Below are 67,520 nucleotides of genomic sequence, written 5' to 3'. Positions count from 1 at the left end.
TTCCCCTCATAGGAGTATTATATGGAACAATCAGAATGTGCTGCGTGGAAAAAAATCTATCTTTATTAAGGATTGGGTTGACAAAGGTGTTATTTTTGTTTTGGATTTGTTGAAGAAGGATGGCAGCTTTTACTCCTTTAATGAATTTATCAACCTTTTTGGAGTGAATTCCTCACCTAAAGTTTATAACTGGGTTATTAATTCTATTTCACCTAAACTTTTGCATATGGTTAGGTCATACTGTAGCTACAGAGTATCCGTTTGTGAAATGCCCCAGTTATCTATTGGAGGATTGGAGCTTTCCAATGGCAAATGTAACAATTTTTGGATTAGAAGATTTCTTATTAGGAAGATCAGCTGTCATCCTAAAGCTTTTTTCAAATGGAAACTAAATTATCCTTTTCTTTCTACCATTAATATATGGACTGGCTTTAATAAGTTTCTGTTACCTAACAAATGGAAAGAGCTTCACTTTAAAATTCTACATAATTACTATCCCTGTAACTCTTTTCTTTCCAAATTTAAGTTGGACGTCTCTTCACAGTGCACATTCTGTAATACTAATCTTGAAACAATACCACATTTGTTTTTTGAATGTGATTGTGTAAAGGAGTTCTGGAAAAAAGTAGCCTGGCTTATTTTTTCTACTTACTACAAACTCTTTACTTTTGAGGTTGTGAATGTGTTGTTTTTGATTTGGGACTCCGGGTTAAAGGAGATGGATGACAGATTAAAACTACTTACTTTATGTGGTATGTTTCATCTTCATAAATGTAAAGTGACTGACTCTAAGCCCAATTTTACACTTTTTTGTGTTGATTTAAAATTATTTTATGACTCTCTTTGTTTATCAGCTAATAAGAAAGCTACTAAAACTACTTTGTTGCTCAAATAAATTATGGTTTCATTATAAATGACCTCCTGATTGTCGGAAGATTATTATTTATCTACTTCCAATGCTATTTATTTCTAATTACTTGTATTCATTTTGTGTATTTGTAGTTTCTGTGCATGTTTTGTGAACTTTTATTTTGATTTTTGGTAGACTATCCCGTATCTACTGCCTTGCTTGATTGTACTGTTATATTTATTTTATCTTTTGTGCTTGATACATGTATCCCCTGTACTTTTTGTTCATTAGAATAAAAAAATAAAAATAAAAAAAAAGTTCTCCCCATAGACATAATAAATACATAGACGCCCTATTGGCCGCTGGAGCGTACGTCAACGGCGCCGCCATGTTGGGGATGGCAACTTTCCCATACCTCTCATACCGGGAATTGAGAAAAACGCCTGTTTTGTGCGTTGCTTGGGGCTGTACACATCGCCACACAATTGAAAACAGCTTTCGAGGAATTATCTTTCACAAGCAAGACTGAACGTTTGTTTTTGGTTGTATTTGGTCATGATTTAATTAGTAATAGTAACGTTCAGAGGTTACATTTAAAAATACTACTGTTATTGTGTCACGAAATGTAGTTTTAATAGTTTTTCAGTCGACAATGTAGTTGTTTAAAGCTCAAATCTGTGGTTTGTTTATAAAGATAGCGCCTATTTAAAAATGTGATCTGACGTTTTCGGAGTTGTAAGATGCGCTCAGTGCTCGTCTACCCCGCCTGGAACAGCCGTCCCTCGGCCAGTGCTTCTGAAGGTTTGCCGCTGACTCGGATGTCTGTAGTCTAGTGGTTAAACATGAGATATAACTCGTCTTGTGTATATCTAACGGGCGATCTATGGTCTCATTAATCTATAAATGGTTCCCTGGTAAATCGTTTTGGCTGAGGGCAAAGTGAAGTTTCATAACTTTATATTTAGGCTATTTTAACGTTGTATCCTGCTGTAGGCCTATGTTTGACTGAAGCTACTTCTGTTATAATGGCTATTACTGATCAATAAAACTGACATTTAACAAAAAGAGTTAAATATTAAAATGTCACTATTTAACTTATTTTTTATTGTCTATATTCTGTAATTGATATTTCTTATTCTATTGCTATTATTATAGTATTATTAATAAACTATATGCTATTATCAATATTTTATGATTGTATTATTGTACTTATATTATATAACTATACTATTCATTACTATTTTATTTGCTGTATACTATTTGTTTATTTTATTGACTAAACTATTTACTATTACTTCTCACTTTATGCTATATTTACTATTTGCATTGCACTGTAGTTGTACCATAACATGTATTATCATAAAGGATCCATCAGTTATCTTTGTTATTGCTAAAATCACAGGTCAATCACAGAAAATGCTTTTTCCACAATAAGAAAACTTAAATTATATCTCAATATGGGGGTCTTCACCATTCTTATCCAAGAATAAAAAGCCAAATACATGACAAGCCTGAGCTTTGACCATTCTTTATTAAAAAATTTTTTTTTACAAGTCTAACTACTATCGAGATTTTAAATAACTAGAGATGGAACTTTTTGTACACCACATACAAACCACTGAAATCGGTTGATAAATGTAAAAACAGTTTGTTTTTATCCAGAAAAACCGCAGCTCACCCGTTTACTTACATTTGATTACAGTGCAGTCTTGCCCTCCGCAAAATGGCGGACCCGTTGACGTATCGCAGCAACGTTCCAAAGCGGCCAATAGGGCGTCTATGTATTTATTATGGGTGCTTCTCATTTCTTATTTGTGCATCCTCGTTTCCTTTCCTCGCTTCCTTTCCTCGCGTCTCAGCTCCACCCAAGGGGGTAATCCATCGACCGGAAGTTGAAGCCGGCCGGGTGCCGCCATGTTGTAGCAGAAATTCACTTGGGTTAGCATTTCCATTGACTCCCATTCATTTTGGCGTCACTTTGACAGCGAATAACTTTACATCTGAGGCGTTTAAAGACTCCATTTGTCCATTGTTTATTTCTAAAGAAACACGACAATGTATAAAGGGCTCCATTACCTTCTATGTTACATTATGGCCCCGTAGAAACAGATTTAGTAAAAATAGGCTAACGATTGCGTCATAACCACTCGACTCTCTGTCGCGCTGTACAGAAATTACCGTACAGACAGCAGGAGAAGCTCGCAGGCAATCGGGGGGACGTCCCGTCAAGAGAGAAGCCCATAGATAATGAGTCCATAAAAGCAACGGAATACTTACTCCTGCTCACTCACGCCAAAGAACTCTTTGCTCAAGTTCCCCGTCTCTGCAAGATTAACGTTGGCTATTTTCACGCACAGCTACTAGAAGATTAACGTCTGTCAGACAGGTTGCTCACGTCATCAAGCTTAGTTTGAGTCGGTTTGAGTCTGCGCGTCAGGAACGGAAGTGCTCAAAAATCGCTAAAAATGGGCTTCAACTGTCTCAACTGAGTTCCAATGAGATGGCTCTGTCCACTTCTTATACTGTCTATGGCTCCACCCCCTGTAGGACGCGAGGGAAGGCTGCAAGGAAAAAAAACGAGGACGGAGGAATTGAATGAAAGCTTTTTTATACATTGGAATACTTGATCACTCGAGCGTCACTCCACTGCGTCATCAGCAGTGCTCAAAGGATCTGCCCTTATGTTGTTAAAGTTTGTTTATTTAAGAAATTCATTAGAAATAAAGCAAGATACCTTGTTGAAATATGTGAGTTGTGTGGTTTATGTAAACTACAAGAGTAAAGTATAAATTCAAATGATTGTGACAGATGTGAAGGGGGAGGAGAATTGATACGTGCGTCACGTTTAGTCGATAAAAGTCTTCCGCAAAGGGTACACCTGTGTATCCTCGCTCATAGCTCCTCTGGAAGCCTCCTCACTCCTCGATCCTCGCGGTGCAATTAGAGAATTGAGATGTCCTTCAAGATGGCTGAGCTCGATTGGTTTCCGGGTCATAGGATGGAGGACGGAGGAGCGAGGAGACGAGGAGGGATATTGAGAAGCACCCCTTGTCTATGGTTCTCCCCATATTAGACGCTCTGCTTCAACGGAGAAAAGTGAAGTCAATTAGAAGCACTCACTTCCTGATTGCCAAGCGAACTGCGCAGGCTCAAACTGAAGCTGCGTCCCAATGTGCATACTACGCCCTAAATAGTATTGAAAATTACTAATGTCACATACTATTTAGGATGGATAGTATGCACATTGGGACGCAGCTTGAGTTTGACGACGTAGATGTGACGTGAGCAACTTGTACGTCTTCTAGTAGCTGTGCCAAGAGGAATCTGAATCATACCCTTCCGAATCTTGCAGAGCCGGAGATCGTGAGTATTAGCTGTCCATGAGCTAGCAGCAGGAGCAGCTTTACAACTCTCTATGGGCTTCTCCCTTGACTTTATGCCTCCACGTCCCCCCGATTGCGCGCGAGCTTCTACTTCTGTCTATACGGTAATTTCTGTACTGTGCGACAGAGAGTCGCGTGTTATGACGCAATCGTTAGCCTATTTTTACACAAACGGCTTCTATGGGGCCATAACTTAAGATACAAGGTAATTGAGCCTTTTATACATTGTCGTGTTTCTTTAGAAATAAACAATGGACAAATGGAGTCTTTAAACGCCTCAGATGTAAAGTTATTCGCTGTCAAAGTGACGCAAAAATGAATGGGAGTCAATGGGATGCTAACAGCAGGTGAAGGCTTGTTAGCCAATGGCGGCGCCCGGGGAGACTTCAGTTTCCGGCTGGTGGATTACCCCCTTGGGTGCACTTCACCAAATGGACAGCGACCCCGTTGATTTCAACGGAGAAGACTGAAGCCTATGAAGGTAAAATGATGCCTAAAAGAATCGCGTGCGCAGGGTAAGATTTGTGAAAGTGTACATAAGATTGCAAGCGTAAATTAAATTTGCGTGTGCAAGAGAAGATTTGTAAGCATGTAAATCGCATATCAAGTGTAAGAAAAAAAATATTTGCAGCATTTTACTGTTATTGGTAAGTGTAATACATGTATTGTGAAACTGCAGCTTCATGCTAACGCAAAATAAATAGGATCTGTATTCTTCTGACTTCCATTTTTCCGCGCTTACACTTTTGGCACGGTTTTTGCGCACAAATGCGGCCAAAAGCATTGCAAGCCTGTGAACAGCTATTTGCAACCGAAAACAACAGAGTCAAGGCCTGCAAAACAGATTGATCGCGTAAAATCAAACTTTGTGTAAATAAATAAACTGTTGCAAATGTCTCAATGACTTATTGTGTACATGCGGCAAAAAAGTTCCCGAAATAACCCGATTTGTACAGTTGCATCTTTCTTTTACCTGCGCTTCCAATTTTGGCACGATTCTCTCACTGGATGAGTTTTGCAAGCGCAAAGAGGAGGGCGGGTGCACCTTCATCATGCAGCCAATCAGATGAGCTTCTCGCTGACACTCGATTTACTCTTATCTGATTGGTTCAATAAACACGTCAGTCTTCAGAACGCATATTTACCTTAATTTGGCTCATTCTCGTTACTTTTAATGCAAACATACATGTTAAATAAAAATACATAAACCATGATTGTTTAATAACCTGTGCACCACTAGGCGGATTATTTGAGTAAATACTGAATTTAGAGCTGGTGTGTTAAGAAAGAAAATTTCTGCATATTCAATGCATGTATCCTGCTCATAGACTGTGATCCTGCTCATCGTCATCAGCATCATCATCATCCTCCTCAGCAGGCCAGATTTGTTTGTAATGTTGATGCTGCTGAATGTAGGCCTACTTTTTGTACTGCATGCATCATTTCACCTGTCAATTAATCATGGGCAATTCCAGAATTATTATTATTTTACTAAAATTAGTTATAATAATATATTTTTCCCTTTAACATGTATTTTAAGGTCATCTCTAAATTATGCACCATTTATCACCTGCAATGCCATCGTGTAACCACTAGATTGCTGTATAGCCCTATATATAAACACATATGCTGTGTATTCCCTGGCTGCTGGGTTTTTATTCAGACATAGCCTAATTAGTTGCTTTGCATTTGATTTTGCATGTGGATATATATATATATATATATAATTATTAAAGACTACTTTTTGTTAATGTTGAATATATCAGTTTCAGATTTATCAGAAAGTTTTTCATTAGCTAGTCAAATCTGGACACAGGGAAAGCATTTCATTATACTAGCAACATAATAGCTTGATCAGTCACGAAAGTAATCAGAATTGTGACTAAGACAATATTTAAAAATATATGTTAAATACGATGAACAGAGACATGATGTGAAAAACACTGCATCAGAATGGTATTATTCGGTATTAAAGAATGGGTATTCAATGTTTGCTGTTTGTTTGTTTGTTTGTTGTAAAGTTTAACATCAGCTCAGTGGTGTAACAGATAGGCTTATAATATATAAAATTTAAATCCAATAACACCGCTCTAAATTCAGTATTTACTCAAATAATCCGCCTAATGGTGCACAGGTTATTAAACAATCATGATTTATGTATTTATTTAACATGTATGTTTGCATTAAAAGTAACGAGAATGAGCCAAATGAAGATAAATATGCGTTCTGAAGACTGACGTGTTTATTGAACCAATCAGATAAGAGTAAATCGAGTGTCAGCGAGAAGCTCATTTGATTGGCTACATGATGAAGGTGGACCCGCCCTCCTCTTCGTGCTTGCAAAACGAATCGGTTACCTAACGTAACCTCGGTTCTCTCTAGATGAGGGAACGAGTATTGCGTAAGCTAGCTTACGCTGCGGGAAAGATTCATCTTTTCTGAGAAATTGAAGCCAAAAATTATCCTATAATTTTGTATCCATTGTCAACGCAGTTCAGCTGCAGCAGACCATGAGCAGGCTAGCTAGCAGCTCATTGGCTCGCTCACAGGGAACTGCTTAAGCCTATGAGGAGACACGAATGAACTCTCGGCCAATGAGAGTCTGACCTGCTCTCATTGCGTCAGAGCCCGCCGAAACGGGCGTGGCCAGAGAGTATAAATTCGCCTCTCAGGCTGCAAACTCTGGTTTTCATAGAATGAAGCGAGAACGCTAGTAGCACAAGCACGGCCAGGAACGCAATACTCGTTCCCTACTCGCAATACTCGCAAATCTAGAGAGAACCGAGGTTACGTTAGGTAACCGATTCGTTCTCTTACGAGAGGTTCTCTCGTATTGCGTAAGCTAGCTTACGCTGCGGGAACACCTGGTCAACGCCGTGCGTGCTAAGCATCCATTTGAGTCCCAGGGGGGACCCCGGGGAACCCTTATGAGTGGGAATAAAATATGTACATGTGACAAAGGCCAGCGGAGCGGGCCGGGGATTGTGAAGTACATAAGCACATGATAAGGAGGGACAGAGCGAAACCGGTCTGAGTGAATAACTCCCTATAGTGCAGCTCAACCAGAAGAGCTGTAACATACTAGACTGCTAGTAGTTTAGCCTGCAAGGAACTTCCAGATTGTAAAATCTGATAAAGGTGGAGGGGGAAGCCCATCCCGCTGCCACACAAATATCATGAATGGAAATTCCGCTGGACCAAGCCCACGATGAGGCCATGCCTCTAGTGGAATGGGCCCTGATGCCCAGAGGGCATGGCAGGTTTTTTGACGTGTATGCGGCTGCAATGGCATCAACTATCCATCTGGACAGAGTCTGTTTCGAGGCGGCCAACCCTTTGGTGCGCCCACCGAACGAAACAAAAAGCTGCTCAGCTCGTCTGACCGGAGCAGTGCGAGTAAAGTATAATCTCAGGGCCCTGACCGGACACAGGAGATTAGAGTCAGATTTGCTATCGGATGCAGGCAGAGCCGATAGGGAAATAACTTGTGCCCTGAATGGGGTACCAATCGCTTTTGGGACATAACCATGTCTAGGTTTGAGAACGACTAAGGAGTCATTGGGCCCAAACTCCAGACAGGAAGCGCTACTGGACAGCGCGTGAAGGTCTCCCACACGCTTCACTGACGCGAGCAGAAAAGTGGTTTTGAGCGAAAGGTATTTGAGATCCACGGAGTTTAACGGTTCGAATGGGGGGGCTTTCATAGCTTCGAGAACTATGGAAAGGTCCCAAATCGGCACCGACGGGGGGCTTGAGGGGTTCATCCTTCTAGCTCCCCTGAGGAAGCGGAAGACTAAGCCATCTTTGCCCAGTGACTGGCCGCGCCGGGGTTCAGCGAACGCCGCGACGGCTGCCACATACACCTTGAGAGTGGATGGGGACCTGCCCTTGTCCAGCATCTCTTGGAGAAAAACTAGCAAGGAAGGAACCTCGCATGACCGTGGGTCCAAGTTTCTGTCGGTGCACCACTTAGAGAACACAGACCATTTAGACGCATAGAGCCTTCTAGTAGAAGCCGCTCTAGCCTGCATCATCGTGTTTAAAACTCCTTCTGGCAAAGCAACGGGTAGTCGTTGATCACCCACGCATGAAGCGCCCAGCGCTCTGGGTGGGGATGCCAGATCGTGCCGCGAGCTTGGGAGAGGAGATCTGTTCTGACTGGAATGGGCCACGGGGATGTCTGTGACAGCTGACTGAGCTCCGGAAACCAAGTCTGACCCTCCCAACGCGGGGCTATGAGGAGCACAGAGTGGCGTGTTTCCCTGATTCTCTGAAGCACCTGCGGTAGCAGAGAAACCGGAGGGAATGCATAAAGCGGGCGGCTGGGCCAGGTCTGGGCTAGCGCGTCCTCGCCTTTTGAGAAAAATATTGGGCAGTGGGTGTTTTCTTCTGAGGCGAAGAGGTCCACCTCTGCTCTGCCGAATATTCGCCACACCTTTTGGACTGTAAGAGTGTGCAGGGACCATTCGCCGGGGGGAATGGGGTTCCTGGACAGACTGTCTGGACCGCCGTTCAGATGGCCCGGCACGTGCGTCGCTCTGAGCGAGAGCAGGTGACACTGGGACCAAACTAGGATGCGTTCTGTCAGCCGGAAGAGATTTCTGGATCTGACTCCGCCCTGACGGTTTAGATAGGAGACCACGGCCATATTGTCCGAACGGATCAGCACATGGTGACCGTGAATGCGCGGCAGAAAGCGCGTGAGCGCGTTCTCGACCGCCAGCATCTCCAAACAGTTTATGTGGAGGAGACTCTCCTGAGCTGACCAGGGGCCGAAGGCCGGTGAGCCCTCGCAGACCGCACCCCAACCCGTGTTGGATGCGTCTGTCGAAATGACTTTTCGGCGAGAAAAGGTCCCCATGGAAACGCCCCGCTGAAACCATTCTGTCATGGTCCATGGCTGCAGAGCTGTGATACAGGTCTGCGTTACCTTTATCAGCTGGCGGCCCGTGGTCCACGCGCGGTGAGACACACGGCTCTTCAACCAGAACTGAAGCGGGCGCATGCGCAGTAACCCCAGCTGGAGCACTGCGGAGGCTGAGGCCATGTAACCCAGCGCCTTCTGAAAAGTTTTCAGAGGTGTGAGTCTGTTCATCTGAAAAGATGCGGCGAGACGCTGAACACGGCGCGCGCGCTGTGTAGACAGACGAGCCGTCATTGAGACCGAGTCTAGCTCTATACCCAAGAAGGAGATAGTCTGACTGGGTTGAAGTGCGCTCTTTGTCCAGTTGACAGAGAGGCCCAAACTTTTCAGATGGTTGAGGAGAACTGTACGATGAGGAGAGCGCCGTCTTTTTCTCAGCTGTGCTAGGCAGACTTTGAGTGATCAGGTTTCAGCGTGATCCTGGACCGAGGCCCACGGGGAGGCGGCGGTCTGTGGCGGCTGTCAGAGCGAGAACGAGGGCGGCCGCCCTGGCGTCGCTGAGAAGTCTGACTGTGCTGAGCTGGGCGCTGGGGTGGGGCTCGTGCAGGAGGCTGGTCACGTGAGCGGCCTGCAGAGGAGCTAGCGCGACGAGGCAGAAAAAGATTCATGGCCTGGGAGGCTTTCTGCACTTCGGAGAAAACGGTCAACGATACCCGTGACAGCAGATCCGAAGAGGCCGGATGGAGAGAGCGGGGCGTTGAGAAAAGCGGCGCGCTCGGAATCTCCCATGTCGGCGAGCGTGAGCCAGAAATGTCTTTCAGACACGCAAATGGCGGCCATACATTTCCCCAGGGCTTGAGCAGCAGACTTTGTAGCGCGAAGGGCAATGTCGGTGGCGCTCCTCAAATCCGCGACTGAGGGGGGATTTTTTCCGCTCTCGTCCCACTCACGCAGTAAATCACCCTGTAGAATCTGGAGGACGGTCATGGAGTGAAGTGCAGAGGCTGCTTGGCCGGCGGCTGAGTAAGCGCGGGCGTGGAAGCTCCAAGTCGCTCTGCAGGCTTTAGAAGGAAGCACAGGTGATGAGCGCCATCTCGTGGAGGGCGGGCACAGATGTGCGGCGACCAGGTCCTCTACAGGGGGAATGGAAAGATAGCCCTTTTCTGCGGCTCCGTCCACAACGCGAAGCGGGGCGGAAGAGTCGGAGCGAGTTCTGGCAGAGAGCGGGGCATTCCAGGACTTTGTGAGTTCCGCGTGCAGTTCGGGCAAGAAGAGCGCGCCCGTTTAGTGACGGGAGTCGAGCGCTGGCGGAAATAGCTGCCGTCCATACGGTTGATGGTCTGCTCGGGGGGAGGAGACCAATCGAGCCCGAGGCGTTCGACGGCCTGTGAGAGGCGGCGCACTAATTCCTCCTCGATTCCAGCGCGGGTCCCAGAGGATTCTCGGGCCGAAGAGGCGTGAGAACCGGACCATTCCTCACTGTCTGAAGCGAGAAGCGAACATGTCTCCTTGATGTCCGCGGCGTCGTCGGAGGCGACAGAGCGGCCACTCGGCGGCAACTGTATGTCCGGAAGCGGCAGAGAAGGAGAGCGGGAGGCGACAGGCTCCGGCGGGATGAACGCTTCTGGCTGGGGTTCCGGCGGCCTGTGCGAGCGGCGTTTCTTCTTACGCGGCGAAGTCAGAGGCGGTGCGGAAGCAACTTTAGTGGCCTGAAGTCGAGCCCGCAGGGTCGACAACGGCATCTCCTCGCAGAGATCGCAGAGATCGCAGCTGCCATCGGCGAGGGCGAGCTCGGCGTGCTCCAATCCGAGGCAGAGAGCGCAGATGACGTGGCGGTCTCCAGTCTCGAGGGGAGCGCGGCAAGAACCGCAGGAGGAAAAACGAGACATCTTTACAAAGACGCTCGGCTCTTTTAGATACACACACACACACAAAACAAGAAGCTTTTGGTAAAAGGATATGAATCCGTCGGATGGCGCTAGCTTGCAGGACGGCTGAAGGTGGCGAAGACGGCCGGCTTCCTCAGTCTCCCAGATGCTCGCTAGAAGGTGCCTTTTCCACGACGGCGGCTTCTCTCAGGATAAGCAGATGCGTGTAGCCTCGCTGAAGAGATGAAAATCAGAGTTTGCAGCCTGAGAGGCGAATTTATACTCTCTGGCCACGCCCGTTTCGGCGGGCTCTGACGCAATGAGAGCAGGTCAGACTCTCATTGGCCGAGAGTTCATTCGTGTCTCCTCATAGGCTTAAGCAGTTCCCTGTGAGCGAGCCAATGAGCTGCTAGCTAGCCTGCTCATGGTCTGCTGCAGCTGAACTGCGTTGACAATGGATACAAAATTATAGGATAATTTTTGGCTTCAATTTCTCAGAAAAGATGAATCTTTCCCGCAGCGTAAGCTAGCTTACGCAATACGAGAGAACCTCTCGTAAGAGAACTCAAATGAGTGAGAGAATCGTGCCAAAACTCTAAGCGCAGAAATCGGAACTGTACAAAGCAGGTTATTTCGGGAGCATTTACCCTACGCACACAAGTCATTTAGACAATTGCAACATTTTATTTTTTACGCATACAGATTGGTTTTACAATTGCAATCCGGTTTGCAGTTCTTTAAACTGTTGTTTTCGGTTGCAAATCACCTTTCACAGGCTTGCAATGCTTTTGGCCGCATTTGTGGTATCCAGCTGCAGACCCGCAGCACCACCAGTTTCAGAACCCCAGCGCCAGAACCGGGAGTAAGGGGCGGAGCTTACGTTCTAACACCAGCGCCAGGACCGGAAGTGAGGGGCGGAGCTTACGTTCTAAACCGAGTAACGCCACCTAACGTTTTGGAGCGTAATTTGCTTAGACACGAAACGGCATTTTTACACACGAAACGTCATACTTTATTCGTATTATAATGATACATTAAGGTATAGTACAATAAGCATTTTAAAACATTGATTTTGTGTAATATAATTCTATATAGTTATCCGTTTCATTGTATTATGAGAGTTACTTCCTGATCATGATGGTGAAAAATAATACTTGAAACTTATGGTCATTTTATATAAAATATACTTTATTTCACAAGAACATGTGCAGCATGCATTTTTCTTTATGTAAAATAATGTCAAAAATCTAAAAAGAGAGAGAAAATCCGGCATTGTTTTAAAAGAAACAATAAAAATGTACCGTACTTGTCTCTTTTACACGCCTGGTGTGGCTGCAGGTCTGGGTAAATAAAGGCCGGTCTCAAATAGAGGTCGGGTCTGTTTTTTAGTTTCAGGTTGTATTAAATCTTCTAAAACCCGTCAGATCGTGCGCTTTTTGGCGGCCGCCAAAGCAAATTTGTGTCCCGCCAAAGCCTATTTTGATCGGTGAGTGATGTAGAATAGAATGACTGCTGCGCATGACAGGGCAGAGCAGAGAGAGAGAGAGCCCTGGCTGCGCGCGCGCACTCTCACGTCTTCAAACAACACGAGCGCTGTCTTGCTCTTTATTTGTCACATCACATACCAGTTATAGTTCATACAAGGAGCAGTGACTCACTGTGTAATAAAAACATACCCTAAATATTATTTAAAAGGTGCAACAATTTTAAATATTTTCAAATACTTGCAAAAATAACCATGCTTGTGTCATTGTAAATAATTCCGCCCCTCCCTCACTTCCGGTTCTGGCGCTGGGGTTCTGGCACTGGGGTTCTGAAACTGGTGGTGCTGCGGGTCTGCAGCTGGATATATCTCCATTTGTGCGCAAAAACCGTGCCAAAAGTGTAAGCGCGGAAAAATGGAAGTCAGAAGAATACAGATCCTATTTATTTTGCGTTAGCATGAAGCTGCAGTTTCACAATACATGTATTACACTTACGAAAACCAGCAAAATGTTGCGGATTTTTATTCTTACACTTGAAACACGATTTACACCTTTACAAATCTTCTCTTGCACACGCAAATTTAATTTATGCTTGCAATCTTATGTACACTTTCACAAATCTTACCCTGCGCATGCGATTCTTTCTGTCATCATTTTACCTTCATAATAGTGCTGCTTGATTAAGATCGGCTCGCGCTGCATTGGTCCAAACAACCGGCCCGTCAGCCATACAAAAACGCTATATAACGAGTAGTTCAGTTTCGTTCAGCTTACATTACAATTGCAAATTTCAAGTTGGGCAATGTTGTGGTCACGCCAGCTTCTCTTGACTAAATAAATTATGAGCGCGCTTGCCACGCGTCTCCATTTCAAATAACGAAATTTTGGTCGGCAGGAAAAATGGTCCAACGATTTTTCGTTTTAAAAATGCGTACCGAAAGCCTCGTACCGAACGGTTCAATACGAATACGTGTATCGTTACACCCCTACGATGCATGGTGTTCACTATCAGGTTCAGTAGCAGTTTAGTTTCAAATTGTAAAAACCAAAACCACTAAGCCAACTCATCTTACACCTATGAGAGCTAAATTGTTGCGTTTATACCAACTGCATTACTAGAAATTAAATAATTATAAGTAATAATTACAGCAAGCTACAAATGCTGTTAATAAGAGATTGTTGCATTTTACCCATAATAACAATAATAATACTTTAATACCAGAAGTTAAACAAATGACAACAAAGAGAAAGGAAAAGTACAATGTATGAAAGCCTTTTTATTTGCAAATTAGTACAAAGGTTTTTTTTCCTGTGTTAAAAATAGAACAGAGCATTAGTTACATCCTCTACTGTCTGGTTACACTGTGTAGTAGTGTATTTGGGAAAGACAGAAGAGGGCAGAGCAGGCCCAAAAAAAAGACAGAGCAATATTTACACACAGTCTCTCTCTGCCCCCTCCCCATCTTAAGAAACAGTGCAACATTCAGGCATTTCACATCATTTTAAACATTCTCCACCCCATTTCTACTTCAGCAGCAGTAAGATACAGCAAGTCCAAGATCAGTATTTCACTTGAATACCGCACATATTGAATCATGTCTAGGAATGTGCTCCTCTAAAAAGGGAGAAAGAGCTTTAAAATGAACACAATGGAGCTTGGTGCTATTTCACTCTTCACAATATACTAAAATGGCTGCCATTGTATGTGGCAGCCACCCTGTCATTAAGAAAATGCTTTTCAGTATGGTCATAGAAATGATTATTGTCTTCTCTCATCACTCAGTTCTCATGTGGTTAATGCTTAATCTCATTATCTGATAACCTAAAAACAGGATGGTAAAAAAGATAAGTTCTAACCACTCTTATAAATAGATAAGAGCTGCTAGCCAAACAATTGTTCTTTAGTGATAACTTGCCACACATCATTTCCTCATGGTAAAAATGATTGCTTTTTGCTATGTCTCTCGTGTTTTAAAGGGGTCATATAATGCCATTTTTGTTCACGCTAATATGATTCTTTAGGGTCTAAATTAAAAGTTTGTAATATACTTTAATTAAAAATTCTCATTAGTATTGTAAGAAAACACTTATTTTACCTGGTCAAAAACAGCTCTGTTTTCAGCACGCCGTTTCAGTGCATATGACTTTAAATGATAATGAGCTTTGCTCACCCCGCCTATCTGTTCTGTGCATACACCATTTGTAACTCGATAACACAATAACCATAACGCGTTGTTCAGTATAAACGTGGGATTATGAATTATATTGAGAACGTCATACATAGAAAACATGCCGTAATGTACCCTGAGTGTAAACCTTAGACGCATTCATTGTGAAGCGTGCAGCTAGCGATTTGCAAAGATTAATATATTAATATAAAGTTTAATAAAACGTTACACTCACTTCAGTTGTTCTAGAGGTTCAGCAGGAACACGAATAGCTGGTACCAATCCTTTTTTCATGAGCAGCTTCTTAGCAAAACCAGCTCATACTGACCCTCCTTATAAAGCAGTCTGGTGAGAAATGATTCGCGCAAACATGAAAGCATTGACGTTGCTCGTGGGGAATATTCCCTTCGAAAACAAACTCAGCCACTGCGTCTTCAGCGGTTCGGATTTAGGAACATTAAAATGACTGTTGTGTTCGTTATTACACCCAAGAACAGAACACCCCAATCGCTTAGACGCCATTCTGCTCATAGACAGTGCTTCAGCATATCAACAATGACCGCGCCGGTCGGCGCAGACTATGATTGACAGCTAGCTCACAAGCGAGGGCGGGTCTGTGTTGAAACGCTCCTGTCAATCAACAATCGTGGGGAGGGCGTGCGAGCTTGTGACGTCACAGGCTCGAACGGCTCGATTTGAGGCAGGGGAAAACATATAAGGAGATTAAAACAAAACCACTGGATGGATTTTTATCATTATATGATGGTTGTGTACAGACACTGCCAACACACATTTCAGTACAATCAACTTGTAAAAGTGCATGTACCATTATATGACCCCTTTAACAAGATTTGAGCATCCTTGCTCTACACACAACAGCTGCACAATCTGTAAGACCAGTGGGTCTTTTGAAAGTTCAGTCATATCAATGCCACAAACCCATTGAAAAATGCACAAACATTAAAAAAACAAAGAAAAAACCCTCAACAAAACAAACGGGGAAAAAAAAGCACAATTGTTTTGACCAATGCTACTTCATGGTTTGAAGAGTGTAGTAAAAAAAAAAAATCTCATAAAATTTATTAACTAATATTTACATGTGTAAAACATGGCTAATAATTGACTGAGTCACATGCATTTCTGTTGACTTGCATGGAAATTCCCCACATAATCAGATGGAAATTGTTTTCCTGGTTGCCCTGAGCGACCAGAAATCTGGTTTCATTGGTTTAAGGGACTATAGTTGTCAAAAGAATAATCAAGGCTTTTGCCTTGATTTAATTGAAGAAAATCTACTTTTGACAAGAATAGGGATAAAGTTTATAAATATTATTTATTAATCTTTAAAACTTCAATTTGAATCATGATGCTTTAAAGTGCAGTAAAAACCACTTGAGACTCATTTGCATGGAAAATGGGGACACCTTTGGTATAATTTCTTACCAAATCATAAGCCAAAATGCAGAATGCAACAACAACAAAGAGTCAGCGGAATGCACATGCAGAAAAAAATTAAATTACGCATAGAAAATGAACCATGTTTAAATCTCTGCTACTGTCTAATAAAACTAAAGAAGTCTTTCAGTGCATTTTAATAATTCAATTTCAATTCCCAGGACACCAAATGTATGCATTTGTCCTGTCCCAGTACTAGAACATCCAAAATATATTGATATGGCTGTATTAAAAATAGGCCAAACCAATGCACACATTTGTGTGGGTTCTGCAGGGCTGGACTGGATACACTAATGTGTCGTCATACACAACGTACAGTAACAACTACTGGTCAACATAATCTCGGTGAAACCTGTAAACTGCTCACGGCTCTACAACACAAACACTTTTCAATACAGTAAAAATAAAAAAATATACACATCTAGTGTTAAAAAGCAGCCCTATCCATCACTTTGTCAGCACAGAAGGGAACCAAACATTAAATGTGTTCAACATCATCTGCTGCATTTAGATTAAAATGACTTTGGGTGATTCGTACTGACGGCTTAGTTAAAACACACCTGGAATACAGGTAGTAATGAACCGTTTTAAATATTCATTCAGGATTTAAGTCCAGGAAACAGATATGAGCATTTCTCTCATGTTTAATAAGGCAGGGCTGGAATGAGAACATCTCTTTTCTCTGGCTTGCTGCCCTAGGAAGGGAACGTAGACTACACTAAAACCAAAACGTCTGTCAGTAATCAATATACTGTAATCATAATATTATAGTATAAGTTAGTCAAAGCTTTTCTTGTATATTACAATTTATGACCACGTCTCCACTTTAACTCATCTCTAAGCCAAGTTTTATACAAATTGTTAGAAATTTCACTAATAAATAATTGATTTCAATATTAAAAAGAGATCCCAACCCCCAAACCCAGAGATTAATTTCAGACGTATACAGCATTCATATCTTGAAAACACAACCACTCACAGAAACATAGCATCCGGTTCAATGTTTCACCCCAAAATCAAAAGAAAATAAATTATACGTTGCAAAAAGAAAGTCTATTTATCAACATTATTTGTATTGTGAGATTGAGACAAATAAGCACACTCCCCCTCCTAAATTCTCTTTAATTTAATGTGAAGGGGAAAACAACAGACACAATTTTTTAAAACGTTGCATAAATTAAATTCAGTATAACAAATACTATCATAATGTAAATATACTTACAGCTGTACTGAAAATAAAGTACATTTTCTTTACAAATTACAATAGGGTGACAATATTTTTAGGCAGGTTTTTTAAATTGTCATTACGGTAAATTACGTAATGGTCCTAAAATAAAACCAAAAGAGTTATTTTTGGTTATGCAATTTCTATGCAGTTTTTAAGATGTTCAAGTTTTGCTCTTTAATCAAATCTCTGAGAATTCTTTTGATTATGGGGTGAAATACAACCTGAACATTTCTTAACAGCTTTCATAAGATTCAAACACAGTTGTACACAAAGACACACTCCTTTCAGCAGGAAAGATCTAAGACTTTTTCTACCCCGACGACCACCTTTTGTTCCTCCTCTCGCCCTGCAAACATATTATTGTGAACTCTCTTACCTCTAGCTGGCACACAGCTGAGAGTTCTAGGGCTGGGCAGACTGGCATTTTCACCATGAGCTTGTTACCACACACACACACACACACACACACCTTAAGGCAGGCCAAGTGAGCCACCTTTCGCTGTCAGCAGCTTTCGCACTACCCTCTTGTAATTCTGTCTGAATTCATACACAGAATATTCTGTATGATGTTCTACCAAAAGTACAAAATGCTCTGATGGAGCACCGGAGGCCTGTTGAACACCGTAGGATCAGGTTTTAAATGATATCCTGTTCAGATGTGGTAAAAAGTGTCCACTCCCTCCCTACTAAGTGTAGGGCGGTACACAAGAGGACACAAGAAACGCCATTCATGTCTGCAATGAACCTGCGGTGATACAGGTTAAAGGGCGAGTGCTTTTGTGCCAGCCAATCTGACATTTTTCTAAATCTGTGGGCTGGTGTTTGCGTGTGTGTATGTTCAGTCCAGCTTCTCCAGAACAGAGGGCACGTAGACTAGGCTGAGCTCATTACCAAAGTCACAGACTATGGCGGCATTGTCCAGAACCAGAAGCTGCCTGACGCTCTGACCTTCGCTACTCTGTCCCAAGTACACCGTCTGCAGCAGGTCTCCGTAGTTCAGGTCCCAAAATGACACGCAACCTTGTCCTCCTGTCACCAGCAGGCTTTCAGAGATCACCCCCAGACTGGCCCCACACCCCACCTCCTGAAACAGAGAGAGAAGAGAGAAATACATGAGATGTTGCTATTTTTATCTTTGTAATAATCATAATATGCCGATTTTGTTGACCAAATCATGCAGTCCTCACTCTCAAAATCACACACCTGTTGTATGGAGTACAGCTTTATGCCTGTGCTACGGTCCCAAATGCAAATGAGGTCATCCAACCCACTGCTAATGATACAGGAAGTTGTGCAAACCAATGAGGTGACATCACCACGGTGACCGTACACGTGGCTCACTCGGCTGCCTGTTAGGACGTCCCACACGCAGATGGCCCCGTCTTGGCCCCCACTGGCTAGAACCATGGTCTATAACACAGCACATTTTAGATGAACAAAAATATCTCTGTATGCAACATGCGATTTGCACGTTTAATTATTTGCGCAATTTAAGTTTCTGTGCATTTTATTTGCAAGAATCTATCTATCTATCTATCTATCTATCTATCTATCTATCTATCTATCTATCTATCTATCTATCTATCTATCTATCTATCTATCTATCTGTCTATCTATCTGTCTATCTATCTGTCTGTCTGTCTGTCTGTCTGTCTGTCTGTTCAGTTAATTCACAGTATTTGAAATGAGAGATATGAATGAATGGCAGTATTTGTGTATGTGTGTGATCTAGTGATGTGATTCTGACCTGGTCTATGTAGATGGCAGTTATACCACCTGAGTGGCCCTGCAGGGTGAAGAGGCAACAAGAATCCTCCAAACGATACACCTATAAAAGAAAAATACTAAATAAACACCAAACTAAAGCACGAGTTAACTGTAGGGCTGCACAAAATCTGTGCCCACAGGAAGCTCTGCTGAAGACTGAACAAATCATTCACAGAAGCACCACAGATCATCCTTACATGTTTACTAAACATGCTGTATCTAATAATGTTTTCAGTAACCAGAGCATTGTGTTCTCTGCTATATTTAACATGTTTTACCATTTTTAAAACCATTCCACAAACTGTTCTTTATGTAATGTGTGTGTCATGCGTCCCTTACTCTGACTGTATGGTCCTGGCTGCCGGTGACGACCCTGCCGGCGGCTGCTTTGAGCACAGTGATGGGTTTCTGGTGGGCACACTGCACTGAGCGGGTCAGCTGACAGCTGATCACATCCTCGCTGCTGTAACAGGGGGAGGGGGGCAGACTGCCTCGGCCTGGGGGTCCTGACACACAAAACCAGGTAAAATGTCTCTTCACGTTAGACCTTCACTTTCCCCTTTGAGTAACAGTTTATCTTCCTATTTTTAGGGTTTGAAGATTTAAAAAAAAAATATTTTATACAAATCACAAAGAAAAAAAAAAAAGTTTACCTGTAAAAAATTAGTACAAACAGAAAAATTTATCTTCACTATATAAAAAAAATCACCTCCAAGACTTTATCTGCGTGACAATTCCAGGCCTAGAAAGTACACTATATTCCCTCATTTTTCCATGTTTTACAAGACTGTGGGAACACTGTATTTTAATAAGCTTTTTTGAATATTTTGACAACTCACCGCGATATTGAAGCAACCCGAGAGGCTTGTTGATCTCCACAGTGAAAAAATCCAGTGAGCCATTTAAACGGGCCGCCACAATTCTGCAATTGAAAATATCCCCGTTACCAGGAAACCATGAGTTGAGTGGTTGTGTCTGTCTGTGAGCTTCAGGTTGTTGTGAACGCACCTGTTGTTAAGAAAAGCCAAGGCAGTGATTCCAGATAATCCATCTTCATTACAGCATCGTAATGATCCTTCTACCGCATCCCACAGCTGACAGGAAAAAGAGAAACAGGAAATGAGGAGGACAGGTTAATAACATTGATGGTTCAAGATGTTCTCCATATAAAAGCCCTCTCTTTCTCTCACCTCCAGTTTGCCGCTGCTGCGGCCCGTGGCAATGAGGTTGCCCCTTAGCTCCATGGCCCATACTGAGCTGTCCCAGTCGCCACTGCTCTGCGAGGGGAGCTCTGGTGGTAAGACAGGCTGGTCCCCAAGGCTACGTCGCCTTTGCTGAGAAGCTGGAGGAGAAAGGGGGAAGGCCAGTGTTGGCGAGGGCTCATGCTCCTGGTACGCTTTCTCCACCAGTCCCCCAAAGTCAAAGCCAGAGCTGCTGACCACAGCATGAGATGGGGGCAGAGTCCCAAAGTTAGTGTCGATGAGAGGGGTGAGGTCTGGCTGGTCCCCAAACAGTGCAGGGTGTGCAGGGGTGGTCCTCCTCCTTATTGGAAAAATATCTACATCTGGCCCTCCCATAGCTCCGCCTGGTTCCCGAAAGTCTGCTCCCAGGAAGCCGTCGGCCTCACAAGCACTTATGTGATCCCAGCCGTCACGATGCTCCCAACAACCACTGCTGCTGCTGCTCCTGCGCAGACTTACAGTAGATACACACACATAACATATACATTTTGTTTTACATGTAATATTATAAACAATAAATAATATTATACATATAAACATTATCCATATATAAACATAAAGGCCTGTCAGTGAGATTATTTTGAAGAAATTGATTCATGAAGAAAACGCATTCATTATGCATGCGTTTAAAACTGATCAAAAGTGACAGTAAAGACATGTATAATGTTTTAAATGAATTTTATTTCAAATAATGCTGTTCTTTTGAACTTTCTATTTATCAAAAGAATTTAAAGAAATAATGTATCACTGTTGCAAAAAAATATTAAAGCTGCAGTCCGTAGCTTTTTCCCTTTTTGTCGCCATCTCTGTTCGAAATCTGTAACTGCAGTGATTCGCGGAATTATCATCTTTACGTGGGTTGTAAATCGGCATGAAACAGCGCGGATGAACACAGTGTTTTGAGGCGAGTGCTGCTGTGTGGATACTGTCATTCAGAATCACAGATTCATTTTTGAAAGCTTGACCAACATAAGAATTTTCACCGGAAAATGTCTTCTGAACAAGTAAGTAACATCCATTTTTGTTCTGATCAACTAAGGGGGGAAAAGCATTCGACATGACAAGTGATCGTTAGATTTAATCAGCGCGATTTACAGCAACCGTGCAAATCATAGCCTACTTTGTTCTCAAATTGTTCATGTTAACAACATCAGCATTGCGTGACTAACGTTATTTAATGTGTTTTATGATTAACGTTACCTGTGTAGTTCAGAATTCATATTCTCCATAATAGCTAACGTTAAACGAGAAAGGCACAACAAAGGAAACTCCATAACTGTGTGAATTAAGAAAACGTACCGTTACACGATTGAACTATTGAAATGTCTTACTTGTTCAGCAGAAAAAGCTGTCTCTTCTTCCGTTTCGAACCCCTTCGGGAGTTCACGCACCTTTCAAAAGCCCCACCGATGTGTATCCTTGTGTTCGCATGAGACGGTTTCTTTCTCTTTCCACCTTAAATCCGAAGTACGAAGTCTTTTGGGTTTTATAACTGGTTAATCTCCAGTTGACACTGAGGATTGTTGTCTGGATCCGCCATAAGTTTAATTATGTAAAGTGCTGCGAGAAAAGCCTATACATCTAAACATCTCGTCACGCGCAGTATAGCCGGCTAGCCGAAACTCCTTTTTTATGTGTACAGGTGTGACGTAATGACGCAAAGACATGCTCGAATTTCCCGCGAAAACCCACCAGTACCACTGGAATTAAAATCATTATTACAAGCTAACCGTTTTGAATCTAGCTATGGCAAGCAGATAGTTTTGAACACTGGCTGAAGATGTTTTTTTTTTAATAATAATTTGGATTATTTTTAACTTAAAAAAAGTTACGGACAGCAGCTTTAAACAGCACTATTTTCCTCATTGACAATATTAAAAAATGTTTCCTGAGCACCAAATCAGCATATTTGAATGATTTCTGAAGGATCATGTGACACTGAAGACTGGAGTAATGATGCTTTGCACTACAGGAATAAATGACATTTTTAAATGGACTAAATCTATCTCTCTATCTATTGGTATCTATATTAGGGAAAAGTTTATGCATTTCCTTACCCATTGTTGGGTATAACAGTAAGACAGTCTCCTGTCTGTGCGTCCCACACACGGATCTGTCCCGCCAGGCAACAGCTGGCCAGCAGCATGCCATCACTAGCCAGACACTCAATGTCCTGAGGAGAGGTGCCAAAGGTAGTTTTACATATCTCACAGTTCCTTCATAGAAGAAACGTCATTGCATGTTGACTCGACTCTCACCATGCTGTGGCCTCTCAGCAGCAGAGGGGAAATTTCGCTGATGGGCGGAGAGTAACCGTACTCATCGCAGGGCAGGTCTCCACGGCGACGGCGACCATGGGGCACCCCGTTCTGCCCGTAGTTACGAGGGCAAAGGACACGATACAAACAGAAGAGTAAGAGCACTAACACCACACCGGCGAAAAGTCCAAGAGCTGCCACCCTGTACAAACACACATTATAATAAATGATGTTAAAACAGAATAATAAAAATGATAGTACAAAACTACCTATTGGTCCAAATAATGCAAGATGGGGGAGTGTTTAAGAAACCTGTCATTTATTTTTTCCCAAATCTGTTTGGTACCATACTCCCCCAGAAATTACACACTTCAATGAATGAATGGGTCACTGTAAAACAAGTCTCTCTTGAAATTCCAGTTCATCCTCCTCCACAAAGAGGAAATCAAAGGTAAGCATTACATGCAGAAAGTTGGACTACATCTAAGCATATGCTCACATTCTTGATCAGTCCTCACAGGGTAAATGCAGCACAGAAAACAAAGGGAACCCAGGCAGGGGGCCAAGAGAAGCATTAGTGGGAGGGGCCATATTTTAGAGCAAACTGACCTACATCCATCTGATGTGTATCTAACAACCATAACAGCCTCATAGATAGGAGCGAGGCCTTTGAACAATGACCTTGAACACCACATTCAGAGTGTGTTTGTTTGTGAATGAGAAAGACTATTGTTTGTCTCTGCAGTTACATATTTGGACCTCCAGCGTGTGCTAGCATGAGATATGAATGAGAGCGCATAGTTAACAGTTTTTTTTTCCCCATGTATATCTGAAGAATGTGTTTGTGTGTTTAGAAGAATATTTTGGCCATGACGTTTGTTCACAGAAAAACCACAAAGGAAAGGGTTAGTACATGCTTTCCGAGAAAAGTCATTGAGCAACTTACAGATTAACAATGAATGACTACTGTCTGATCTAAATACAGGTCCTTCTCAAAAAATTAGCATATTGTGATAAAGTTCATTATTTTCCATAATGTAATGATAAAAATTAAACTTTCATATATTTTAGATTCATTGCACACCAACTGAAATATTTCTGGTCTTTTATTGTTTTAATACTGATGATTTTGGCATACAGCTCATGAAAACCCCAAATTCCTGTCTCAAAAAATTAGCATATCATGAAAAGGGTCTCTAAACGAGCTATTAACCTAATCATCTGAATCAACTAATTAACTCTAAACACCTGCAAAAGATTCCTGAGGCTTTTAAAAACTCCCAGCCTGTTTCATTACTCAAAACCGCAATCATGGGTAAGACTGCCGACCTGACTGCTGTCCAGAAGGCCATCATTGACACCCTTATGCAAGAGGGTAAGACAGAAAGAAATTTCTGAACAAATAGGCTGTGTTCCCAGAGTGCTGTATCAAGGCACCTCAGTGGGAAGGAAAAAGTGTGGCAAAAAACGCTGCACAACGAGAAGAGGTGACCGGACCCTGAGGAAGATTGTGGAGAAGGACCGATTCCAGACCTTGGGGGACCTGCGGAAGCAGTGGACTGAGTCTGGAGTAGAAACATCCAGAGCCACCGTGCACAGGCGTGTGCAGGAAATGGGCTCCAGGTGCCGCATTCCCCAGGTCAAGCCACTTTTGAACCAGAAACAGCGGCAGAAGCGCCTGACCTGGGCTACAGAGAAGCAGCACTGGATTGTTGCTTAGTTTTGCATGTCATTCGGAAATCAAGGTGCCAGAGTCTGGAGGAAGACTGGGGAGAAGGAAATGCCAAAATGCCTGAAGTCCAGTGTCAAGTACCCACAGTCAGTGATGGTCTGGGGTGCCATGTCAGCTGCTGGTGTTGGTGCACTGTGTTTTATCAAGGGCAGGGTCAATGCAGCTAGCTATCAGGAGATTTTGGAGTACTTCATGCTTCCATCTGCTGAAAAGCTTTATGGAGATGAAGATTTCATTTTTCAGCACGACCTGGCACCTGCTCACAGTGCCAAAACCACTGGTAAATGGTTTACTGACCATGGTATTACTGTGCTCAATTGGCCTGCCAGCTCTCCTGACCTGAACCCCATAGAGAATCTGTGGGATATTGTGAAGAGAAAGTTGAGAGACGCAAGACCCAACACTCTGGATGAGCTTAAGGCCGCTATTGAAGCATCCTGGGCCTCCATAACACCTCAGCAGTGCCACAGGCTGATTGCCTCCATGCCACACCGCATTGAAGCAGTCATTTCTGCAAAAGGATTCCCGACCAAGTATTGACTATTGAGTGCATAACTGAACATAATTATTTGAAGGTTGACTTTTTTTTTTGTATTAAAAACACTTATTTTATTGGTCGGATGAAATATGCTAATTTTTTGAGACAGGAATTTTGGCTTTTCATGAGCTGTATGCCATCATCAGTATTAAAACAATAAAAGACCTGAAATATTTCAGTTGGTGTGCAATGAATCTAAAATATATGAAAGTTAAATTTTTATCATTACATTATGGAAAATAATGAACTTTATCACAATATGCAAATTTTTTGAGAAGGACCTGTATATATACAGTTGAAACTCGAAAAATTAAAATGTAAAGCTAATATATTATATAGACTCATTACATGCAAAGTGAGATATTTCAAGCTTTGTTTGTTATAATTTTGATGATTGTGGCTTACAGCTATGAAAACCTTTTCACAATATTCTAATTTTGAATTTGGGGTTTTCATAAGCTGTAAGCCATAATCATTAAAATCATAACAAATAAAGGCTTGAAATATCTCACTTTGCATGTAATGAGTCAATATAATAAATTAGTTTCACCTTTTAAGTTGAATTACTGAAATAAATGAACTTTTGCACGATATTCAAATTTTTCGAGTTTTACCTGTATAACAAGGTGAAAAAAAAACCCAAATCCTTTCTGATCCTTACGGCCCTCTGGTGAACACCCAAATAGTGTAGGAGTTTTTTAAAGTTCTTTGAAAGAGCCAAAAAGCTATTTTTTGTTTGTTTCATCTGTCCATAGAACGTTTGAAAAGTAACTGACACTACTGGAATTTCAAACGGGATGAGTTCTATGGTCAGATAAGCTTTTTTGGCAGCAAACACTTAAGATGGGTTTGGCGCACACAGGGATAAAAAAGTACGCCATGTGTAAAATTAAATACTCTGCTGTATCTTTAATGCTGTGGGCCTAACTTTCTGCCAGAGGTCCTGGACATCTTGTTCAGATACATGGCATCATGGATTCGATCAAATACCAACAGATTAAAAAAATCAAAACCTGACAGCCTGTGCTAGAAATCTTATAACGGGCCATGTTTGGATCTTCCAACAGGATAGTGATCCAAAAACAAACATCAAAATCAAAACAAAAATGGGTCACTGAACACAAAACCAAGCATCTGCAATGGCCATCCCAGTCCATGACCTGAACCCTATAGAAAATGAGTGGGCTGAACTGAAGAGAAGCAGCGCCAACATGGATCTGGGACTCTGAAGGATCTGGAGAGATTCTGTATGGAGGAATGGTCTCTGATCTCTTGTCAGGTTCTCCAAACTCATCAGGCATTATAGGAGAAGACTCAGAGCTGTTATCTTGGGAAAAGGAGGTTGCAAAAAGTATTTAATAAAAGGGGGAAAATAATTGTTCTCAACATGTTTTGGAGAAAAACAAAATTTTCATAATTTGACCCATAATTTTTTTATTAAATAAAATCCTTCAAAAGTTTGGGGTCAGTACAAAAGTGACAGTGAAGACATTTGTAATGTTACAAAAAATATATATTTCAAATGAATGCTGTTCTTTTGAACATTCTATTCATATTGGAACCCTACCCATATTCTAAACCTAAAAAATATTCTAAATTCTGAAAAAAAAATGCATCACAGTTTCCACAAAAATATTGAGCAGCACAACAGTCCAACATAGATAAAAAGAAATGTTACTTCAGCAGCAAATCAGCATATTAGAATTATTTCTAAAGAATCATGTGACACTGAAGACTGGAGTAATGGCTGCTGAAGATTGCCATCACCATAATAAATTACATTCCCTTTCATTCAGTGTGTAATATAGCTGTTTGTGAATGTAAACTTTCTGAAAAGTTTTAAAGTCGAAAGTGTACGATATATAAAGTTATTGTCTCCCAAAAGAAAGAATCGACTCTGAACCGCCTAAACAAGTCGTTTGTAATTCGCATCTCACTGCGTGAATTATTCATTCCAGTGTCTGTTTAGCTTTAAAACACGAGCTCTGCAATATTCTGTGATTGTTTCTGAAGAGCGCAAGCCCTCATGGATCGCGCCGTGTGAAATACAGACAGAACGTAACGTCAAAACATCCCACCGCTGTATGTCCAGATGATACGCAAACTACGTTTCTCTGCTGGATAAAGCAAAGCAGCATCTCCCTAGTTAGGTTTGATGGATGCAAATTGTAATCAAGGTAAAGACAATTGCAGTGATGTACAGGAGTTGTACAGTAAGCATGTGCGAGTCCGATCTTATTAATGCACTCAACCTACTGATCGCAAATTGTATTTATGCACAGACACATTTCAGTACATTCACATTGTTTCCACACACATTTTAGGACAATGTTTTTATCTGTCATGTGTACGTTGCTGTGTTTAGTAATTCTGAATGGATCCGTGTACAGTAGTAGACAAACGCAGTCAGGTCAAGGTGGTTGGTTTAGGGATTTTTTTGGCATCTCTATGTGATCCTGTTCACTATCGCAACTTGACATGTCTAAAACGTAAACTAGCTCTTTGCTGTTGCACTGTACAGAAACTGTATACAGAATTCTGAAAAGTTTTGTTCAGTAATGATTTTTTAAAATTCCTAAACTTGTGAACGAGTTACACTAATAAAAGCAGGTATTATGGTATATGGCCAAATAGCTGAAGTGAGACACTGACTTGTAGAGCGTGAAGTCTGTCTGCAGATCGGAGGTCTTGATGCTGGGAGGAGGAGCATGGTGTGTATCCTGGGGGTGACGTGTGTCTATGGCTTCTTGTGGGCTGAGATGGAGCGTGACGGGGATGACTGGAAGAATGCTGATGTACCTGAGGGAATCAGAGAGGAAAATAAGTATGTTACACACAGATAAACTGAGATGATAAGAGAGGGCCTGAACTCTATTAATTATCATGAGGTGAGAAAGTAGCACACCTCTTTGCAAGAGTGATATTGTAATAGCTAAAGAGTGAGGGCCAGTGACGGAAGGAAAGCCGCCTCCATAGCTCCTCATCCTCAGGGCCCCAAGTAATCTGGGGACTGGAGACAGGGGCAACTCCTGGGCGGGCTGCTCGGTGGCCCTGGGATTGGTTCTCGGGTAGAGGGGTGGGTTCAGGGGCAGGGAGCACGCTCAGTGTGCTGGTTGGGTCTCCACCAGGAAATACTGGAGCCACGCCCAGGTGAGGAGGAAGCCCCGCCTCCCCAAGAGTGCTCTGCTCTGACACCTGGGCAGCAAGGAAAGTCCTCAGACCAGCAGGGTCCGTGTAGACCAAGATCCCAATCCAGATAACAGTGCCAACCTATTAAATAAATAAACAACACATTTAGATAACATAAAAATGCTAAAATAACTTTATTCATTTAATTTAATTACCATTCAAAAGTTTGGGGTCTGTAAGATGTTTTGTTTCTGAAAAGAAGCCTCTTATGCTCACCAAGAATGATAAAAAAATACAGTAAAACAGTAATTTTGTGTAATATTTAGGGCTGCACCCAACTACAGATCTTTCTAGTCGACTAGAAGTCATTCATTTAAGCCATTAGTCGATTAATATTTATTTATATTTTATTTTGTTTATATTCATTTAATTACTAAAAATATATACTGGGGGGAATTTATAATTAAACTATTTTTGTCGGCAGCAAAGATGAAGTTGACGATGCTGACTCTTTATCTCCGTAGTATAGTAGAGTTTGAGACAAATACACTTTTCATTGTTTTTGATTTGAATTGTTTTAAAACAATAGTTTAAAAGCAGATATTTCAAGCTTTCTATAGATATATTTCTCATGTCTTTGAGGCAAGTCGCATCCGTGGAGTTTCGGTTAACTTTTGTGACGCATTTCAGAAAATGCATCCTGTTTGTTGTCTTTATTTTACAAAAGCACAACGTTTTGTTATTATTGTGAGTTTACACAAATAAAAGTAGACCTTTTACAGGGTACATTTGAATTATGTATTACTCTGTATGACCAAAAATGTTGGAGTATTTTTAGTTGTTTCTGCTGTTATCAGGAAATAAATGCAAGTGATCGTGCTGGCGCCTCCATGTCATGCAGTAAGCGCGCTAATACTTTATCTTCCACACTCCGCATAAACACTTGGGTATGTGCCTAATAATAACGCGCATTTATCAACGCAGAATGTTACAATGCACCATTAAAGTGAGTAATTTTTACCATGATAATCCGTTGTGCCAGGCGAGTACGGGCTAAGAAATAAACCACCCTGAGCCTCTTGGGCAAGCGCAGGTTCCGGAATGCAGGAGCCTGCAGGGTGATCGTGTGGGGAGAGGGGCGGGGCGGCGGAGGTGTCTCTCGTGGACGTAAAGGGCCCGGTTTAGGTGGAGGCATCCCCGCTTCGGCCGGGAGACGCCTGTTCAGGTCAGCCAACTATATGTGTGAAAACATGAGAAGACAGTTTGGAGAGCTGACACGATAAAATTGAACAATAAGGTCAAGACACTCAGATGAAGCAATGAATGATTAATGTATTTCTCAGGGAATTGTAAAAGCAACTTTCCAGAATGTTCCATGTCTGGGTGGTTCTCACCTCCATGCGGCGGATGTCAATAGACAGCACAGTGGTGAAGAAAAACATCTGGAGGAAGAAATCGGACACCAGACCGACCACAGCGAACAGACAGAACTCCTACATACATAAGAAAAAGAAGCAAAGGTTGTTTGCAATCAGCAAATGTAGGACTACCACCAAAAACAAGTCATATACTTGTTATTTAGAAGAGCTTCACCTGAATTGCTGGTACAAATGTGAAGTATCCAATGAGGATGATGCACAGTTCAGTGGCCATATTCTTCATGATAGACCAGCTCTCATTGCTTAGACCTTAAGGGAGAACCAACATTTTTTTAAAATATACAGACCTACATTTAATTTGGTCTAATTTTAACATGCCATACTTTCTATGAAATATTTAATGGGAAAAAAGATGAGATGATAAATCACTACACTGAATGGGCTTTACTTATATTCAAAACAACTAGGAGAGAAAAATTCAGTGTACATATTGTAACAGTGATGACATCATCTCTGACCTTGAGCAATACGCAGCTTGACTTCAAGGTCAACAGGCGTTGACACAACAGATTTGGTGAGGACAAGGACATTCTCCAAACCAATTACCACCACAAGGTAAGGAAAGATTTCCCTGAAAAACAGCAGCAGATAAAAGTAATAAACCTTTGAAAATCTATTAAAACTAACCAGAAAGTAAAATTATAATTAAAATTATTTAAATAATGTTTGATGTGAAAAAAATACACCAATGTATAACAAATTGAATGTGTGCAACGTCACAAGCTAATTATTGAACAGATGAAAAAAAAGTTGAACATTATTTACCCTAACAATTTATTCTAAGAAAATAATTGCTGTTAGCTAAAGACTTGACCTTCCGCAGCCATGTTGTATCTAGGATCAACAAGGTGTACGCATGTGGCCCAGATAGTGTCTATGGATTGACTGTAGCCTGGTGAACTAAGCCAAATTTGTTTGGAAGGCTTAAGCTCACACCACTGTGATTGTATGTCCATACATGTAACCTTATAGGCTGGCGGAAAACTATGCCTGCCCACTCAAACACTTCCTGACAATGAAATTCCACTAAATCACTGCCGTTATTATCGACAATTGGTTATACATCAACCTGCTCAAAGATCAAAAGTGAAAATTTAATTCCTGAGCGATTAAGTAAATAGCAGCCCAGTGATATGAATCATTCTAGTGGTTTATGAATGAAGGTGTGTTTTGGCTGAACTCCTACCCTCCGTTCAGCGTGGGCGTCAGGCCAAACAAGGTGCAGAGTCCCACAGACATGAGCAGAGAGCTGAGAACCGTCACAACAGCAGCCAGCGCCAAGCCCCATTTGGACTTAACCATGTCGATCTTTCCTGTAAAGTAAGGAAGAAGGATCAAACGAGTGCAATAAGAATTATTTTAACCAAAAGCATTTTATGAGAATGAACTCATTGAGCTTTTGAACATCCATGTAAAATCCTGCTGGAATGTGGGTATGCAGACATGAATTCGTGATGCTCAACGTGCTGTTCTGGGGATAATCGCCATGCCAGACTGAAACACCTTTTGGTCGAAAGCTCAGTCAGAAACCAAACAGCTATGCTAATCTGAAAGCTTTCTGCTGCCAACTCACTGCTGAGTCCTGGCAATATGGCCAATTTCAACACTCTGTCATATTACTTCTGTAGGGTTACAAATTTATTGAAATGTTTAATTTAGATTCCAATACTATAGTATATAAACTGAGAAAGTTTATTAGTGTGACTTTTGGAACTAAGGTAAATTGTGTCACAAACCTGCCTGTTCCTGTCTGTCCTGATCTCTCTATTGTAAGTTAAATTGATCAGAGCACTGAGACTAGCACCTTTTGTCATTGAATGGTCTGGCTGATTAGATTGGTTTCTATGCATTCAAATCACAATGTTATGCTGATTGGATTAGGATTGGTAACACTCTCAGTCTAAGGGCAGGTTCCTAAACCTGTATACCTCATTTACATGCTTTGTTTCAGAGTGTCTCCACCTCTATGTAACCCCTCCCCCTTGAAAGGTATATCAACTACAATGTATATTCCTTAGTCAGACTTGGGTGAGATTTCGATGACTATAGCGCTGTAAGACTTGACAAATGATTGCAGCTACCCACAGCTTGTGTTCTCAATAAAGAATCCTGCTGAAGATACCACAAAGTCTCCTGGTCTTCGCGTCTGAGTTTCCTACACTTTAACAACAAAGTTCACAACACTTCCTAATATCAAAGCTGTTAAAATTACTGAAAATTTATAAAAATTCATTCACAATGTGTGCATACACATTCACTATTATTCTCATGCTGAAAATATAATATATTGATTATGCCTATGGTGGTTACGGCCATGCCTAATTTTATTAGAGATATATGAGCCATCCATAGAGATCTGGAGAATGCCAGAAAACTATGAATAATGTTTCTGGCGAGTACTAAGTCCACAATGATTCTGATCAATTGTGCCATTCCCATGAAGTACAATAACAAGAATGGACACAAATCAAGGCTCAACAATAAGGATTTTTGACTGCTTGTCTGGTTGGACTTATTTTAGTTGCTTGTTCTAGAAATAATTAAAAATAAAAGGCAGGAATTCATATTTACACTTTTGTTGGAAAACAATGGCATAAGATGCAAATCATACCAATTTGTTTGATGCATCCAATAATAGCACGTCACAGCAGAATTTATAACAATGATGTTCAATATGTTGCAAAAAAAAAAAAAGCCAAATGTTTTCAGGGGCAAAAAAAAGAGACCAGTGCATATAATTATGATTATATAATTATAATTTCTGTCAAGTGGCCCGAAACTCACTTACACTGAAATGTTGATCCGTGCAAATATTACAATCTAAATGCACATCAAATACTGAAAATATGAGGCCCAATAAATACACATTTCTGGAATCTTCTACAAGCCTGTTAACAGAATATCATCAATTGTCCTAAAATCAATGAGACACAGTGATACTCTCTGTTCTAACTCAGCATGTACAATTGTAACAAATTACGTTCAACCATGTAGACACCAAACTTTTTGACAGGTAGTGTATGTTCCAGAATAAAGTAAAGCAAATAAAACTCTTTCTCCAAATAACAGGAAAAACAATGACAGAGAAGATAGGTAGAGATGACGCTTACGGGTGGAGAAGTAGATATAAGCAAAGAGGATGATATAGGTGGTGACAAGAGGGATGAGCTCAGCGATGCCAATCTCTTCTTTGAAATGAACGTGCACCATGTGGTCTTCACGCAGAGTCGAGTTCGCTGAAGGATGAAGCTGTTTCAGACGGGCTCGGAGACTAGCTACAAACCTGTTCAGAAACACACACAACCAAAAGGAAACAATGCTTTTAGAAACAATGCAAACATTATTAGAACTAGATGATCTAGATTAGAAGATCTAGAAAATTCAATGCTTGTCTTAGCAAATAAAATAATAATTTGAAATACTACAAAAGGTTGACCTTGCATCATAGGAGCTTAGAGCAATTGTGATGGTGTATGTCACCACTCTCTTCCTGCCGTACAGGCTTACACCCGTCTGCTTCCCCGGGACACCAAAGAGTAAGTCTGAAAATCACACAGTAAAAATGGGGTGAGCGCACAGACCCTAAATAAAGTTTGAATTCAGGCCAGAATTAATTTGTATTTAAGCAGCTTCCTGCCTCTCAGAGTGGCTGAAGTATGAAGGCCTTTGGGTTCATGTTGGTGGACTGTCTTCAGGAGGTCTGGATCTGCATCAAACAGGTCACGCCGATTCTGCCAATAGTTGCCAGGGGATACCAGCAGGCAGCCGTGCTCTGGAAGGACCGCCTGCATGCGCCGCAACCCTGGCAACAGGTCCGTCACCTGCAAGCACAGCGCCTCCAAACTTCTAAGAAGAGAGAAGTGAGGAAAACAGGAAAGAATGAGGTTGAGAAATGTGTGGTCAAAATTAGTCAAGATGTCAAAAAAGTCAGGCTGGAAAGCTTTGACCTGTCCGTGTAAACATGGTTTCTGATCTCCTCCAGAAGACTGAAAACACGCCCAAGGGGAGAGCGGAACACGTCCACAGGAACCAGACTGTTGTCCCATGGCGAGACCGCTGCCTTGACCAACACCTGCTGTATGTAAGCCACCGGAGGACCCCGATACTGCAAGAAGAATTGATCAATTTAATGTGTCCTTGCTAAATAAAAGTATTAATTTCTTTAAAAATAAATCTTAATGACCCCAAACTTTAACGGTAGTGTATATAAGAGTTGTCACGATACTGGAATTTCTAACTTCGATATGATACTTTGAAAAATATCGATATTCGATACCATGGGGAAAACCGGCATAACATACATTTTTATTATCTCATAATTTTTTGATAATTTGGGTAATTTTGCTGCAATTCAGTAGCTTACATAGCACAAGGTGGTTTTATTTTGAACTCTGAACTAAATTTACAAAAAAAGACAAGTAAACAGTCAGTAATAATATAAGAACAAATACACAATATGCATTTTCTTTCTCAACTATTTACATTCCAAAACTGACTGTTTGTTTACACCTGAATACTCGCCAAGATGGACATTGTGACACACTTTTGTGTGCATTTGACCTTTTAAGTGCAATAAGCTACAAAAAAGAACTAAATTAAGGACTGCTAAGCTGTTTGAGAGGCGGCTTTATGTGCCCGCCACTTATATAGATCAGTGGTGCGTGTGCTTTTGGCGTGAGTGCAAAACCTGCGAAAATGAGTAAAATTATGCGCAATACCCGCAACCCCCCGCCAAAATTCAGGACCTGGCTTAACACCAACACTATTTAACCGGAGTGAATGAGACGAGTGAGTGACAGGAGGCAGATGTGTGTCAAACTGTCAATTAGCAGTCAGAGAGAAGAGAGAGTGAGAACGAGCAGCTGGTATCTGTGCATCGATACTGCAGAAAAGGAGCATTGTAATCATTTATACACACACACACACACATATATATATATATATATATATATATATAAAGAAACATCAATATTTTTGACAACACTAGTCTATATTGTTGTATATCAAACAAGCATTTCATGTTACCCAATCAGGGCGCTCCGACAGATCGCCCTGAGACTCATGGGATGGGACCAAGTAATCTCGTATTCCAGTGGTGAACTCGACAGGCCCTGTTCCTGGCAGAGGCAGCTTCAGCAGAGGGTAACTGTAAAAGAAAGCATGATTACAGAATAACAAATCAATCTCTATTACCAACGTCAAGCTGCATTCCTCACAGACAAGGCATCTCCAAACAGAAGGCTGGCTTTCTCTTATGACACAGAGCCCCTGTACCACAAATCATGTTTGAATGAAAAGGGCAATAATAATGCATTTCTTAGTCTTATAGCATTCACTCAGTCACACAAAGGTGGAGCAGAAGAAGAACGTAGCAAAAATGCACCAGGAGGGAACACAGATCAATGTAATTTGTCATTTGCAATATCCTCAGGCTAGCAAACTTTCAGAAGGATAAGGTTACAAAAAGTAGATAACTATCGCTATACTTTCTAGGAAAAAGTGATTGCACAAGAGAGCGCGCAATACTGTCTGCAGTACAAACACTGAGGTGCTGGTAAACCCTCCAGAAGGACTATCTGAGCAGTCCCTACTTCTCATAAAAGAAACATCTGTCACTCCCCTTAAATAGGTCTTGAATGCCCTGAAAATCCCCCACCCAAAACAGCAGTGTTTTAAAGAGAGGAGCACAGGCTGATGGGAATAAGGTTTAAAACACATGACACTGTTGACATCTGTTGTGCAAACTACAATACATGAGTGTCCTTTCCTAAACAGGCCTCAACCTCTTTTCATGGCTTTTCATTGAAGAACTGTTTTCTCAAATCAAACAAAATATTTCTTTCAGGTGAGCTGCAGGCTTGTGATTGCACCAGGGTAGATGGGTTCATTATATTTGCATCCACATCAATCCACAATTAACGTTCTGTTCATTATAAATGTGTTTTTATCATCAGTCAGCTGGAAAAAATAGTTACGCAAGTGATTCCAATTAAATCATTTATCTGTCATTATTGTTTACTTCTATATTCTCACAGAATTAGAACGATTATTCAAGTCGGCATGAAATGAAAATGCACTGCATTTCATTTGACTTTAGTCCAGTTAAACCCAACCCCTGAACAATCGCATTCATTTTTGAGTGCAACACCCACATCCCAAAATCGCAAACAACCGATGGATAGAACCAAGTCTCCTACATTTTTCCTGTTCCAATAATCTACAAGCCTCGGATGTACGTCACAAAAGGAAAAAAAAAATCTGTCGCTAAATCCATTTTATTATTATTTATTAAAACTTTAAACTGTAGTTATAGACCCAGGTGTGAACGGGCCTTTACAATAAAACTAGTGTATAAGAACTGTGCAAAGAGTTACATATAATTTTACAACAACTCCATATACAGCCAGTAAACGCAGCAACTGAGTGAAAACATCAATTTTATGAAATTATCTTTTTTACAGTAAACTTTAAGAATTACACCAACTGTTGAAGACATAAATATACAATTTATGCTCAGACAGGACCATCTTACTTATAATCACTGCAAATAACACTTGTGTTGTGATTATAAGGACAAATTAATAAAACCTCTTTAGATTTAAGAAATACAATCTTCACATTCTGCTTTTAAACCCTCGGGAATGCCTTGCCTCTTAGAAGATGTCCATCAGTAAGTGCATTACTGTACAAACAAACTGAAGGACAAATCAATATAATTTTGTGTCATAATCCATAATCAGCAGTGCTTAAATTGTGTTTACTTTAGAATATTCCTTTAATATTTGTCTTAAGGCTAAGCTATTCTGTAACTGCCCGGTACCTTCGCTTCTCCAGCTCAGAAAGAACTTGGGCATCTGTAGTGACAAGTAGTTGCCATTTTCACAAAGCTTACTTCTGTTCCTTCAGACAGCTGGAGACACTGGAATGTACTCAGAGAGAAACGTTCACACACTCACTCTTTTTCACATGGATTTTGTCCTTTATCCAAAGCGTCAGAGATTTAATTCACATTTTGCTGACAGGCAAAAAGAGAAGGCATGAGAAAAAAACGTTTTCTCCTGCTCAGTGCTCCACTTTTGTGTTTGTGCTACACACAGTTATCTTGGCACGATCTTGCTTTCGAATCAAACTGTGCAAAAACAACCGACCAATAGCCAGCTTCATTCGATTGTGACCCTCTCTCACCTGAAAACATCCCACCCACAGCTCTTTTTCCTGACCCACAGAAGAACTTCAACATTGTCAAAGGCCATCAGAGCTGTGGCCTAGTGGTCACCTGATTAGTTCACATCTCTATCACAATATTTCCCAAACCCATTACTTCCTGATCTTATCAAAAATCATGAAGGATTCATCAGACTCACCAGCAGGTCAGGATGCTGGCAGAGGTGAAGAGAATGATGGGAACCGGGTAGGAGGCGCATAGCAGGCCGTGCCGGTAGAAGGCGGCCGAGATGTTCTGCCGAAGCCGCTCTCTCACCGTCATCCTGGCGGGAGGGGTCAGCTGATGGCCATCGAGTCTGCGTGTGCGGCCAGGGCGAGGGCACCGGCGGGCATCCAGGGATCTGGGCAAACACAGCATGTAACTAAATGTGGACCTCATTTATTGTTTAGTAAAGTGATTTCAGTAGGACAAAATGGATGAGCTTTCATCTTGCTGATAAAAACAAAATGCTTTTTAGAGCAGTTGATGCATATTAAAAGCATTATCTATCTTATATCGTTCTTATGCAGCCACAGAGAATTATGGGAAATTTGCAACAGGCCTGTCGCTTGATAAACTGGCTATACGAGATGCGATTTAAAATAAAAGCTTTTTAGTACACAAAAATTCACATTCACTGCCAACATTCCCAATTAAAACATAATTATGATTCTGATTTGGCACAAGGCATCAAATGATACATAAACCCAAGCAGTAGGACTTTACAATAAGGTTTGATTAATTTAACATTAGTTAATAAATTAGATATTTCAATTTATTTTTTTACAGAATGTATTAATCTGGGTTAATGTATAAATACAATATTGATCATTGCTACTACTTCATGTTTGTTCATAAAACATTAATGTAAAAAAACACAACCTAAAACTTAGCATATGTTCACTACAAACGTTTGGGGTCAGTACGTTGTTTTTTGTTTCTGAAAGAAATACTTTTATTCAGCAAGTTGATCACTAATTGATCACAAGTGGCAGTAAAGACATTTATAATGTTACAAAAGTTTTCGAACAAATGCTGTTCTTTTGAATGTTCTATTCATCAAAAAAAGAAGATTTTTTTCCTATTTTCCACAAAAATATTACTACCGTAATATTATATAGAAACACAGAGACAGCACTAAATCAGCATATTAGAATGATTTCTGAAGGATCATGTGACACCGAAGACCGGAGTGATGATGATGCTGAAAATTTTGCTACCAATCCCAAACATTTTTCTCTGCTTACAGCAAGCTAGAAGGTCATTCTTCTGTTAAAATCTGTTCAAATGAACCCTTTGCCCACAGAGGTGGATTCTGGACTTTTAAACTCTGACACCAGAGGGTTCAAGGGTTATACTAGTGGTCTATGGCTTACAAAGAGCTCTTTTCTGTCAATGGTGCCCCTGTGACTACACCACAGAGCAGAAACATTCCTCCCAGGAATTTACCTCCAGAGTGCCTACCGTTCATGCATGATTTCTATAAATATTACATTAAACATGATGCCACATACAACCTCACAGAGATGCTACACATATACTACTCAAGAGTGTGGGGAACTTGCATTAAGACATGATGCAAGAGATTTCATAAACAACGGACTGAGAAAGAGAACTTTACCAATTATATCAATGCAATGCTCTCTTTTTAAAAGATCCAAGTGCCTCTTTTCTGTCAAACCCGCAGATATTACAACTTAAGCTGAGTTCAGAAAATTTCACCAAAAGGATCAGACTTCTTTGAAACTGAAACATTTGTAAAAAATTTCTTTACTGGATTTCGCTGTAACAGTGCTGCTTGATTGGTGGTGCGTTCACGTGCTATGGTAATTACGGTAAATACCAAAAGCCGACATGGAAAATGCACATGAACACCCCCTCATGTGGTATTTTCCACTGGGCAACTCGTAGAATATTTTGATGCACGAGTTGCCGAGATGAGATTACCTTTTGACCTTTTCAAAATGGCGGAGAGCAACGCAAGAGTTGTGAATGGTAAAAATATGTACTATTCATGATCTAGAAAATATACAGCATATTATTTACCGTTTGAGTTTTGATAAATAATTTTCTTGCTGTAGCAGATGACTTAAGCAATCTAAACTAGTTTTAGCTAAATAACAGTTCTCTATCTCCATCTTTTTACCACATTACAACAACAAAAGCACTTGAACGCAACACACTGGTAAATACCAGTTCACAAGTGGAAAATATCATATTTTCCATAGCACGTGAACGCACCATAAGATCGGCTCGCGCTGCATTGGTCCAAACAGCCATACAAAACGAGTAGTTAAGTTTCGTTCAGCTTACATTACAATTGCAAATTTGATGTTGGGCAATGTTGTGGTCACGCCAGCTTCTCTTGAATTACGAGCGCGCTTGCGACACGCCTACATTTCAAATAACTAAATTTTGGTCGGCAGGAAAAATGGAACAACGATTTTTCGGTTTAAAAATGTGTAACGTTACCGAAAACCGACCCGAAAGCCTCGTAACGTTGGGCAACTTCGGTCCTGGAGGGCCACAGTACAGAGTTTAGCTTCAACCCTAATCAAACACACCTGAACAAGCTAATCAAGGTCTTCAGGAATACTAGAAAGTTACAGGCAGGTGATTTTTTCAGGGTTGGAGCTAAACTCTGTAGGACCTATGTGTAGGACAGTGCAGAGCCATAAAGAGAAAGAGTTGCGACACGCTTTGATGTCGCCGCGACGGCTGTCACGTGGTTCATGTAAGCCCCATTAGTTCCAAAACATACGCGGGCTGTCATGTTCTTCTATGGACAGACAGCAGCGATTGGATTATTAAACGGTAAATATAAAATAAAACACACACCCAAGTACTTTTTAAGCTGTTATTGTATTTTGTTAATATCAGTTTTGCATTTGGAGAGGCAGGGTGACAACTTAGATAAGTTTTAGGCTATTTTTTTGGAGGGAAAAGCTTAGTGTTCATGTTCGCATGGGTAGTACGTTAGCACTGGCTTTAGCGGCTCTAACTTAACTTTTCCATGTCATTCATCTGATGATGGACGTCTCATATTTATTTTAGCACAACTGGGCTGTATTAGGCTATTGATTCCCGTGATCTTGCTTATAAATTCCGATTCAGCCATTAGCCTACCTTCGTGATCACGCAAAGAGGTCTGCAGTCCGTTCAGAACTCCAACCAACACAAAATATAAATAATTACGCTGTGCATGTACAAATGAATGATTTAGGAGGGAAATAGACTGCCCCCATAACGTAGAAAGCAACGACTATATACAGCAATGTTCGGTAAATATTCAACCGAAAAATATTCTTCATAAAATTAAACCGGAGAGATAGTTAATGAGTGAATTAACTATGTTCCTAAATACATATAAGCACATGCATAAGCCTCCCTAACCCATTTAAATAAATGAATTGTGTTTGTGTGTGTATATAATATTATATATAGGTTATATATATATATATATATATACATATAAAATATTATTAAAAATATTATATATTATATACATCAGGTTACCAGTTAGCTAACGTTAGTGAAGTGTTGGTCACGTAAGCTATCGCTGCAATTAACCTATTATCTTCCAATAAACATTTACTAAAACTGGCTACATTAAATATAACTACAGACTAGATTCACGAGAGGTCGGCTTATGTGTGTAAAAGTAAAAAAATACAGTAATTTCATTAATTTACCAGCGAACGTACTTCTGAAGCACTGAAAATGAATGGGGTTCAATGGAGAAACTATCAGTGTTTGGAACTATTGGCTGCTCCACGACACGCGTTACTTCCGCATTCCAAAGTTCCTATGGCGGTCTATGGGAGTGTCGCAACTCTTTCTCTCTATGGCTCTGGGACAGTGGCCCTCCAGGACCGAAGTTGCCCATCCCTGCTCGTACCGAACGGTTCAATACGAATACGTGTATCGTAACGTTACACCCCTAGTGTAAATGATTTAAAAGGTAATTAAACCCCTGGTCAGAGCCTGACTCCACCCACTGGCAATATTTGAAAAATGCTGAAAAAATCAGTAGCACCTCAATGCAGTACATAAGATCCACGGGGAGGAGTCAGATCAAGAACCAAGGGGTGGAGATGGGTAGGATTAGGGGTGGGTTTAGGGATTAGGGGTGTGTTTAGGGATCAGGGGGCGGAGCTGGGTAGGTTTAGGTATATGTAAGGTGGGAGGAGTTGGATCTGGATCCGACTCCTCCCCGTGGATTTCATGTTCTGCAGTGAGGACCATCTCGAAAAAATGGACAGACCCCAGCGGAGATAGAGGGGACGAACCGAGGGCGGGGCTGAGCGGGGGGGACGTGCACCTGAGACCCGCAGTGAAAGCTGCTGTCAGACTCTATAGGAGAGTGACGCAAGTAGCTTTGCAACCGAGCGGTCATTTGAAGTCGAGGACTTTTAAGGACCTTAACCTGAAGTGGAGGAGGGTGAATTGTCTGTGGACACAGGGCCATATCAATTCGAGCCGCTGGCTCAAACTGCGGTCTTAACTCCCGCATCGCGATCGGCATCTGATGAGTTTTGTCGAGTTGATGTCAATAGCGCGCGCTCTCTGTCATATTGATATTTTGCCGCTATGTGAAAAAATCCAGCAAAATGCGCCGGCGCGTTTGTCGACCCCAGAGCATTACCTTTAGCCTAACCATAAATTGTGGTTAAAATATACATGATCACTCACATCAAGACGCCGCTGCGCGGTGGTGGAGTCCATGCAGGAGGAGCAGTGTTTGGCACTGAGTCGCTTTTCAGCGCGAGCTGTGTGGAGAAGCCCATTTCCAACTCTACTGCATTACCATCCTGACCACTGTACTAAATACAGATAAATCTACGCTAACTTGAAGCTATCTTAACTGTACTACGCTACTAACTAACTAGGCTACACAAAATAATCTAAATAACTATATAAATCCTATGCTAAATAGATGCTAAAATACTCTATCCTGATCGTTTTCAATACTCGTAATTCCAACTCTTGACTCGCAGTGGTTTTGACGAAACAAGATGGTTTTTATACTGCCAAGGGCGTGGTAGCTCGTGCCAAGGGCGTGGTGAGCTGAAATATTGTAGAATTAAAACACTTTATACCCAAATGTCAAAAAAGTTACTCGAATCAATGATCAACACTAATAAAGCCCAATTCTTCTTACAGATCATTAACTAAACAAAGTTGGTTTATGGTTTAGTCATCCTTTAATTTGATCAACCCTACCTAGGGAAACAGCCATATAATGTCTTATTATTATTCTAATTTAATTTTTATTAAATTAAGGATTTTAAATAAAAAAAATCCGGACAAGCAACTTTTTTACTCGGACAAGTGAATGACAAATTTAATTGTCCAAAGGACAAGCACATGAAAAGGATTGATGTCGAGCCCTGATATATACGGTATACATACACACACACATTTGAGAGACATGAGAATGAGTAAATGATGATAGAATTATTCTCATTTATCCAAGTTTAAAAAGTCTCTTTCCCATTCCAGCACATAGGTTTGAGTCTCAACAGAGACACAGAGTCTCTTTCTCTTCATTTGTGTTCTGAAGATGAACGAAAGTCTTACAGGTTTGGAACGACAAAGGGTGAGTAATTAATGACAGAATTTTCATTTTGGGGTGAGAAGTTAAGGAAAACAGAACTTAACCAGCGATTCCTGTGACAGTCAAACTCGATATTTTTGCAAATCATTGCTGAAGTTAACCAGCGATTCCTGTCAAGCTCATATTTGTGCAAAATTGTTGGTCAAAACACATCCTGAAGAAACATATAATTGTTTATTATTTATAACCAAAACATAATGATGATATAAAGTGACTATTTCCAAAACATCTCATAGATACTTAAAGTCGAAATTAAACACATTAATATAAACACAATAACAATCAAATTAGCATCAAATCCATTTGCACTAACACAACAAAAACTGCGATTTTTGCAGGTTTGCCGTTTAACAAATTAACATGCTTACAAAGCAATACTTTGGTGCAGGTGTACGAGACGGTAACACCATGGTACCTGCTACTGAATGGTTTACATTACTTGTAACTTCACAGAATAGGTAGTAGTACGTTTATGGTAGGTAACGTTAGTGCACAAACTACGCACTACATTGTAATAATAAAATGTGCGGTGCTCAGGATGATGTAATTCCCACGTTTCTTCTGCCTTTATTGTCAGTCAATTAAACTGTACATTAACTTAGCTGAGCTGAGATCAGTCTAACAGAGCTAAGTTAAAGCTATCAGTCGCTGAACAACGTTAACTACAGTTTTGCATGAACTGCGTTAATGCCCTTTAACAGTATCAGATAATATTTATTATCTTTGTCTTTTGCGAGGAGATAAACCTGATACACGGTTCCATGATATTAACTTTAGCCAAACGGCTAACGCTTTAGCATTAGCAACAGTTCATGTATAAAGCACCTGGCTGCTAGTTAAATAGTATTGACTAGTTTGACGTACATATACATTAAACAGAATAAATTAGCTTATACATTTTATCCCCTCAATGTGGCGGCAAGCTATACACATTTATCTAGGAACCGCTTTGACAGCATGTTACTGGACGAGCTAACAGTAATACTAGTGAACACTTCCAACACTAAGGGCCTGCCATGCTTCTAATTTAGCAACATAAGCACACAAACAAACAAAAACAGCGTTCAAAACATCGCTTACCCTAATGACAGGTTATACCCTTCCTCTCCGAGGGCTTGTTTTAACGGTGAGTCGCTGCTGTTCAGTTCCTGCAGGCAGGTGGCTGTAAGTCTCTACTGTTCTGCCTGCATCATGTCAGCTACAGTAAGCCACTACTATGCAACATGACCCCTCAACTTCAACCTCCAACAGAGCAAAACTAAAAACGCGTCAATCTACGACCTCTATTGGCCACAACGGGAAATGTCAAACCTCTAAAACGCATAAAAAGGAGGACTCTACTGGCCACAACATGGAGCGAGCAAAATGCAAAGAAATCCTTCTTAAATCGAATTATGTAAAAAGTGAAAATAAGCGGGAAATATTTCTGACTTTTTTAAAAACTGACTTTTTTCTTACGTACTATCACATTCCCTGGTGGTCTAGTGGTTAGGATTCGGCGCTCTCACCGCCGCGGCCCGGGTTCGATTCCCGGTCAGGGAACACACATTTTTCGCTTTTTTCTTTAAAGATCCTCGGAGATACTGGTCCTCGGAGGTCCTTTTCTTTACTGATACACTACAATTTGCATATAGATCAAATAGAGCTGTGGACGATGCTGTATCTTTGGTTTTACATACTGCACTTCAACAATCTAGAGGGTAGGGATACGTATGGATGCTGTTTGTTGATTATAGCAGTGCCTTTAATACCATCAGACCTTCTATTTTAATATCTAAGCTGTTAGACCTGGGTCTCTGTAATTCCATCTGCAGGTGGATACAGGACTTTCTAACAGGCCGTTCTCAGACAGTTAGAGTAGGCACTAAATACTCAGCCTCTATTGTGTTAAATACCGGAGCACCTCAAGGTTGCTGTCTTAGTCCTCTATTATATAGTCTGTATACCTATGACTGTATTGCAAAACATCCCACAAATAGAATTGTAAAATTTGCAGACGATACTACTGTGGTAGGACTCATTGACCGCAATAATGAAACTGCCTATAGGGATGAAGTGAGTAATTTGATCATGTGGTGCCGAAGAAATAATCTGTCCCTTAATGTGGTGAAAACTAAGGAGGTCATCATAGATTTTAGAAGACATAAACCCACACATGCAGCTGTCTACATTAATAACTCTGCAGTCGAAATTGTTAATACTTTTAAATTTTTAGGCATCCATATTTCAGACTCCCTTCGATGGTCTTTTCATATCACTTGTACCATTAAGAAGGCACATCAGAGGCTTTATTTCTTGAGGTGTCTCAAGAAATATGGTATGTCACTCAACATTTTACAAAATTTTTACCGCTGTACAATTGAGAGTATTTTGACAGGTAATATTACAGTGTGGTTTGGCAGGGCTACTTCACGTGAATTGAATCTACTGACTAGGGTGGTTAAAACTGCATCCAAAATTATTGGGGTTCCATTAGAATCGCTCCAAAACATTTATTGGAAACGCAGCACAAAGAAGGCACTAGGTATTATACAGGATGTTAGTCATCCGGCACATAATCTCTTCTCCCAACTTCCATCAGGGAGACGTTTGCAGAGCATCCCAACGCGCACATCACGTTTTAGGGACAGTTTTTACCCACAGGTTGTAAGGCTACTGAACGATAGTACAAGAGGAAAGAGGGTTGAGGTTTGAGCAGATGTTTAAATTTTAATCTAAATTTTAATTATTTATTGACTGGTGTTGAGAGAGTGCTAAGGCACTTTGTATTTCATTGCTGTGGTACTCTGTACTAATATGCATATGACAATAAACTAAACTTGAACTTGAGGTATTTGTTTATACAACGTCAATAAACCTTGGAAATCAAAACACACAGAATAATTAAAAACGAGCATCTTTGTCATAATTATAGCCGAATTGTGTTGGAAAGTGGATGACCAGTATTCAAATAGGCCAGTATTCCTATTTCTATGTGAAGTCTCCGGGTCGGATTTTATGCGAAATCCATCGGATGTGACGTGCATGCGCGCTCCCGAGCCTCTCTCCTTTTTATATACAGTCTATGCGACGGCACTGCAGCGAACGACATGGAGTCTGATAACACCCAAAAACGACCTGCTTCCAGCACAACACAGACTCCAATACAAACTCCACAGAAATATAAAAAACAAAACAAAAATGTATTTGCTGAAGCTCATCAGGCCAAACGTGAATCGGATCGACTTAGGACGAAAACACGGACCAACATCGGCAGAGCGTTTGAATTATGGAGAGACCTCTTTGTCATAATTATAGCCGAATTGTGTTGGAAAGTGGATGACCAGTCCAAAAGTTTGAGTGACACATTAAAACAATTTTAACTGACATAAAAATGTAGAAACACCATCAAAAAGTGGCAACTGAACCTCAGTCTTAAGAAACAGACAGGTTATATCCTATGAAAAATCAATTTATTACAAAATAAACATCTTCGTTTCTGTTTTGTGATGCATTACCACAGAGTAATATGATGGATGATAACTGATAAAACTGTTACTGAGGTCACTGTATACACCAGATCAAACTTAACTCTTGTTCTATCAGAGAACCTAATCTACAACACGGACCTGCAGGTATGAGTTACATTTAAGATACGGATTTAAGTTATGTTTGATCCTTATGACTAGTATTAAAAATATAGGAAAGAAAACTGAACATGCAAAGCATATTTACAAACAAAAAACTGAAACAAAGATTTAAAAAAATCTTTACAAATTAGTATTAAAACCCCAAATTATTCTAAGCACAACACTGAAATGGAAGATGACACTGTCAAATTGCATGCTGGAAAAAAAAAATAGACCAAAACATTAATTTCTAAATAAGTTTCATTTTTGCAAATCAGCATTCAGGATCTCAAAAATGAAACCCAGCGCTAATAACAGGTACCAAATACTTTTTTAAATATTGCGTACGATATCTTGGCAACATCAACTGTAATGTATTTGCAGGCCACAGCCAGTCTTTTCTAAGACCGTCAAAATGCAATTTAGTGACTATGCTATGACTATGAGCCATTAAAAAAGTGGGGAAAAAAACTTTTTAAAAATGTGGTATATTTCAACAAACAAAACAATCTACATCAGTCTCTGTCAAATGTGAACTTTAGAAAAGACTTTTTAAAATTTGAAAAAGCAGAATTTGCTGGAAAGTTGAGAAACCTTGTATAAAATAAAAATAAAAACTACACAACTGTGAACAGTGTAATGAAAATCAAGTCTTGTATACGATCTTCACCCTTGCTGTCCTTTTAAATAAGGCATTTTCTTCTCTTCACTTCATGATATCAACTGAAAAACAAGAAATGTACCCATTATAACAGCTTCTTATTGACCAATTGATTATAAAATACTGCATTATCACTTTGGAGGTACTTACACTTTTAACTGTAACCCGGATAAATTCCTTTCTGCTGGTCAGATCAAAGTCTGGATACTTGTCATAAACCTACAACAAAGAGGAAGTTCATAAATTATACAATTATTTGGAAACTTTTCAGGTTGTCAAACTTTAGTGGAACATGTTCATATCTATTGTGGTGAACTACACCTGCATGAACTTTAAGGTGCAGGAAGCGATTTCTGAGAATCACTGGCTATGTTTACATGCACAACTTTTGCTTCAATCGGACTGAATTCATTCCGATTGATGAATCCGAACGTAGTGTTTACATGAACGCTAAACGTGATCGGGTTGATGTGCGTGTTTATATGTCACAAGCTTCAAATCGGAATTTTTTGACATGCGCACACTGCACGAATATACAGAGTTTCCTGCTGTTTGCGCATAATAACCATTCTCCTACATTGGATCTTTACTTGTTTTAACAGCAGACTTAATACTTATCCATTTCTGGTCATAACTTGGAGACCATGAGCATATGAACCTTTGTGCCGTGCTGCTTATTCATACCGCTGTAAAAATGTCCCTCCCTGCGCCCAAAAGTCGTCTGTGGATGAGAATCAATAGTAGTTGTAGTATTTGAGTTTATTGCCATATCAGGATCACCGGCTATTACATGGCAAATACACATATTAAACATTTAACAACATAATATTATAAGTATAACATAATTAAAGGTGCTATATGTAACTTTTCTTCTAAAATGAATCCTTTTTTTATTGCCTGTGTGTAGGGCTGTGTTGAAAAAATCGATTCACCAATTTTGAATCGATTTTCATATTAATTTCTAAAGATCGATCCGTAACTCAGAGGATCGATTTAATAATAGGAACTTTAACTTGCCGCGACTGGGAGATCCCTGTATGCGCATTGAAAGGCTTTCACTCAGCGCGCACACTGTTACAACAACGGGCTTTGAGTGAGTCATTCGTTCATTCAACGAACACGTTCAAAAAAGCTGATTCATTAAAAGAGATGTAATGAAACAAGGTGTTAATTATTTTTAACTTTGAGTTCCACTTTTCAAGGCTCAGCTGAGCAGCAATGCGTCGCATGGGTAACGCTGAAGCTGATGCTTCACTTATTAGAGACCAATATGGCATTGATTCAATGCGTGACTCGCTGATTTTATTTCCCCACGGCTTCCTCGCGCTGTGGAATGCTGACCAGCGCTGCTCCTGACGCGCATTTATGGTAAATACCCGTGACGTGAACGTTAAAAGGATGATATGACAAATATTTCGCTTTCCTTTGACACGGCAACCTTTTTCACGAATACATATGACTTCAAAGACAGCCGCAGGTAATCCGCACGCGCTCTGCCGATCTCTCTCATTCACTGTCTGTGCGAAGCCTCTGTAGGCTACACATCACCACGATAAACATTCTTGTTTGTTATCATTATTAACTTGTTTAACATTCAATACACATGCATGAAGTTCAAAACAAGCAGTTAAATGTCTATAATAGCCTAATAGTATCAATATGTTGCATAACTACAGTCCTGTAATTCAGGTAACAGCTGGAAAAAACAAAAAAACTCATATCTAAATCTCGAAAATCGTATTAGATCGGATTGAATAATGATAATCGATTCAAGATCTTGAGAATCGGAATCGAATCGATTCTTGAAATTTGAATCGAAACCCAGCTCTACCTGTGTGTGAAGGGGTTGTAAACACACATTACAATGATCCTCTGAAGGCCAGTATTCCTATTTCTATGTGAAGTCTCCGGGTCGGATTTTATGCGAAATCCATCGGATGTGACGTGCATGCGCGCTCCCGAGCCTCTCTCCTTTTTTATATACAGTCTATGCGACGGCACTGCAGCGAACGACATGGAGTCTGATAACTAGGGCTGGTCCGAATACCATTTTTTGAGCTTCGAAGCTTCGGTAGTAATGAACTTCGAATATTCGAAGCTTCGGAATCTCTATATGTCTGTCTGTCCGTTTGCATTTTGATTATTTCGAGAACCGTTCATCCAAACGACTTCAAAAGGGAGCGCAGTGTCGTATTTGGTGCAATATAGATAAACAGGTGAGACACGTCACGCGACACGTTCAGAATGAATAAACTTTTAATAAACTACAGAACAGCGCAAGCGGCGCGCCTCACGCGAGCAGAGCTTATGCTCCGAGAACGGACACTGCACTAATGATATAAAACAAACACACACACAGGTCTTTTAACTTAAAGCTGCAGTCCGTAGCTTTTTTAAGTTAAAAATAATCCAAAATAATTATATAAAAAAAACTTATTCTGCCAGTGGTCAAAACTATCTGCTTGCCATAGCTAGATTCAAAACGCTTAGCTTGTAATAATGATTTTAATTCCAGTGGTACTGGTGGGTTTCCGCGGGAAATTCGAGCATGTCTTTGAGTCATTACGTCACACCCGTACACATAAAGAAGGAGTTTCGGCTAGCCGGCTATACTGCGCGTGACGAGATGTTTAGATGTATAGGCTTTTCTCGCAGCACTTTACATGATTAAACTTATGGCATCCAGAAAGATCCAAACAACAATCATCAGTGTCAACTGGAGATTCAGCAGTTATAAAACCCAAAAGACTTCGTACTTCGGATTTAAGGTGGCTAGAGAAAGAGAAAGAAACCGTCTCATGCGAACACAAGGATTTAAACATCGGCGGGGCTTTTGAAAAGTGCGTGAACTCCGTGTTTTGAAGGGGTTCAAAACGGAAGAAGAGACGGCTTTTTTCTGCTGAACAAGTAAGTTAAGACATTTCAATAGTTCAATCGTGTAACAGTACGTTTTCTTAATTCACACAGTTATGGAGTTTCCTTTGTTGTGCCTTTCTCGTTTTGCTATTATTGAGAATATGAATTCTGAACTACACAGGTAACCATAAAACACATTAAATTTAACATTAGTCACGCAATGCTGATGTGATGTTGTTAACATGAACAATTTGAGAACAAAGTAGGCTATAATTTGCACGGTTGCTGTAAATCGCGTTGATTAAATCTAACGAAGCTTATCATGTCGAATGCTTTTTCCCCTAGTTGGTCAGAACAAAAATGGATTTTACTTACTTGTTCAGAAGACATTTTCTTATGAAAATTCTTATGTTGGTCAAACTTTCAAAAAGTGAATCTGTGATTCTGTATGACAGTGACTGACAGCACCACTCGCCTCAAAGCACTGTGTTCATCCGCGCTGTTTAATGCCGATTTACAACCCACGTAAAGATGATAATTCCGCGAATCACTGCAGTTACAGATTTCGAACAGAGAGATGGCGACAAAGAGAAAAAGCTACGGACTGCAGCTTTAAGCAATATTTTTAATAAGGTATAGTCTTATAATAATTTTCTCACTGACAAAGTAGGGTAGATTTAAATAAATAAAAACGAAATTGAAATAAATAAAAACTAAATTGAAATAAAAATAAAATAAAAACGAAATTGAAATAAAAATAAAATAAAAACGAAATTGAAATCAAAATAAAGTAAAAACGAAATTGAAATAAATAATAAATAAAAACGAAATTGAAATAAATAAAAACGAAATTTAAATATAGAAAAACGAAATTTAAATAAAGGAAAAAGGAAATTTAAATAAAGAAAAACGAAAAATAAATGAACGAACTGTAATAGCCTAAATAAAGAACACGGTAGCAATAACAAATATAGCTGCGAGCAGCGATTACGGGCCCAAGCCGGTGGCACCGCAACCCCGGTGCCTTTAGTTACCTAAAGGCACCGGGGTGGCGGTGCCGCCGGCTTTGGCCCTTCATCGCTGCTCGCAGCTATATTTATATATATATATATATATATATATATATATATATATATATATATATATATAAAAAGCCGGTGGCACCGCCACCCTGGTGCCTTTAGGGTTATTGTGCACGACGTGACACAAAATATCTGCTCGCTATCTGCCGAACGGCTCTGGTAGTTCCGCTTCAGCACTGATGATGTTGTAGAAATAGTGCGCTCTGGTTGGTCTGGATTATTCGGGATTTTTTATTTTATACAGAAATAAGTTATTTATAATTCAGATGAGAATAAAGTTAGTGTTGATTAAAATGAAGGAAAACAAATATATTGATCTGAAATATAGCACATTAATTTTAAATGTATTTAGGTTCAATTACCAAACATACAATCTTAATTTAATTTAAAGCAAACAATACATTTAAAATATATGGGTTGTATGCACTTTTTTTTATATAAAAAAAAGATATATATCCAAAAAGACAAGGCCTTAAAGGGTTAAACTCTTGTCACTGTAACAGACGCAATCTCTCTCTCTCTCTCTCTCTCTCTCTCTCTCTCTCTCTCTCTCTCTCTCTCTCTCTCTCTCTCTCTCTCACACACACACACACACACACACACACACACACACACACACACACACGTCAAGTCACTTACATTTTAGATGCAATATTGAATAAGCAGAAAAATCGGATTTTCTGCTCTGAAAATATAAATAAGCATAAAAATTGAATAAGCACTTTGAATATTCTAAACAGAATAAGCACTAGTCGCTAATGAATAAGTACTAGTACTTAATGGAATAGATACTAGTATCTAAAAAATAAGTACTAGTAGCATGAAAATAGAGACTAGTAGGTTAAAATGATTAAATGTTAAAACGGCTTGCCATATTGGCTCAGAGAGAGAGAGAGAGAGAGAGAGAGAGAGAGAGAGAGAGAAAATGACCTTTTAGATACTAGTACCTATTAATAGATACTAGTATTTATTCAATAAATACTAGTACTAAGTCATTAGATACTAGTACATATTAAATAGATACCAGTACTTATTCATTAGCTACTAATACGTATTCAAAAGAATATCTAAAGAATAAGCACTAGTATCTAAAGAATAGGCACTAGTACTAAAGAATAAGCACTAGTCCCAAATGAATAAGTACTAGTACTTAATGGAATAGATACTAGTATCTAAAAAATAAGTACTAGTAGCATGAAAATAGAGACTAGTAGGTTAAAATGATTAAATGTTAAAGCGGCTTGCCATATTGGCTCAGAGAGAGAGAGAAAATGACCATATTCAAACCACAATATCTGACTTTCTGAGGGTCGGAGCTAATTACTTTAAATTAGAAAGTTGTTCGGCTTGAGGAGAAGAATATACACGCTGAGTTTTGTAACTGTAGGTAAAACTAACTAAGTCATAACACACTTTATATGTCCTTTTTTAGTCATGAAAATTAATTTCCTCTCCGTGGCCAAACCGTTCGAGATATCAAAAATCTGTCCACAATTTAGCATCCTTAATGTCTTGACTTCATGCACACCGAGTTTGGCAATGATTGAATGAATTGCCTAGGAGTAGTACTTCAAATTCCACAGCAAGCGTTTTCCAAACAACCCATAATAGCCGATTTCCTGTTGGGCTGGCGTAAAACTTGACCAGGGGAAAGATGTTCGGCCCGATGAGATCTATATGTGTACTAAGTTTCATATTAATTCATGCAAGTGTGTTGGATATATGGACCAAATTGTTGGACCCCGTTCAAGGGGGCGCTGTTGAGCCCCCCTGCCACGCCCGGGTACCAGCTTCAGCCCGGCCCTGATGGCTGTGGGCTCTGACCTGTGTGCAAAGTTTCAATAGTTTTTGAGCACGTTAAGAGCCCCAAAAGCCCCTGAAACCTTGAACTCCATTAAAAGCAATAGACAAATCCCTCACACACAGAGACGAAGAGAGAGGGAGAGAAAATTCTCAGGGTTGTATGCTATTTTTTTATATATAAAAAGATATATATCCAAAAAGACAAGGCCTAAACTTTAACAAGGGTTAAACAATCACTGTAACAGACACAATCACACACACACACACACACACACACACACACACACACACACACACGTCAAATCACTTACATTTTAGATGCAATATTGACTTTTTTTCTGTTTCAGCAGCGAAAATAGTTAAACAAAGATCACAGCAGAACCATCGAGGATCTCACAGCAACGCGTTCTCATTACTGAATGATTCAGCATTTTGAACGAATCGGTTGACTCAAAGATTCAACGACCAATCCATAATCTGTCTCATTCATGAATGACTCAGCCGTTCGAACGAATCGTTTGAACGAATGAATCAATGACTCGCTCATTAAGACGGTCGCCTGGCGACACCTAATGACGGTTTAGTGATATGTTTAAAAGTATCATTCTTTCCAACGATTGTTAAACATAAGCTATATATATATATATATATATATATATATATATATATATATATATATATATACACACATATGTATACACAAAAATAAAATAAAAACACATTTGAAGCGTGTTTGCTTACTAAATTGTGAGCTGAACGAAAGTTGCAGCAAAGATCAGCAACAGGAGTCAAAATTCATTAATCACGAGAGTGAAGAGCTGACTGAAAAAAATGATGATGGAATATTTTGTGTAAAAGCGCCTATTTAAGCGAATCTGTCATTTACTCATTTGTTGTTGTGTATTACCTGAAAACCGGAAACAATCGGCCCCCGATATGGTGCTAATTTTAAAGTGACACTAAAAAGTATGCGGCTGCACTGGCATTCATAACGGTGCGCGTCCATGGCGACGAGCAAGCAGAACAGAGCGAACGTTTTTTCATTTCCACTTCCATAGAAATTCATTCGAGCGCACTGCGAGCGCCACCACTATGTCCGTGCGGACGTCCTTACTTTACTTTCACTTTTATATTAGCGATTTAAAAGGCCTCGCTGGTGTCTAACGTCGATTAACCGGTGGGAAAAGATCCTCACAGCCACATACCTAATATATTTATATTTAATTACAATAGCCATACCTGATAAAAAAAGTTTTATGTACTGAGTTGATATCATTTTGGACACAAGAGGGCAGTATAGCCCTTTGTATTACTTGATGTATTTATTTTTTAACTGAATAGCACATTCTGGCTGTTTTTAAACTTGTACATTATTCTTAAATTGAAAACAAGAATAAAATGGGGTTAGTTCTGATATTTGTGTAATTTTATCTAGAAATAAATGGTGTATAATTAATTTTTTAGAAGATATGAGGCTTTTAGTGTTTACTTTTTTGACATGACTTTAATCCCTCGCCATAGCAAAACAATTTGAGATATTCAATAGCCATTCACAATTTAGCTTCTTTAATGTATTTTCATCATGTTGAAAAAGTTTGGTGGGAATTGAATAAACCACTTAAGAGGAGTGGGTAAAAAATCAGAGGCTTTTTTAGCCAAAAATCCACATTCAGACAAAAATATCTGACTTTCTGTTGATCCGAGCTAATTACGGTAAATTAGAAAGTTGTCCGGCTCGAAGAGTACAATATACATATCGAGTTTTATTACTGTAGATAAAACTAACCCCCCCCCTTTTGTCAAAAGCATTTAGGAAGTGACACACTTCCTGCTGCCAGTTGGTGGCGCTATAACTTTGACTCACAATAGTCACATCCATGTGATCGGGCTCTTACAACGAACACACTGTTGAAGTTTCATCAAGATCAGTTAATGTATGCAGTAGTTATGACACACTTCCTGTTTCACGTTTCTCGCCATAATTTTGTTTCCTCGCCACGGCCAAACCGTTCGAGATATCAAAAATCCCCTCGCAAACTTTCATCCTCAATGTCTTGACTTCATGCTGACCGAGTTTCGTGCCGTTTGTTTGAATTCTCTAGGAGGAGTATTTCACATTCCATTGCGTGTGTTTTACCAACAACCCTAAATAGCCGACTTCCTGTTGGGCTGGGGTAAAAAGTAAGAGTGTGAAGTATATATGAAACGAGGAGATCTACATGTGTACCGAGTTTCATATTATTACATGCAAGCGTGTTTGATTTATGGACCATGTTTTCGGACCCCGTTCCAGGGGGCGCTGTCGAGCCCCCCTGCCACGCCCGGGTACCATCTTCAGCCCGGCCCTGATGGCCGCGGGTTCTGACATGTGTGCAAAGTTTCAGGAGTTTTTGAGCATGTTAAGGCCTCCAAAAGTGTCCAAAAGGTAGCAGAAAAATAATAAGAATAATAATAATAATAATAATAATAAATAATCCTAAGGAAAACAATAGGGCCTTCGCCCTTTGGGCTTGGGCCCTAATAACAATTTCAATAACAACATCACACATTTCAATCAACGAACAGTTTAAATAAAATAAAACAAATTCCCTTATAGAATTAAACAAACTGTAAACAGAACAAGGTAACTTAAAATTATTAATGCGAAAACAAATTTTAGGCTGGCTAGCGTAATTAGCGCAGCTCACATTTCAATAAACAGAAAAAGTCGAACTTTCAAATAAATCACAATCAGGTCTATCAGGACAGGTTGTTGCAGTCTACCTACACTCTCTTCATGTTGTGTGCGAGGAAGATGAGTTTGTCGACATTTTCAGGTAAAAGGGAACTTCGAGTCTTATTAACGACGTAGCCAGCTTTTGAGAAAATCCGCTCTGATGGAGTTGAAGTGGCCGGAACGCAAAGGAGGTGTTTGGCTGCAAATGCCAGTTTAGGGTAGCGGTCACTGTTTTGTTTCCACCATGCAAGTGGGCCCGACTGTACTTTAGTGGTGTCTTTCAAATATTGCTCCATCTCTTTCTTTGCGCTGTCTCCGTGTTCTTCTTCCTCTTCGTCATCATCGGACTGCATCAGCATTGAAATCTCCAATCTTTTTTTTTTTGTTGGTGGCACGGCGGCGGCAGTCTCCTCTTCTCCATGGCTTCCTGACAGCTCTTCCATCTCCGGAACGGTCTGTTGCTGGTGCAGATGTTCAGCCAGGCGGACAACCTTAAAATCCAATAGCATTTTCTTAGTCAGATCTATTCGTTCGTTGTTGTGCACAAGATAAAGTAGCCTAGTGTGGCATAATAATCATATTAAATTACAATATATAAATATAAAATATTAATATCAGTCTAACCTCAATGTAGACCAGGTCCTTCTTCTCGTTCTCAAGAAATTTGAGGTGCTTAAATCGCTGGTCTAGTGCTGAAGAAAGGAGGTAGATGCTGCCGGGTTCCAAACTTAACAGTTGCCATCTGCTGTCGATCTCCGTGACGAGGGTCTTCTTCATTTCTCTGATGGCAGGGCTGTCATCCCCCTCCGGTGACAGGTGGCGTTTCTTCAGGTTGAAGAGCATAGGCACTGTTGCAGACAACGATAAGTTTGCCTCCTGTGAAAGTAGTTCTGTGAGTGTGATTAGGGGCCCCAGTACTTCTGCTGTCTCCTGTGCCAGTTTCCACTGGTCTGCTGTCAAGTCAAGGGTGCGATCTCCTTTCTTTGTGATGCTGGGATCTGACAAAACAGCTGTCACTGGCCATCGTTGCTCCACCAGTCGGTTAAGCATTTCACACGTAGAGTTCCAACGAGTAGCGACATCTTGAATTAGTTTGTGATCTACAACGTTCTGCTGCGTTTGTTTCTCTTTCAAAGCAGCTGTAGCCTTTGCACTTTTTTTGAAGTGTCCCACGAGATTCCTGGCAGCCGCAACTGTGCGACGTATTCGGTCCTGTTTTAGAGCTGTATTTATGCACAGCTGTAGCGTGTGTCCTGAGCAGCACACCCCTTGAACGTTGCCCCATTTCTCCGGTTGTTTCTTCAGCATCTCGGTGCACAGCTTCATATTGCTGGCATTGTCGTGAACAACGGCTACTCGCTTATAATTTGGAATGGCGAAGGCGTCCGCCGCGTCTCCAAGCTGTTGCGCAATGTTGATTCCCGTATGGCTCAGCTGAAATGCTTTGGTTTCCAAAACGAAGTCAGAGAGTTCCCACTCCTGAGTAATAAAATGACAGGTGACAGCCATGTACGCCTCCATACTCACCGAGGTCCAAATGTCCGTTGTGAAACTCAAGGCTGTTGAGTTTGCAACGATAGCAGAAATTTGGCCTCGCAGATCGCTGTACTTTAGAGACAGGGCGTTTGAAATACTGGAGCGGTTTGGGACAGTGTAGTCGGGCTCCATCTTCTTAATTAATTTTCTGAAGCCTTCGCCTTCAACTACATTAATGGGTCTCATATCCATAGCGATGAACTCAACTATGGCATCTGTTATTTCTCTCTTTCTTTTCTCCGTTATTGGTTTTCGGAATTGTAGGAGCTGCTGTGAAGTTTTTGGTGTGGTTGAGGATGTTGATGGCTGCGAACGCCATACCTGGGGATGTACCTATAGACAAAGTAGGCTATTATTAGGCTGGGCTATTCGCAAGTAACGTTATTTTCCAAGAAAATTAAGTGCACGTCTTTACCACGTGTAAAATTACTGATGGCGCTCGGTACTTACAGAACTCAGGTGATTTCTCAAGCTTGATGTGCTGTTGTGGTAGGCCAGTTTCAAATCGCATATTTGACACACTGCCTTTGTCTTGTCTTCCTCACTTAATTTAAAGTTCTCCCACACAGATGAAGTCCTCGGCATTGTTGTCTTTTCGCTCAACTCACGGTCATGACGTTCAACTCATGGGCGGTTTAACTGGGGCACGTGACGTGACGACCCAGTAAAATCTCAAAGTCTCCTATATTTCACAGATTAATTTAGATTGATAATAACGGATAAAAAGGATAATATATTTTGTTTCTATTATTCTATTTTCCACAATGTCAAAGCAACGCAGCTTAACCCAAAATACAAGCTCAGCATGCACTTCTGTCCATACAAACTCCGCTGTTCTGCGCTCTAGCCAAAGAACACTCCCCGTTGCAGTAACACTTTTAGTAGTCCAAGAAGAAGCAAATATATTTATTAAGTAGATATAACGAAGTTATATGTTAAGTATTATATTTCACCAGATTTTATAGTGTAAAACATATTCAAGCGCGAATGAGAGCCGTTTGGAGGGGGATGGCAGGTGTGAAAAAAAAAAAAAAAAAAAAAAAAAAAAAATTCGACTGTCACATTTTCAAATCGAATACCAACCCACCGAACGAATATTCGGGTCCAGTCCTACTGATAACACCCAAAAACGACCTGCTTCCAGCACAACACAGACTCCAATACAAACTCCACAGAAATATAAAAAACAAAACAAAAATGTATCTGCTGAAGCTCGTCAGGCCAAACGTGAATCGGATCGACTTAGGACGAAAACACGGACCAACATCGGCAGAGCGTTTGAATTATGGAGAGACCTCCGCTATTTTTATTGTGATAAATTACAAGTTTTCAGATATGCTGAAATAATGGTAAACTAATGAAATAGCAAGGTAAACTACAACATATATGAGTAGGGATGTAACGATTCACTCATCTCACGATGCGATATGATTCACGATACTGGATTCACGATACGATTTTCTCACGATTTTTTTAACAAATGAGATTTAAGACAAAAGTGTCCCTTTTATTATTTCTCAGACAAAATGCTGCACATTTCTTTTTAATTTAAAATATATTTGTCAAATAATGAAACTACATTAAAAAAATTCCCTTCAAGGTTGTTTCAACTCAGTCTTTCTGTCTGTTTGGTCAAGAGGCTGGACACTGGTACCTTCGCACACTATGTAAAAGACTGTGTAAAATTAGTACCAGATTGACCGGGGTTTTACATTGTAACAAAGGCAAGATTCTAATTTTGTTATAATTTGTATCATTACACTGTAAGAGTTAAAAAAAAACTCATTTAGAGAAAGAGATAGTAAAATAAATACAACACCTGGTTGCCACGGAAACACTGATGCACCTTGTGATCTCCGTGGCTCTCTCGCAATTGTCGTATTAATGACTTTTACATGAAAACGGAGGTGACTGTTGTTTCTCACGGTGGTGATTATTATTAGTCTACGGAAAGTCAAAATGGCGCCACACCTCCGATTTGAATGAGTCAACGTCAACATCTACGCTTGCCGTCACCATGTCTACTGTTTGACGGCGCGTGCACACACTGGTGCGGCGCGAGCGGAGCAAACCGAGCGTTTTCACTTCATTCCTATGGAAGTTGAGCTTGGCTCACACAATCAAGTTCCATGAATGAAGTGAAAACACTCACTAGCTTCACGCCAGTGTGTGCTCGCTGCTATTGTGCCTGTAAAGCGAGGTTCACAACTTCACAGTAGGCTATACAGTAAACGTGTATCGCGATTCGTTTAACATTTCAACCGACTTGAATCGTCACACATTTTTATCGATTTTCAACCGGTTGCGAGTGAATCGTTACATCCCTATATATGAGACATGAAATGAACACAAAAGACTGTTCCAGGATAACAAAAAGTATGTGCTTTAGGATGTAACTTTTATTTTTATGTACTAGATCTACTGTCTAACGTCACTCATCCCACTACTATCATATTGTTTATAATACACATTTCCAGACACGTTCAGTACAGTAATGTTACTTCCTACGATCTTACGGTTACACTGAAATTGTTCAGTCTAGTTCACTAACCGTTTTCGTTATCATATTATACATTCATCTATGTTGACATTGCTGCCTGATTGTGAAAGATACACGAATAGTTAGTGAAATGCCTTATACTAGATAACACCACAAATGTAACGTTATCATGGTACGAGCATGGAGCATTAGTTCAACGTCAAGCTGATAAAAGTAGCCTATTATTGTAACGTTGCAGTGGGAGTTTACATGAGTTTCCAGCATGTTGTGTGATGCTTTCTCCGGTGTGTTGAAAGTCTCAGTGTGGCCGTGTACCGAGTGCTCGCTATTGTGTTCGAGCACGCGCAAGAGCACGAGCGCTCTTGTAAAAATTGGTTGCAATCTGAAACATCAATCTGATCAAGTGTTTACATGCCCTCTCGATCGGATTAGAAAAGGAATAAACCACCCCTTTCAATCTGATCCAAATTTCATTCGGATCGAAGGCTTGAAGGGTGAAGGCTTTTCAGTCCGATTGAGTCATCAATCCGATTACTAACGGATTATGTGGTTGCATGTAAACGTAGCCATTGTTGAACACTGTTGATATTTGTAATCAATATTCTATATTTGTAAAACAAATTCCCATGACGTTTCCAAAACATTCTGGGTTTATTTATTTTTCCAAATCTTTTACAGGCCTGGAAATTGTTATTTTAAAATTCCATGACTTTTCCAGGTCTCAAAATAAGCCATTTTGTCCCCGACAAATGCTGTGAAATAACATACTTGTCGGGTAATCTGCTTCATTGTAACTTCCTCCAAGTTTGCATCTTTCAGGAGATCCTGGATCGCCTCCTTCAACTGGTCATCAGTTGGTGGTTTTTTAAGCATCTTGATCAATGGCACATCATCATCAGAGCTTTCACTTTCATCTGGAAGGAAAAATACAGCAGGTCAAACTCAGCACTTTGCAAAACCAACGTGTCTAGTTGCAGTTTTGATATGATGCTAAAGGATTGCATGTCATTTTAATTCTAGACAAAAAGAAAAAAAAAATAGATTTAAACTTTTGGTATTGCATCTGGAAGAATTTGCTGCATTATTACCCTTGATCTTGCTTGCCATCTTTTTTCTTCGGTTGCTGCTGCTGTCAGCTTTCTTGGTTTTAGGGACAGGCTTTGCTGGAGCTTTTCTCTTTGCCGCAGGCTTCTTGATTGTCTAGAAAAAAGTTGTCAATTATGATGTCAGTTTTAATGCAATTATCAAATAGGTATATAACTGCAAGAAAGAAAATCAGTTGGAATAACTTAAAGTCCCTGTAAAGGCAATTTCAAAAAAAAAATCTAAACACATTATAAATGTTAGAAATGTATTGCTAAAACATATTACAAAGACTGTGAACTGTGAATTACTGAATTGTGGAGTTAGACCGTTAAACAGTTTTTCACCATTGCTATTTTCCGGATTTTCTGGGCGGGGCTAAAACAGGGCTCGATGACGCACTGGAGCCCCTGAGCTCCTGGACACGCCCCTACTTGATGACGCACTGAGGCCACTGAGGCTGGCCGCTCCCCTAACAATATAGAGCACATTCACTTCAGTTTGGCGCTCAATCGCGAGTTACTGTCAGTACTATTATTAGTAACACAGCATACAGATTGCTAGCTAGCTATGCCATCGTCACGGAAATGCGTACTACCTGAATGCGATCACCGGATCACGTACAAAACAGATCGGTGTCCTTTTTTAAATTTCCGAAAAACGATTACATCAAGAAGTGGATTCATTTTGTGAAGAGCCAACCTTGATGGAGAGCTGAGGAAGGATCACCGCCAACACCCGCCTCTGTAAGTGATCATTTTACACTGGATAGTTTTATAAACTTTCGTCAGAGACAACTGGGATTCACTGATAATCCGCTGTTACTGGTGAATGGGGCCGAACCGACTCCCGTCTCGGCCATCATCCTCCCGTCGCGCCGACAACTGGTGCCATCATCGGCAGTGCGTGCCCACCGTGCGAGCATCCATTCCGGCTGTAGAGTTCAGTCTATGATTCAGTGTGGCGAGTCGGCAGCTTTCCCGTGAGTGGGCGTGGTTTCAGCGCAGCCAGCGGACTGATTTTGAGAGCGTTTGAGAGCAGAGAATACTGCTCATTTTTTCAAGATTTTGATAGCTTATTTTATGTACTTGCTGGCGTTTTTTATCATTCAAATTTGGCTGGGTGACTAATAACACATTTTTCTGTGGTGTGACAAACTCAAAACACATACTTATTTTTGACTTTACAGGGACTTTAACACATTTCTGGAGCATCAGCAGATCTGTAAATCTAAAGTGCTACAAATGTACTATATGTCAAATGTGTTATAGTGTCAAATACAATTTTGCCATTTCTGACAGAGGCGGTTCAAAACTCTTCAGAAAGGTATAGCAGGTTTCATAATCATCAAATTAAGCTTCAAATGAACTAACTGTTAATCAGCATTTCTGCTGAAACAGGCCTGATTTAAACAGCATACTAAAACTACGAGCTCGAATTTATTTTAATTGTTACAAAATTTCAGAATTAAAAATTATTAGCAATAAAGGCCCGTTCACACCAAGCACGATAACTATAAAGATAACGATAAAGATATAATTCTAAAAATCGTTCTCCATATAAAAGAATAACAGAGTTCACACCACAACTATAACGATAAAGATATGAGGAACGATATCGTTGGGATCACTTTCAGAACGATTTTTTTCAGCTGTCGAACGATAAAACACTGACAGCCAATCAGAATCCATTCTAATTTAAAGGTCTACTTTGAAACCGCAGCGCGGGCGCGCCCGTGCCTAGAATAAAAAGACAGTTATCAGTCGTTGGTGTGGACGCATATATAGTTATCTTTATCGTTATCTTTATAGTTATCGTGCTTGGTGTGAACGGGCCTTAAGTGTTTGTGTCCAAACCTTTTTTACAGTCTTGTCTTCATGAACGTCTTGGTCACTGTCATCTGATGAAGTCTGATCTGACTTTTGGTCAGATTTCTTCGTGGACTTCATGGTGGAAGATTTCTTCTTCTGGGGAGATTTCTGTTGATTTGTCGACAAAACACAAGCAATGTAAACACAGTAAGACTGCCTATAGATGGGCTGTTCGAAATGTTCTGAAAGTGTCAAATGTAAATTTGCTATTTCTTTCAGAGGGGGTTCAAAACTCTTTGGAAAGATATAGTTTGATTTTTTATCAAATTAAGCTTCAAATGACCTAATTGTTATTCAGCATTTTTGCTGACATATGCCTGACTTACAGCATACCAAAACTACAAGCTCAAATAAGCAGAGATGCACCAGTCGACCGCCAATAAATTAGAAAAACAACTTTCCCTCTATTTTGGCTGATAAGCTTGAATTTACAAATAAGCTTGAATTTATTCTAACAATTTTAAAAGATATTTCAGAGTGCAATTACTAGTAGTAATTGTTTGTGTCCAACCTTTTTTACAGTCTTGTCTTCATGAACGTCTCGGTCACTGTCATCTGATGTAGTCTGATCTGACTTTTTGTCAGATTTCTTTGTGGAAGATGTCTTCTTCTGAGGAGATTTCTGTTGATTTGCAGACAAAACACAAGCAAATGTAAACACAGTAAGACTGCCTAATGCCTATAGATGGTCTGAACAATAAAACCATAAATGTGGAGAATTTATGTTAAGATCTTTGTCATGTGTGTCAGATTTCCAGTGTCAACTAAAACTCAGAAAGGTTCTGAAGGTGTCAAATGTAATTTTGCTATTTCTTTCAGAGGCGGTTCAAAACTCTTCGGACAGATATAGCAGTTTTCATTGTTTTCAAATTAAGCTTCAAATGAACTAATTGTTATTCACCATTTTTGCTGACATATGCCTGACTTACAGCATACCAAAACTACAAGCTCAAATAAGTATAGATGCACCAGTCGACCGCCCATAAATTGAAACTGTTTTTCTTTTCTTTTTTTGGACTTGCACACAAACTGCACTGCAATAATTGAAATCCAAAATGTAATTTGTGTGGAAATATTGCAAAGTCTGTAAACAGGGCATTATCACAGGCCAGAGATGGGACATCCTAAAGATGGAAGCAAAGAGATGAAAACACAGAGGCGCCAGCAGAGGAAATACTGTATCAGAGAACACAAGCTCACTGCTCACAATGCTCGAAATTTTGGAAGAAAATTATAAATATTTAATTTAGGGTAGGGGTTTATATGAATGTATCTTTGAAGGGAACTGACTGTCTTCAGAAAAGAAAATGCCATCGAACCTTTTCCTCTTACCCCCATTTAATGCCTATTAAAGTTGTGTTTATAAGCACAACTAAATTTGGCAATTTTAATCAGCCATGAAAAGTCATGACTAGTGCATCCCTACAAATAAGCTTGCATTTATATTAACAATTTTAAATTATATTTCAGAATGCAAAAAAATATTACTAGTAGTAAGTGTTTGTGTCCAACCTTTTTTACAGTCTTCTTGTCTTCATGAACATCTCGGTCACTGTCATCTGATGTAGTCTGATCTGACTTTTGGTCAGATTTCTTTGTGGAATTCATAGTGGAAGATTTCTTCTGAGGAGGAGATTTCTGTTGATTTGCAGACAAAACACAAGCAAATGTAAACAGTATGATTGTCTATGGATTGCCTGAACAAAATAAAATGTGGAGAATTTGTTAAAATCTTTGACCACACAACACAGTGTCAACTATAACGCCCAGAAAAGCAAAAGAAACATTTCACTCACTTCTTCCTCGTCGCTGTCTTCTATAGGAGCTTGAAAATCTTTCACTTTATCAGAAGATTTATCTTCACTGTCTTTATTTCTTTGACTTGCTGTGGCTGACTTCTCAGTGCCCTTACTGTTCTCTTTACTCTCTTCTTCTTCTTCATCATCGTCGTCGTCATCATCATCACTGCTGGAATCAGAGACAATGGGTTTGGACTTTCCACTTTCCACTTTTTTCTGTGGCTTTTTACTTTTGGATGAAGATTTTTCTCTTTTGCCATCTTTGGTCGTCTTCTTTTTCTTCTTAAGGACAGGCTGCAGAGGATATAAACACAGTCATTGGCAAATAGCAAAAGAAAAACTCATCAGACATTTAATTTCCAGCAGTACATTGGCTGTACAGTGGCATTAAATGTGTATTGTTATTGTTCAGAGAGAAAGATCTCACCTTTCCTGAGTTGGTTGGCTGTACAAGAAATCTCATGATCCTCTCAGAAAGAACAATTTGCGTTCCAGTCCTCTCCAGATCAAGAGTCTGACAGATGGTTTTGAGCAGTCCCTTTTGAAGCCTGCCAGAAAGACAAAAATCATTATCATGCCCACTTTAAACCAATCACAACTTAATTATTGGACTTCACATCAGATGGAATAAACTACTGATGGTTTTATTATGTGCTTGCACATGGGCGTCACAAAACTGAAATATGAGCAATAACATTATTGTCCTAAAATATATATATATATACAGTATTTTTATTTATCAGTATGTGCCAATATAGCATATTTACTTGCTTCCAAATTTAATTATCAGCATTGGCCAGAATTCAAATATCAATGAATCTCAACCAAAAAAATTCCTCTGTAACAGCTACATCTGTGAGAGTTATTTTTATAAAGTGGTGGGGACAACATCGGACATGGCAAAAATTATTTTCATAATTTCTGTTTTCATGCCTTGATTTACCACAGATGTGTAAATATATATATATATATATATATATATATATATAAAGCTCCAAAGCAGTTAAATAGACTTACTTTTTCACTTTCTCCACCTTTTTGTTGTAAAGGTCACTGTCCAGCCCAAAAGGAAATCCATTAAATAGCCGAAGGTTTTTCCGCAGAGCTGATGCCTGTATGAATATTAATCAGCATTATTAAGTTAATATCAATCTGTAACATGTTTCTTTGGGAATTTGTTTGTAAAGCGAGTTCTCAAACTAAACCTTACAGTTCCCGGTCGATCATATACAATGTTATGCAGAGGTTTGAGCAGAGGGACTTTAAGCTTTCCGATGGAGTGATTAATCCGTGCAATGTCTCCCAGTTTGTCACCTCTTCCTGTACTCTCAATCTTCAGCTTTTCTTTCTGTCTACACATTAAATCAAGTCTCTGGATGATTTTTTTCTCCCGTTTTCCTTCAAGAATTTCAGGTTCGACTGAAAAGACAATTACAAAAGGACAATGATGGTAACTTTTGAGTGGGCAATCTAAGCTTCATTTAATTTATGAGCTGATGACAATTAAATAAAAGCTCAATATAAAGTTATGTTGCTTAACATTAATTGACATCATGAATAACATTTCTTGAAAGAATAGGTTTGGCATCTATTGTTGGTATTATTCAACTTACACAATTTGAACCTGGGTTTAGACTTGCTTTTGGGTTTAGGTTTTTCATCCTGCCCAGCATCATCAGATGGACTCTTCTTCCTTTTCTTCTTCTTTTTCTTCTCCTCCTCCTCTTCTTCTTTTATGCTGTTTTCCTCCTCTTCTTCTTTTATTCTGTTTTCTTCCAGGAAAGGATCAGGAAGATCCTCTGTCTTGACAGCTTGGATTTCTTTACTCATGATTGGAATTTTGTCAGTTGATTCCTAGATTAGATAAAAGAACGGTGTTGTAATCGTCAAATTCAACAGAATACAATAGTAGTAGTATTACCGGTATAACGTTAATTTACATACACAAACGACAGCTCTATTCGACGACGCATATCACATCAATAACAGTGAGTGCACAGTTACTGCAGAACGAATTTGGCGCGTGTTTGTATCCCAGTTGTAAAGCAGACACAAACCTTTAGCATGCTAACAAGCTATAAAATTACGACCAAATGCAAGGTAAACTGGTGAACATATAAGATGTATACAAGCAAACGTGAGTGAAAATCAAACTTTTCCGTATACATGACTTAAGTTAAAGCTTTTAGGCGGCGCGAGATTGATAGCACAGACTAGCTTATTTGTCCCGCCTACTTGCTCACCAAAACACAATTATATTCCCTTTTGCAACAACAAATCATGACAAGACCTGCCTTCGTGTACGTAAAAACACAACTTAGAGAAAAGTATACAGTTTATAAAACCCATGCGCTTATACTTTAATATATACTCACTGTGTGTTGCTGCCTATTGGTGGTGATGTACGTGCGCAGTAAACATGGCGTTTGAAAAGAAAGGGCGGGCTATCACGTGACCACGCGGATAAATTCATATTAAAAGGACTTGTACCAAAAATAGGCCTACAATTCTGACATTTTTACACCACCATGTTTTTCCAAATTAGTATGACTTCATTTCTTCTTTGGGTATGTTAGGCGGAATGATAACTTCAGTCAATATGCACTTCTAAGTGTAGGTGACTGAAGCTGCCTGACAGTAACATGTTTAACATGTTCTCTAACATGTTTGTTACATGAGGCTAAGTAAATTATATGTGTGTGGCATTAAAAAATGTTGGGACCACTTTATAATGTAGAATATTTCATTTAGGACCAGATACAGATAAAAGTTCAGATACAATGTCTGGAAATTTGAATTTAAATAGCCTATTTTCCATAAAATATATTTAAGTAATTATGTTCTCTCACTGTAAAGAAAGGGAATTGTATTTTTACATTAGTTTTTACATTTGATTAATTTGGTGGCAGCAATACTTTTACTAACAGCAGGGGGCAACATGGTAAAAGCTATTGTATAATGTGAACCAGTAAAAATAGCATTTCGACAGTAGGCTATTCACTACATTTGGTGCATGCATCATTTGTCACATAATAATCACATTGCATGTTACATTCAGCAAGTATTTTTTTTTATTAAGTAGTCATTTAGCATTTTAAATTTTGTGTAGAAATGTTACATTATTAAGGAATGATCAAATAAGGAAGCAAGGAAAAACATGTTAAAGATCATAGCTAACAACACTGTACTATGCGCACAGCAATGGTAGTAATAGTAAGTTAGAGTAGTTAAGTAGCCTAGATAGTATTCTATTCTGACCATCTCCTACCACACATTGATGATCCATCTCACCTGCTGATTCATTACTCATTCATTCATTTATTCATTCATTGACACATGGTCAGTTATGCAATTATAATATGTAGGCCTGCAGTGAAATGAGCAATTGTCTAATCCAGTAGATTGCACATTTTATCCAATGTTCAAGTTGTTACACACACAAAAAAATAAAGGTTCGGGTGCTTTCACAGCGATTACATAAAATAACTTTTAAGATAACCTTTCAGTGAACAGTTCTTAAAAGAACCATTTTTTAATGGTGTGTGTGAAGAACGTGTTAATAATCTAAAGAGCCTTTTTCCAAAATAAAGAACCTTTTGTGCAATAAAAAGGTTCATGGATGTTTAAAGGTTCTTATGGAACCATCAATGTCAACAAAGAACCTTGATTTTAAGAGTATATTCGTTTAAAACCCAGTAAAATCAACACCTGATGTGTTTAAGAAGAGTTTTGTGATATGTTATGCTTTTACATTGCAGGTTTGCTAAACCCAGGGGCTGA

General features: G+C 40.0%; 2 protein-coding genes, 1 long non-coding RNA gene and 1 other non-coding gene across 4 annotated transcripts; 1 reads left to right on the top strand and 3 right to left on the bottom strand.

Annotated features, from left to right (window-relative positions):
• Nucleotides 1-16,212: 16,212 nt before the first annotated feature.
• LOC130089773 (uncharacterized) lies at nucleotides 16,213-17,428 on the bottom strand. Its single transcript, XR_008807601.1, has 2 exons — nucleotides 17,381-17,428; nucleotides 16,213-17,296 (listed from the first exon to the last, which is right to left on the bottom strand). It is a non-coding gene; the product is annotated as an uncharacterized LOC130089773 (long non-coding RNA).
• A 31-nt stretch (nucleotides 17,429-17,459) lies between these two features.
• Nucleotides 17,460-43,460, bottom strand: scap (SREBF chaperone). The gene is made up of 23 exons (XM_056257294.1): nucleotides 43,306-43,460; nucleotides 36,769-36,969; nucleotides 34,430-34,550; nucleotides 33,352-33,509; nucleotides 33,042-33,250; nucleotides 32,841-32,946; nucleotides 32,515-32,687; nucleotides 30,591-30,717; nucleotides 29,863-29,975; nucleotides 29,559-29,653; nucleotides 29,360-29,458; nucleotides 28,987-29,199; nucleotides 27,742-28,106; nucleotides 27,489-27,635; nucleotides 22,567-22,768; nucleotides 22,366-22,481; nucleotides 20,258-20,762; nucleotides 20,076-20,161; nucleotides 19,907-19,989; nucleotides 19,407-19,573; nucleotides 19,048-19,128; nucleotides 18,504-18,710; nucleotides 17,460-18,384 (listed from the first exon to the last, which is right to left on the bottom strand). The coding sequence occupies exons 2-23, from the start codon at nucleotides 36,888-36,890 to the stop codon at nucleotides 18,139-18,141; spliced, it is 3,741 nt and encodes a 1,246-aa protein (XP_056113269.1). The 5' UTR covers nucleotides 36,891-36,969; nucleotides 43,306-43,460; the 3' UTR covers nucleotides 17,460-18,138.
• A 235-nt stretch (nucleotides 43,461-43,695) lies between these two features.
• On the top strand, nucleotides 43,696-43,767 carry trnae-cuc (transfer RNA glutamic acid (anticodon CUC)). Its single transcript has one exon. It is a non-coding gene; the product is annotated as a tRNA-Glu (tRNA).
• Nucleotides 43,768-46,304: 2,537 nt separating this feature from the next.
• On the bottom strand, nucleotides 46,305-65,792 carry dek (DEK proto-oncogene). The gene is made up of 12 exons (XM_056257269.1): nucleotides 65,685-65,792; nucleotides 65,354-65,594; nucleotides 64,951-65,159; nucleotides 64,758-64,852; nucleotides 64,168-64,288; nucleotides 63,738-64,034; nucleotides 63,454-63,579; nucleotides 61,927-62,049; nucleotides 60,076-60,187; nucleotides 59,756-59,901; nucleotides 46,645-46,713; nucleotides 46,305-46,556 (listed from the first exon to the last, which is right to left on the bottom strand). The coding sequence occupies exons 2-12, from the start codon at nucleotides 65,568-65,570 to the stop codon at nucleotides 46,545-46,547; spliced, it is 1,527 nt and encodes a 508-aa protein (XP_056113244.1). The 5' UTR covers nucleotides 65,571-65,594; nucleotides 65,685-65,792; the 3' UTR covers nucleotides 46,305-46,544.
• Between the last annotated feature and the right edge of the window lie 1,728 nt (nucleotides 65,793-67,520).

The sequence above is a fragment of the Rhinichthys klamathensis genome, unplaced genomic scaffold (assembly GCF_029890125.1).
Source record: "Rhinichthys klamathensis goyatoka isolate OS25496 unplaced genomic scaffold, OSU_Roscu_1.1 h1tg000006l_1, whole genome shotgun sequence".
NCBI classification, from domain to species: Eukaryota; Metazoa; Chordata; class Actinopteri; order Cypriniformes; family Leuciscidae; genus Rhinichthys; species Rhinichthys klamathensis.
This window is presented reverse-complemented; position numbering and strand designations above follow the sequence as displayed.

What these genes read in the sequence shown, in the direction of transcription:
- dek (XM_056257269.1), bottom strand. Translation starts at nt 65,570, where the DNA reads ATGAGTAAAGAAATCCAAGCTGTCAAGACAGAGGATCTTCCTGATCCT. An exon ending in TATATGATCGACCGGGAACT is followed by an intron (nt 64,853 to 64,950) that starts GTAAGGTTTAGT and finishes ATATTCATACAG; the next exon opens with GCATCAGCTCTGCGGAAAAA. An exon ending in AAGGTGGAGAAAGTGAAAAA is followed by an intron (nt 64,289 to 64,757) that starts GTAAGTCTATTT and finishes TCTTTCTGGCAG; the next exon opens with GCTTCAAAAGGGACTGCTCA.
- scap (XM_056257294.1), bottom strand. Translation starts at nt 36,890, where the DNA reads ATGACGGTGAGAGAGCGGCTTCGGCAGAACATCTCGGCCGCCTTCTAC. An exon ending in AACCATGTTTACACGGACAG is followed by an intron (nt 33,251 to 33,351) that starts GTCAAAGCTTTC and finishes CTCTCTTCTTAG; the next exon opens with AAGTTTGGAGGCGCTGTGCT. An exon ending in TTATATCTACTTCTCCACCC is followed by an intron (nt 30,718 to 32,514) that starts GTAAGCGTCATC and finishes CTTACTTTACAG; the next exon opens with GAAAGATCGACATGGTTAAG.